This window comes from Micrasema longulum, unplaced genomic scaffold (genome assembly GCF_059751315.1).
Source record: "Micrasema longulum isolate JH-2025_06_02 unplaced genomic scaffold, ASM5975131v1 h1tg000527l, whole genome shotgun sequence".
NCBI lineage: Eukaryota > Metazoa > Arthropoda > Insecta > Trichoptera > Brachycentridae > Micrasema > Micrasema longulum.
In genome coordinates this window covers 56,663-128,751 of record NW_028277724.1, presented here as the reverse complement: position 1 = coordinate 128,751, position 72,089 = coordinate 56,663, and the positions used below count along the sequence as shown (strand labels likewise).

General features: G+C 32.5%; 2 protein-coding genes and 3 long non-coding RNA genes across 6 annotated transcripts; 4 read left to right on the top strand and 1 right to left on the bottom strand.

Annotated features, from left to right (window-relative positions):
- Positions 1-12,265: 12,265 nt before the first annotated feature.
- On the top strand, positions 12,266-22,992 carry LOC148280847 (uncharacterized). The gene is made up of 3 exons (XR_015822485.1): positions 12,266-12,382; positions 19,199-19,280; positions 22,777-22,992. It is a non-coding gene; the product is annotated as an uncharacterized LOC148280847 (long non-coding RNA).
- Positions 22,993-26,768: 3,776 nt separating this feature from the next.
- Positions 26,769-28,657, bottom strand: Dhps (Deoxyhypusine synthase). The gene has a single exon (XM_088227694.1). The coding sequence runs from the start codon at positions 28,527-28,529 to the stop codon at positions 27,417-27,419; it is 1,113 nt and encodes a 370-aa protein (XP_088083820.1). The 5' UTR covers positions 28,530-28,657; the 3' UTR covers positions 26,769-27,416.
- Positions 28,658-31,962: 3,305 nt separating this feature from the next.
- On the top strand, positions 31,963-35,468 carry LOC148280845 (uncharacterized). The gene is made up of 3 exons (XM_088227693.1): positions 31,963-32,078; positions 32,350-32,903; positions 33,513-35,468. The coding sequence occupies exons 1-3, from the start codon at positions 32,071-32,073 to the stop codon at positions 34,505-34,507; spliced, it is 1,557 nt and encodes a 518-aa protein (XP_088083819.1). The 5' UTR covers positions 31,963-32,070; the 3' UTR covers positions 34,508-35,468.
- A 2,542-nt stretch (positions 35,469-38,010) lies between these two features.
- Positions 38,011-39,633, top strand: LOC148280844 (uncharacterized). Its single transcript, XR_015822486.1, has 2 exons — positions 38,011-38,743; positions 39,526-39,633. It is a non-coding gene; the product is annotated as an uncharacterized LOC148280844 (long non-coding RNA).
- A 4,467-nt stretch (positions 39,634-44,100) lies between these two features.
- On the top strand, positions 44,101-48,275 carry LOC148280843 (uncharacterized). 2 transcript variants are annotated; one of them, XR_015822488.1, is made up of 4 exons: positions 44,101-44,152; positions 44,272-44,323; positions 46,169-46,520; positions 47,320-48,275. It is a non-coding gene; the product is annotated as an uncharacterized LOC148280843 (long non-coding RNA). The 2 variants fall into 2 exon arrangements; XR_015822487.1 differs by lacking the exon at positions 44,101-44,152 and having other exon boundaries at positions 44,155-44,323.
- Positions 48,276-72,089: the final 23,814 nt, after the last annotated feature.

Sequence of the window (72,089 nt, the reverse complement as noted above, 5' to 3'; positions counted from 1 at the left end):
ATTATCCATTGCTTTATCACACTGAGTTCATCCAGGGTATGCTCGGTTACAGCAGTTTGAAGACCAAAACTAATGTGTATTTAACTACGCACTTCTTTCGATTGTTGCGTGGTATTATTGACAACCCTGAAATTATGCGGAACATCAACTTTTATATTACGGATAGTTTCCTTAGACAGCGTCAGCATAGACTGTTTCACATTCCAACATACAGGACAAACCTGCCAATGATTATGCTTGTTGGAAGAGCTATCTCTATGTTGAACAATATTACTTTGAACATTGACATTTTTCACGTCTCTGAGGGAGTTTTTCATTACAAGATTCTCTTACTTTTTAAATGTGTTGTTTATATATATTACCTTATTTTACCTTGTTATTTTTATTATTTCTATACGTATGAATATAGAAATAATGTATATACTTCGACTTCATATGGTAAAAATGAAGTCATCAATAGACTTCACGCTCTAGGCAATAAGTACCAAGGGTTTGGTGACTCATTCCATGTTAAGTTTAGTTTATACCTAAGTAGTAGTTTTAAAATAATAATACATGTAATTTTTTTTTTTTAAATCTTCGTTTAGTATTATTCGAAATTGTTTTAATTTTTTTTATTAATATGTGTTGCTTTCTCAGTTTTCTTTTCTCTTTTTTTTACAGGTTCAAAATATTTATATTCCTAAATATTCAATTTTTCAAGTATTTTTATAACTAGTAATATTATTGTATGAATGTGAAGGAAGCAAAGGAAGTGTGCCAGGACAGAGTGGTGTGGCGTTCTATCCTCTCTGCCTACCCCTCTGGGGAAATGGCGTGATGGTTAGTTAGTTAGTTAGTTAGTAATATTATTTTTAAACTGTGTATCTTTTTTTTTTTGACTTCTTAATTTGTAAATGACCGTTTAGTAATAATTTGTTTTAAATACCATAGTTAACTTATTTCACTTACATGTGTGTATTTTATTATATGCAACTTATGTGTAAAAGGCACTGAGTGCCGTTTATTTAAATAAAATAAAAATAAATTAAAATTAAGATATTCCATTTTGTAATGTACATATTAATGAATGAATAAAATTGAAATAAAATTGAAATTGAAATTGAATGCAACTCCACTAACCTGCTGATGGATGAAGCGTGACAAGTGCTGGAACCCTGGTGAAGTTGGCGGTCGTAAGACGCTGGCACAGCTTGTCTGGATGGATCTGGCGGTCTAAAATGACGCAGACACAACTCGCTTGTGGAAATATTCGTAAAGCACTTCACTCGTTAATGCTAGATTCTGTACTGATTTTTAATGTTGTTACCGGCACTCACGCGTAGTTTTATTGTTACGTGGAGTGCACTGGGAAATGTAAAGGACTGGTAGGTAGATATGGATTTGGTCCGTACAGATAGGGTGAATCGAGTAAAGATTAGTCAGCTTCGACGTGTGCCGGTACCTACGTGCCAGAAATCTTGGGTTCGATTCCTCGCTAGATTGACGTGAAATTATGATACAATATTTTGATTATAATAATAAAAATACTTTATAGTTTTATTCCACTTTCATTTATAATTTTTTTACCAGTGACCGGGTTTCGTCGTGACCGACATCGTCAGACTAGTATGACGATGTCGGTCACGACGAAACCCGGTCACTGGTAAAAAATGTACAAAATAATTATAATTAAAAGTGGAATAAAACGGTTAAGTATTTTTATTATTATAATTAAAATGCAGCTCCACCAAGAAATGTCAGTAGAAAAACACAATATTTTGAGTTTGTAAAATAATAGATTTCACCCCTTTGGGAGTCATTAAGACTTATAAATTACAATAGAGATGGAGAAAATTTTAGAACAGGAAATATGGAAGTAGAGACATTTGCAGGGATTATGACCTATCATTGGCTGATTTGAGTGGTCATTTTAATCCTGTCTACAAACATTTAAAAAATATATATTTAATTAACGATTAATAATAAAAATAATGTGACCTTGTTGGGGTTACCCGTGATAAAAATACTTAACAATATACTTTTTATAGTTTTACATTTGAAGATAAACAAAGAAGACTCAATATGCAGATAATTAAGAAAATATTCAGACAGCTAAACATTACATTTAATTTATATAAACCTGTATTATTTATATTTTTAAACGAACAATAAAAGAACAAAAACATAAAATAAAATATACATTTGTGGAGCAGTTTATTCAGTATTGCTTTAGGCGAATGAGACATTACATTTTACTTCTACCCAGCTTTAATATTAATTTTATTTATAGCCTTTTTAAACATTTTCTCAAAATTTTGTTATATAAAACTGTCCCAAAAAGTTGAAAATTGGAAATAGTTTTCAGGCTTTGCCTAGTATGTGAAATAATTCAATCAGGTGAATCTCTTCACAACAACAAAGGTTTATTTCATATATGGTCAATAAGTGCAGGCAATTGGTAAAATAAACCAAAATAGGGAAGAAAATGCCAAACACTCTCTAGTGGAACGGAAGGCCGGTTGACTACTGCCAACAGGCCAGTTTCTCATAAAGAGTTACTGTAAATTGGGCGGGATAAGGACAAGAATGCTTGAAGAGAGGATAAGGAGGGGAGGGGAGATGTACATATTTATTATTATAATGTCTACAAGGTTACATAATACATTTTTAGTGTATATTTTAAATCTGACAGAGTGATGTTTGTGTAATCTATATTTTTAAATATTGTATTGTACATTGAAAAATTCCTACGAAAAAAAGCATTTATATTGATATTTATTTTTATTTTATTTTATTTTATTTAGAAAACATACAGTCATACAAAATCAGTATTAAAAACAACAATTTTTTAACATAAAAAGACCAATTAAGTTTTCATAAATTAAAAAGATATAAACATTAAATGTGAAAAAAAATAAAAAATAAATAAGAATTTTAAGTGAAAAAAGGATAATTGTTGACATTTGCGTTTTCCATGGAGGTAATAAATTAAAATAAATAAAAATACCGAATGTACACTCCGAGCCATCCACGCACGCACATGAACGCACATATAAAACATACACAAACATATACATTACATGCGGCACATATACATAGCATAATCCACTCAAGATGTACATTCAGCAACTATCCCAAATAATCGACCCCATGAAGAAATTTTCTGTACAAATGCAACGTGCAGTTAAAAATGTCTACATCAATACTGAGTCCGTTATAATTGTATATGCATATAAAGTGTCAAATAAATAAATATAGGAGCTTCTCTTGGGATAACTTACGAAACGCTACAACTGTGTTGCTCAACAAAACTGTTCTTTGTTAATTATTGCTCCTGAAAAGTCAGACATTTCAACACACTTTCACCGCCCGCATAAATATTAGAATAGTCAACTTTACTACGCGCATGCAAAAAGTTTCAATGAAATTTGTTCTAGTTTAAGTATTGTACATTCATGCACCGTACCATGTTCTACCGTGTACTGCGAACTATGCACTAAACACGGTGGCACATAAATCGTACACACAAAAAATATCTAGTACCATCACCATCATAAACTTTCACACTACAAGGTACTTCAAACACCGCGCATCTCGATCTACAAAATGTAGAAGTATTTATTCGAAAAACTACCTATAGAGTCAATATTTTTTCATGTCTACCTTTCCTGAAATATTCGTATTTTTAATTTTTTTGTAATTTTAAAAACTTCGATTTTTTATTTGTCTGCGATATTATCATTCAAGAAGTCAGGGCCGCGATTGCTCTGGAAAGTTCAGGACGTCATACCTTTACAATGACGGCAAAATTGAAGATAAATTGTTCTGAGCGATACACTACCGACTCTTTATCTTCAAGTTTTGAGGTCGGCAAGTCGGTAATAACTCTTTTATTTCACAAAAGTCAACAGATGGAAGACTTAAGGAAATTTAGATGTTTAAAAATAGGGAGAATGGTGAATGTTACACAATGTGTAATGTGGCCACTCAAACCTGGTGAAATAATTCAATTACATGAATTTCACCCGCATAAATAAAATTTTCAGCTCTTTAACTTCATGAACATCAACAGACGAAAGAATTGAAGGGAACTACACAGGCTACGTTTTCCACAGAGGGTCGATTACAAACTCTATTGGCTTATGTATAAGTCACTGCACAACTCTGCTCCGGAATATCTAAGGGAACTATGCATTCCAAATGAACTAGCTGACAGGCGTCTAACGCTTAGATCAGCTACGTCTACGGCGAGAGAAAAAGTTATTATACCTCTACGCAAACAGCGCACTAAATTTAGTGAACGCGCATTTGACCTATGGCATGGAATGCTCTCCCAGCAGAGGTGCGAGGCTGTGAAAGTGAAGTGATGTTTCGGAAAAAACTTAAAACCCACTTGTTCTCTAAATCATTTGAATAAATCCGTAGCATGTGACAACAAAATAAATTGTTTTAATTAAATTACAAATTTAAAAGCTTCACTATGTAAGGCGCCCTTGAGGTATTTTGTTACGAAAATGGCGTCATGTAAGTTATCCATAATAACAATAATAGATTATCAAATACGGTCAAAATGGTGAATGTTACACAGTGTGTAAAGTGGCCACTTAAACCAGCCAATGGCAGGTCATCAGCCCTGTAGATGCCTAGACTTCTATATTACCTTTTCTAAAATTTTCATCTCTGTTGTAGTATGTTAATATTAACAGCTCCCCAGGGAGTTGAAAATCTACAAAAATTTGGTCAAACTCAAAATATTGTTGATTATAAAATTATGATATTTTTCTTCATAATTGTATAGTTTCTATTTTATCAAATGGAATGTTAGCGGATGACTTAATTATAGTAATAAAACGTTTTTTTCATCTGTAACTATTTCCTGCTCAAATTTAATTATCTATTTTAGCGATAAGAAGTTTTCATTTATTTAATCATTGAGCTTAAAATTCTGACAAAAGCGTTGTAAACATGAAAATTTACGGAAACTATTGTTGCCACGCCGGAAATCGAATCCGGAACCCGCGGGTTATTTATTACACGAAGGTGTGTCAGGCTAGCGTCTTAGCCATTAGTTCACGGAGCGCTATTTGGTTTGAGTTTTTTTTTAAATTCCACTTTCACGTTTAGAGAAATTTCAATTCCCCCCTTGCCCTCGTTACCAATCCCGCCTAAAGGATAATGAATCTACCGATTTGTATTCTTTATCTACCGATTTTCGCTTAATGGGGGATGGCCAGGAGTTTCAACCACCATTTAAATAATCAATTGCTTCTTGAAAAATGCCGCGACATGAACGTGGATGTGTACGGGTGACTATGCTAAAAAGAATTTGATAAAGCATCAAGAACTTCTAAAAATTTTAAAAAGAAAAACCAGGATTCTAGAGGAATAAGAACAATTGCTAACCTCTACTCGAATCAAAAAGCTGCAGTGAAAGTGGATGGTAAATTGACGTCTAATATGTACATAACTTGCTGTGGAGTCCTGCAAGGATACATTCTGTATCCTCTCTTTTTTAATATGTACCATAAAGCCATTTTTGAAGATGCGCTAAATGATCTCATAGACGGCATTAGCATAAATGGGCAAATTATAAACAATATCTGATACACGGATGATACAGTCCTTTCTAGCAGATAGAATGGGATGCCTACAACGATTATTGGACAAAGTACACAGGCCAGTTTAAATAAAGACTCATAATTTTTATTTTATTGTACGTTTTAAAATATAAATAATATAGGTGTACATAAATTATCTGAGAGAGCTCTTCCAACCTCTTTCACAACACGGACTATCTCTTCGTTCTAGTAACGAGAGAACCCTTTTAAAACCCTGTCATCGCTCTAATTTTCTTGCCTCCTCTTTCACAGTAGTAGCCGCTCGATTGTGGAATAATCTACCCACAAATGTTAGAGACGCCCCTTCTTTATTTACATTTAAGTCAAGATTGAAATGTCACTATCTAAATATTTGAATTTTTCTTAATCCTTCTTCTTTCCATCCTATCACCTATCCTCTCTTCATAGTACAGTGTTCATTTTTTATATTCGTAGTATAGTGTTAATTTTTATATATTTTTATTTTGTTAATCTTTGTTTTTAATTTTTGTATAAAATTGTAAGATTCAATCTTTGATTTGTCCATGTATTTGTAATTTTCTCAAACTGAACGGTTTGGGTAGGTAGGAAGAAATTGCCCTAAGGCAATATGCCAGCCCTTATATGTATATGTATATAAAGTGTTCAATAAATAAATATAATGTAAACTTATTTACGTAGTGTTTAAAACTGTCTGAATATTTTAAAAATTATCTCTGTATATCATTAAAATATTTTTAAAAGAATATTGTTTGCCTTGTCGGCCTCGTAGTGTAATGGTCAGCGCGTTTGCCTATCATGTAAGAGGTCTCGGGTTTGATTTCCGACATGGTTGATATAAAATATTTATTTAAAAGAGTGAAGCATAAGACTGATCATCTTACTTTCATGCAACAAAAATTATCAAGATACACTGCGATTGCTGTAGCAATGCAGTGCCCTATGCACCATTATGTGCGGAAAGAGAATGATGATGATTTAGATACTTTTAATACTAAATTTTGTGACTTAAAAAAATCATTTTAAAAGGCTCTTAAATGAAACATTTATCAGTGTGTAATTAATTTATGTACCTTTAATACGTTTATGTAATTATCGTACGTAAATTTCAGATTGGTCACCCATATTACAAAAATCCCTCTCTTTCATTCCTCTACACTTTTTTCCTCATCCCCAATATTCTTGCAGTGTCCTTCGTTTCTGTTCTTATTTTATATTTTATGTTTTTCTCTTTACTGTGTCACATGTTCTATCATTATTTATTTTATTTTATTTTATTTGGTAATTCAACATCGATACATTTAAGCATTTAAGGTGATTCTACAAGAAATTATGAAACTTGTTATTTATAGATGGCGCTTTTATCATTTTTTATTGAAAAATGCCATTTTTACGTTTGTTTTAAATGGAAATTTTACAAAACTTGGTTTGCGGAAACTTTACACCATATTGATTGTAACAAATACCATAACAATATAATTTGGGTCCTTTTCACAAAATAGTGTACAAAACAAAAAACAACTTATCTTATTGTATGTAGGTGCACTATTTTCCATATTACTTTTTTTTATTACATCTGTTTTTCCCGTAGAATTAAGAATAGTCCAGAAGTAGCGTAGAATCATGTTTGAATACATCGGACTGTGTCCAAAAAACCCATCACTATGCCACACATTCACCGCGCGCATTCATGATGTCAAAAAATATTTAATCATAACACAAATATAAGGTTAAAAAAAAGCAATCTGTTAATTTTTCTAAAATTTTATTGTGCACGCGGAAATATTAATTGACACGACAGAGTAGATAAGTAAAGGGTCATTTAGTATGAGTAATTGTATTAATAAACTTTGAACTTAAAATATAAAACAAATTTCATTTTACATAAACGGATATTTTTATATCATGTTAAATAATATTTGATGCTTTAAAGATAATGTCGGTCAAATGTCCACCACAGAGTTGTTTAATCCGAAGTCCAATTTTCATTAGTTCTCTCATTAGATGAGCAAAGTAGAGTAAAAAAATTACTACCCTGGCAACACTAACGAAATGTCCATTTTGATTTCATCGACAATCTGACAGATGGAAAAATAATTCATTTTTAAGTAATGTATTTGCTACCGACTCATTCATTTACTAATTACACATGATATGTGATCCCATCCTGTTTCTTTAAGATCCTAGCAGTATTTCTACACTTTAAAAGGACACAACACGACATAGTTGAATTCAAATTGGGAGTCGCGTACTGAGCAACGTCTACAAAGAAACTAATGAGTCAAAACGTAAAACTACTCATTTATGAGAAGTTTAGTCGCCTTCTGTTTGATGCTCGTAGCGGTTTCTGGACTGTTCTTAATTCTACGGTTTTTCCTAATAAAAAAATAATAAACTGAAATATTTAATAAACACTCTTCTATAATATAAATAAAAAATCCAGTTTCAAATAGGTACTTAGAACACCCTCCAGCGATGTGTTTTGTAATTCCATTTAAGTGAGTTTTCAAGTTAACTCCAAGTTTAGCGAAATGTGACTTTTAACTGTTCGTCGTAAAACAAATACAATTTATTTCCAAATTCGGCCGAAAAGGGATGTTTTTCTTTTTGACAAGAAAGATTCATTTAGTTTTATCTAACCTAACTTTTTAGATCAAATAAAAGAAAGGGAAAAATCGGCGAATCGGGCTGTGTCGGAGCTACGGCCGCAAATGGCAAGGGGTTGTAAATGCATTATAAATAAAATGACTTAATCTCACCCTCATAAATAAAGGTTTCAGCTCTTTAACTTCACAAACATCAACAGATGAAAGAATTGAAGGAATATAGATGTTCAAATATGGACAGAATGGTGAATGTTACACAGTGTGTAAAGTGGCCACTTAAATTAGCCGAAGACAGGTCATAAGCCCTGTAGATGCCTAGACTTCTATATTACCTTCTTTAAGATGTTCTTCATTTCTGTTGTAATGTGTTAACATAAACAGCTCCCCAGAGAGTTGAATCCAGTTCTTATCTACGAAAATTTGGACAAACTCAAAATATTTTTGATCTATCTATCTATCTATCTATCTATCTTCTATCTTCTATCTATCTATCTATCCAAATATATAAATATGAATCGCCGTGTTGTATCTCGCAAGAACTCGAAAATGGCTTGAAAGATTTACGTGCGGTTTTTTGCAAAATTTTCAAATTCGCGTACTCAAGGTTTACGAACAATTACATCTTCAATATGTTGAGTAGAAAAAAAGTTAGAAGCATATATGTGTTTTCATCGATTTTCCAGGGTTGCATTCGACTGAAATGCATATTCCTAAAAATTTGGAAAATGTTATTTTTTTGTAAATTAGAAAGTTTGTATTTTAACGTTTACAAACATCAATTATTTTCAATGGATACTTAATTGATTAATTTTCCTTACAATTTCTTAATTTCTACATGTTAACATATTTTCAATGGATTTTTAGGAATGTTTAGAAAAAAATAACCGACATTCGAGACATTTTAGAAAAACGGATTCTTACACAGAATGCACCACTGCCGGTAAGTAGCGTAGAGTTTGACATTTGCAAAAAGAGTTCTTTATTTGAAAAAATATTATTTAATGTTTTAGAATTCAACCACAAACAAGTACTAAAGTACCTACATATGTAATTAAATCCAATATTTGAATATTTTTGAATTCAATCAACGAAAAGTTTTTTTTTTTTTATCCGGAAAGTTTTTACACGTTTTCACGAAACATTCATTTTTCTTTTATTATTATTTATCAATTTATTTATTGACGGACTTATGTCAAGGTCACGTCGAAACACAGCTGATTAAAAAAATACCAAATTCGCGTTCGGCATGGGTTGAGTGCCATAATTTTAGAAGGCTCGTGGTAAATCGCGCTCTGCATTTTCTTAATTAACTCATATTTCTGTATTTTCTCCATGGATCATTGGTACAAGAGTAGCGATTTTTGCATGATTTTGATTTGAGCGTAACAAGGCCTCTTAGCCAATCGCATGAGAAGATAAAACGAAATTTAATACTAACCCTTTTAACGAGTATATAACTTTTTTTTTTCTTTTATCCGAACAGTTTTTGCACACTTTTACGACATAATCAGGCATTTTTCTTTTCATTTATTTTGGTTTTAAATTCAATGTCAAGTGACGTCAAAACCTGGCTGGTGGTTTACGAATGCCCAAATACGCGACGGTAATGAGTTGAGTGTCATAATTTTAGAACGCTCAGGGGAAAAGTGCTTTGACTTTTATTCATCAACACGTATGCCCATATTTTCTCCATGAATTATGGCACTAGCACCATATTGATATTTGCACGATTTTAATTTGAGTACAACGAGGTCTCTTAACTAATAAAATAAACAAAAAACGATTGCTAAACCAGCAGGCAAACCAATGTTCGGGAATATTAATATTTTTTTGTATTGGAATTCAATCATAAACAAGTATCTTAGTACTTACTTATCAATGGAAAGTCTTTTTCTTTTATACGGACAGTTTTTGCACGTTTTCACGACACAATCAGGCATTTTTTATATATTTACTTTGGTATCGAATTGAATGTCAAGATTACGTCAAAACACGGCTGGCGAATAAAGAATGACTAAATTCGGTTTGGCAAGAGTTATAACATAATTTTAGAAGGCTCTAGGTAAAACGCGGTCTGACTTTTCTTCATTAACACGTAATTTATCGTAAAATCTGGCTGGCGGTTAAAGAATTAGCGTTGAGCATGAGTTAAGTGTCATATTTTTAGAGGCTAAGATATATTGTGGTCAGACTGTTTTTCGCAGCACGTACTCCCGTATTTTCTCCCTGGATTATATCTCTAGAGCAGTGATTTTTGCACAAATTTGATTTAAGCCCAACGAGACCTCTTAGCCAGTCAAATGAGGAGATAGAACAAAAAACTTACCAATATTACAAATTTATAAATAGCTCAAAAAAGGAATAATAAATAACGTGTGTCCTTATTTACGAAATAACGTTTGCTGAACCAGCTTATAGCAGGCAAGCCAACGTTTGGGAATAAAAATCGTTTTTAGTTTTGGAATTCGACCATAAACAAGTACCTTAGTGCCTACTTAAATTCAATATTTGAATATATTAGCTTTTAATTTTGGAATTCAATCATAAACAAGTACCTAAGTACCTTATTTTCAATGAAAAGTCTTTTTTCTTTAGTTCGAATAGATTTTGTACGCTTTAACGACACAATCAAGCCTTTTTCATTTTAAGACAAATATTAAATCAAATTTTCACTTCAATATACAAACAAGAAATAGAAGAGCGTCAAATAATTTAACTAGCGAACAACCTAGAACTAACTGAAAAAAAAAGTTTTGTATATACAGCAATAAAGTTCTTTATATACAAAACGCTTTAAGTCAGTCCAAACAAATCAGTTTTCATTGCAAAATATTCATGCATAATAATTTGTTTAATTATTTTGGTGTTTAACGTATTTTGCGGACGATAAGACGCACCCAAAAAAGAGCTTTTTTAAAATATTTTTTTTTTAAATTTAAGTTTTGTAAGTATACTTAACAATGCTTAATTTAAGACAATATTTGAGTTTGTCCATATGTTTGTAGACAAAAGACTGGATATCACCCCCTCGGGATTCATTAAGATTAACAAATTACAGGGATGGAGAATACCTTAAGCTCGGGTTTCCTAGGACAGCGGTGCCCGTATTTTAACGGCCGTAGTGAACATTAACGCGGTTGACAGCCGTCGTAACGGTGACTAGAGAGTGGTATTCTATAAAAATGGTGTTGATAACACCGTTAAAAAATAAAACCACTCTCTAGTCACCACTACGACGGCTTTCCACCGCATCACCGTTCACTACGGCCGTTAAGATACGGGCACCGCTGTCCTAGGAAACCCTAGCTTTAAATAAGGGAATATGGAAGTCTAGGCAATTACAGGGCTTATGACCTGTCATTGGCTGGTTTAAGTGGCCACTTTACACACTGTGTAACATTAATTGCCTAGACTTCCATATTTCCTTTTTTAAGGTATTCTCCATCCCTGTTGTAATTTGTTAATCTTAATTTAAGAGGAAACGCGGTCCGAGTTTTCTTCATACAAACGTATTCTAGTAATTTCACCCTGGATTATGGCACTACAGCAGTGATTTTTTACACACTATAGATATTTACCATTGGTGTGTCTCTTTTGTTTTGTTTTTTTTTTAAATAGTTTATCATGGAAACAAGAACCATCCAAATCCGTAATAAAACACAGTTTTATCTGCTGTCTTCGGGCGCACGGTATGCAAATACAACTATTTTTGAAAATCGCAAAACGTACCGATACAGACAATTTTATTCTGATACTCTGTGTAAAAAATAACCATATCGGTTCAGTTTTGATGGGCGGAAAACGGGACAACGAAACGTCAATTTCGTCTATTCTAACGAAAGGTCTGACATGCAGTTGTCTTTTTCGGATTCAGCTCGTGTAATATAATAATTGAATAAAAATAATTTTAATGTAAATTTCAAAAAGTACCTACTTCAGATAGGTACCTATTTGAAATTAAATGCAGGAGAGTTAAGTACTTTTTCGAATATTATTTATTTGAAAACATCATTCTTAATACAAACATTCGATACGCTTTTGTTTATTTAGAATTCGTTATTTTTTCAGTCAGTAAAAAACAAAAACGCGGTGACAATGTCGTCTGTATTAAAACAAAAGATAAGTGAATTTATATCCAGTGAAAATTTTGTAGAAACACATCGAAGAGGATTCAAGTTTCTTGATCAAAATAATGAGGTTAGTTTATTTATTAATTACGTTATTCAATATTTTTTCAATTATATCTTGAAATTATGTTCCGAAAAATGAGCATTCTCGCGTGAACATTGCCGTGTAAAACGCCCAGTAGAGTAAAAAATACTAACTGTTTATGTCAGATTACTGTGAATTCAAAGCTGTATATAGCCCCTTTTTACGCAGCTTCACGTTTTTGACTGCAAGTTAAGTTCCGGAACTTAGATTGAAGACGAGTGCGTTGTGCTCATTGACATATTATTATTATTATTTATTATATATATTATATACACCCAATGGGCATTTTAAGGACATATTTTTGCATGGAAAATGAATATAAAGGAAAGTAAAAAGACACAATAGTATACAGTAGACTTGGTGGGAGTGGAAGCAGGAGAGAGGTGTTTATAATTTAATTTGATTCAGTGATCGTTTGAAAGAAGACAACTTGTTATCAAAGAAATCAAGACTGGTACGTTTGTTGGCAGACCTAAGAATTCTGGGCATAGGGGAATGAAAACCACAGTTAGTTTTATGGTCATCGGTATGAAAAAAAATTTTTTTTTGAGTTTTCTAGTTGGGATATTTAACTTTATTGAGCCCAGTAGATCAGGCGCATCAAAGAGCGAGATGAGAATTTTAAATAGGACTAGAAGATCGGATTTACTTGGACTGTCTTAAAGAGAAGATATATTATATTTAAGCTAGTTTCTAGCTCATTATACGTATATTGGTCTCTGGATTAGCCCAACCTCCAGTCTATCTTTCTTCAAAATTTATGTTGAACTGATTCAATATTCTTGATGTGAAAATCATAATATGGAGACCAGATAACAGAGGAATACTCTAGGTGAGGGCGAACTAGGGAAAATATAACATAGACGCGCCCTATAGAGTCGAATATTTTTCAAAGTAGTGATCCGGAAAATAATACAAAGTTATTAAGTTTATAAACATATTACAACAAAGATCAAGAACATTTTACAGAAGGGAATATAGGAGTCTAGGCATCCACAGGGCTTATAACCTCTCATTGGCTAGTTTAAGTGGCCACTTTCCACACTGTGTAACATTCACCATTCTGCCCATATTTGAGCATCTGCTTATGCTCAAATATAGGCAGAATGAAAAAAATAATAATTTAATTCGTCGGAGAAATAATTCAATTGGATGAATCTCACCTGCAACAATAAAGGTCAGCTCTTCAAATTCACAAACGTCAACAGATGATAGAATTGAAAAAATATATCTGTCGATTCACGGCAAGCAAACAGGAAATCATCTATAACTCTTATCATAGGTTGATTCATATGTATCAGTGACGTCGTTCAAAGTAGTTCGTTTTCATTAAAACGTTTTTTTTTTATACATATTTTCAGGAAACTTGGCGTAAAATTTAATGCTCTAATTTTTACCGCGCGCAAGAAAACATTTATTGTATCTAATTTCCCGTAGGGCTGAAGTTCCTCAGTGACGTCAAGATTCGTGACGATGTTCTATTTAAATTTAAACGGTTACAAACAAAGTTCAAAATTTACACAAATCGTGACGTATTAGGGGCGTAGCCATTGCAATGAACTGTTTTCGTGGGAATTCAATATTATAATTTTAAAAATATTTGTTGTGCCTATAATTTTTTACTCGACTGTATTTTATAGACCCTTATAAATTTTAAATTGTTATAAATAGAAAACGTGATATTTCTCTTTTGTGATTCTAATTTTGAAACACAAATCATCTCACCAGTTCAGGGCCGCGATTATGAACGGCCATCTTCATCGGTATAATATACTGAGACGGTATAAACCTATATCGATATTTATGTACGTAAGTGTCTATATTTGTATAAAAATTCAAATTATCTTCGGCGATAACCGGTAATTGAACATTAGGATGGGCTGATAATCTTGTTTTGAGTTTTGAAATAAAACCAGAGCTTGAAGTTTTCGAAAAAGTATTTTTTTGCGCTAAACCGGCTGTCATTTCGTATTTAAGTAAGAAAATCAGTCCAAATAAATATTATAACGTGCATTAAACTTTATTAAATAAGCATCTAAGGGCGTCAGTTGCACTTTATTTTGTAATAAATGGGTAGCATTGTTTTAATGAGCCATTGTTTTCGTCAATATTATTAGCCAGGCGCTCAACGGAATCAGTTCCGCGGATTGTAAACTTTTTGTATTTCGGTAGTTTTAAAACGTGTTCGAATTTGTAATGCGATTAAGTTATATCTTTACTAACAAAAAATTATTTTATCACTGTAGATAATTAACAAAATATTCAGACAGTTATAAACTTCAAACCTCGGTTGAGGGTCAAAAGTAGTATGGAATATTTTTTTATTTTTTTTTTGCGTTCAATGAGAACCAAAATGTAATTTTTTAAACCCCTTTCCCTTTAATGTCAAAAAAAAACTTCATACATCATTCAATTCAATTTAATTCATTTATTTAAATATAACATATAGGTACATTACAAACATATATTCAATTCGTACATATTATAAAAAAGAAAAAAATTCATGAAAGAGACTCATGTCAAGGTAATAGGAGAATCCTGCTCCGGAAAACCCCTTCGGATACATGGAACAGATCAATATCCATAGTGATGTTGTTCAGCATAGCGGTAGCCCTTCCAACAGGCAGGGTGGTCCTGTATATCGGAATATGAAACAATCTATGCTGACGCTGTCTTAGGTAATTATCAGGAACATTCAAACCAATGCTCATCATAATCTCAGAATTATCGATCACACCGCGCAACAATCATCGGCCACTCTGTAAACATTTTCTATTTTTCATACAGAAAACTTAATTTTACTTTGTTGATCAAATTTAAGATAAATTTTAATTTCCCATCAGAATATGTACCCTGGACATTCCTTGTTTTTCATCATCATGAAAACGTCAGTCTTATCTTTTTCTTATTGTGCCCTATCAGGGCCGCGATTATAAATGCTCACTTCATCAGTACATACCGAGACATTATACTTAACTTCTGTACTTTCACTATCTACCTCGGTATGCTATATCGACTTGTCACCTCGACGTCATTTGATTTATTATTCAGGAAAACGGGGGTCAATTTTATATAAGGTCCTGGCGTCACTGCGACCCGTGTAGATCTATTGTGACAGGTCCCCGTAAATTAGTTATTGCCCTCATAGTCCAGGTCTTCAAAGAGCCTGGCTACAGATTGAATGGTGAGATTACTCAGATTGATAAATCTTCCCCTCCGAACCCAGATCCTTAAAGTGTCAAGCTATTGGGTAATTAAATATTGACGGTACCGAAATTACTGTGGGTTGCCCAAATGTGCTCCTCGTAATGAACTTAGGTTGGGGGCCCGGAAGCAGATCATAAGTTCATTTTTTTATAATTCATTGCCCAAAAAAAATTATAGTAGCTGTTCCAAATTTAGTTTACTTTGTCCCCATTTAAATATTTTCAATCCAAAATTTTGTGACTTCAAAAAAAAACTTTTTGAAACACTGTAAAATGAAACATTTGTCAGTGTATAATAAGTTTATGTTCCTTTAATTATGTTTATTTTATTATAAAATCAAAATTTAGAATTGGTCAACTATATTATGAAAATTCCTCTCCTCCACTCCTCCACTCTATTTCCTCATCCCTTAACCTTCTTACTAGCTCTTTTTTTTCTCATGTCTTATATAATTGATTAACACAACTGATTAACTTGTGAGTTCCGGGCCGGGTTACCCGATTTAATAAACTATTCTCTGTAAATGTATCTACAACAAACTACAGTGCACATTCATCAATAAGGAGAATTCATACATTTGCAAATGAATACGCAAATGACGTAGATATATTTAATATAACACTTTTGAATTTTAAAAGGCAGTGTATCAATTTACTAGATTTAAATTGTAATACCTAAATAATACCATGTTTACTTCAATTGTTTACCGTTTATTGACTTATATATTTATTTATTCATATTTTTTACTTACAAACTATAATTAATAATAAAAATAATGTGACCTCACTGGGGTTTCCCGTGCCGGGGACACTTAACAATATACTTTTTTTAAATTACAATTGAGAATACACAAAGAAGACTTACTTAAAAAAAACGAAGATAATTAACAAATATTCAGACAGTTTTAAAAACAAGGTATTTATGTACATCTATATTATTTATATTACAAAACACACAATGAAAATAACAAAAACCTAACATAAGCTATACACTTGTGGAGCAGTTGATTCAATATTGGTATGGGCGAATGAGACATGTATTCTAAATAAGTATTTTTCTATCTTCTTCTAATTTTAAGATTATTTTAATACAACCTATACGCAAAAATGTACTCCTGTTCCCAACTGCAATAATTGTATGTATTATTATGTATCCCCATATATTTTCTACTAATATGTAATGATTTTTTATTTTTTTTTATTTAATTTTAATTTTTCTTTCTCTTCTTAATTCATTTTCATTTTTGCTCCTTTCTTTGTGTAAAATGCATTTCTGTCTTCATATTTAAAAATGCACTTCTGTTCTTTCCACTTTTATGCTAATATGTAAAGATAATATTTTTGATATTTTTCTTTTTCTTCTAAAAATCATTTATATATTGTTTGTTACTTCTTTGTAAAATACATGTCTGTCTTTATTTGTATATATGTATGTAAAACATGTAAAAGCCTAAATGGCGTTTAAATAAATAAATAAAAAAATAAAAAATAAATAAATAATATATTATTTTTATCTTTACTGTGTAACATGTTCTTTCATTATATTTGTGAAAAACTTTAACTGGATGAATGTACTATTTTTTATTTTTTGTATTCTTATATAACAACTGTTGTTTTTCCTTAATAAATAAAAATAAAATAAAATATTGCTCTGAAAAAGTGCACGCGAAGGAACTACTAAAGGGGTACTCACAAAGGCGGCCTCCGTGGTGTAGTGGTCAAGACGCTTGACTTACGCACGGAAGGTTCCGGGCTCGATTCCCGGTAAGAACACAAAAATTAAAAATGTGATTTTTCACAAGCCTGGGTGCTCTGTGATGTAATTCACCACTGTAATTAGGCCTCCTGGCCTGTTGTGGTGCAAAAAAAAAATGTATATAATATATATGGCGACGGTATCTACCTACTGTCTACAAAAGCTTCTCTTTGGACATCTATCTCCCTTTGTTAACCATGGAGTTGAAACAGTGTTTGATTTATTTAGTTTTTTATTGCTTACTTCTTGGCATGAACACTTGACCAATTTACTACTATGCTCTATTTTTTATAAATTTATTGATATTGTTTTAACTCTGATGGAATTCCACTCGTCCATGCGCTTTGTAGCTGCATGATGATTGGTTATTTAGCTTTCATATATCAACTTTAAAATACCTAAATTTTGTAAATGGGGTCTAGAATTACAATCGTCTATGCGCTTAGTAGCTGCAAGACGTGTTGTAATCTTACTCCTTTTTATTAATCATTTTTTTTTTTTTTAAATATCATTAGTACACCAAATTTATTTGTCAATTTTTAAAATGCGTAAATGAGGGCTAAATTTCTAACTGTCTATGCGCTCTGTAGCTGCAAGACGTCCTGTAATCTATCTCTTATCTGTTATAATTTTTTATTGATCTTAGTTGAACACGAGGAACTAGAATCCCAACCGTCCATGCGCTCTGTAGCTGCAAGATGTACTGGGTTATTTATTAATTGTACAGCGCCCTTGAGGTGATTTTCACAAAAATGGCGCTATATAAATTATCCAGCTTTATTATTATTGTTTATATAAGGTTTGATTTTGACCTAATTAAACATAGCCGAAACCAAATAAGAGTTCCCACTATAGCCCTTAGAGGGGGCACTACAGATTGAATAAAATACATTGCTAGAATAAACCTTTTAAACGTTCTGCAGTACAGATTATGGAACACCCTAGTATGCACATTCTATACGAATGTGATGCTTTATATGTACCACAAAAGAAACCGCATCCTCGGGGGACCACTGGCTAAACCTGAGGCTGTGAGTCCTCTTCCCGCTCGCCCCCTACCTGATAGCCCGATGCTATTAGTTCCTTTGCTTGGAAGATGAGATTTAGCAATAGACATGAGAGCATTGCACTTCACTCAATAGCTCAGTAGAGAATTAACTTGCGGAGACCCGTTCCAATAGATCTACATACATAAGTCTCGTCGTAACGTCAGAAGCTTACTTAGCTCTTAATCTTTCATAAAGATCAAGGATGACTCGTTATATTGTTGAATTTACATTACAATTGTATACAACATTGTATTATTTAATTTAGTAAGTACTATTATTTGGCATATGATTTATTGCTCATATTTCTTATATTTCTTACTATAGTATTGAGTGAGTTTCTTGAAAACATATCTCAATTATCATTTCAATTATGTTTTTATATATATATATTCTTTTTCTGTTGATTGCAATGATACTCTTATTTTGTTTTTTAATACTACTATTATTTTGTTGATTTTAATAATACCATTATTTTGTATATTTGATTATGTGTAATTCTTAATTTGTATTATTCATATTTTAAAAATTATTTCTGAAAATCTTTTTTTCATTGTATTCTTTGGAATTTTATTGTTTATTACTTTACTTTTTTTCTAGATTGTTATTCTATTGCATCACATGTCATTATAATTTAATCTAATTAATTTTACTATGTATTTTTATTGTTATTTATTGTGGCTTGACACGGGCATAGCCTAAAAAGCCTTAATTAGTTCATTGATATTTAAACTAGTGTAATTTTGAATGAATAAATAAATAAATCATAACTAATTTTAACATTTTCTTCTAGGATTCTAATGCAAACACAATTCACACCTTGGTAAAATATTCTAGTTCAATTTCTACCCTTCAAGTATGGGAATGTGGAGTCTGTAAGTATAATTCATAATCTTCTAGTCTAGATATATAAATAGAAGTGAGTCGTAGAGTAACAAACATTTCTTCATCTAAATAACATAATTAAACATTACCATTTCAAAGAACCTACAAAATAAAACTACTTATTTATATGTTCAGTTAATAAATTCATTTTTATTTATTTATTCATTTATTTTTTTATTCATACATGTTATCATAAATACAATTTTACGTTCACTTTGCCCAGCGATCAAGGGTACATACCCCGTTTTAAGCTAGACAATTACATTTTAATACATGATAATGGTTTACAAGTTAATAGAAAGCAGACTAATAAAATATTAAATTACTCGTCTACACATACTGATACAAATACATACACATACACTCATACAAATATATACACATATATATACACATACATACACACACATGTACATACACCCATGCGCATACACATACATACGAATGAAACATTTGTTAGTGTGTAATAAGTTTATGTTCATTTAAATATGTTTATTTTATTATGATATCAAAATTTTGAATTGGTCAACTATATTATGAAAATCCCTCTCCTCCACTCCTCCACTCTATTTCCTCATCCCTTAACCTTCTTACGAGCTCTTTTTTCTCATGTCTTATATAATATATTATTTTTCTCTTTACTATGTAACATGTTCTCTCATTATATTTGTGAAAAACTTTAACTGGATGTATGTGCTATTTTTGTATTTTGTATTTTTATGTAACAACTGTGGTTTTTCCTTAATAAATAAAAATAAAAAATAAATAAATACGTTATTAAAACATGGACAATTTATTTATAATGTGACACTTCATGAATGACATTTGTAAATATATTTTTTTAAATTATCCTTTATTTTCATATTTTATTTTCGACGTAAGAATCTCCAATCCGCGTCATGCATCAACCTTTCTGACTCCCTACGACCAATGTCACGAAAGAGCGAGGTCAACATCTTCCGCAACTTGACAATACTCTCGTCTTTCCACGATTCTGGCAAAAAGTTATGGACCTTCTTGCCAACGTAATAGTCTTGTCTCGATGCCAGAACAGTGTTAACCCCTTCACTTAGTATATGATCCCTATTGGAGTATCTTGTATTATGGTTGTGGTTGACGCTTGGGTATATGTCTCCATTTATGTGTGTTACCACTACCGTTCTCAATATAAACTGTTAATAAAATAATAATTAAAATTTAATTTACAGAGAGTCACAAATTCTATTCTACTGCAATAGATTGAAAAAACAAATATTTACTCCATGACTTATTTGGCTTTATTGGAGTTTAAAGATATGTTTCTTTTTTATATTACATCAATTTGTAATTCTTAGTATATTATTTTCTAATTCTCTGGCGTCCCTCAGTTTTGAGAGTTGTGATCGTTGGTACTTTCCCAAGCCGTTCCATTGACAATGCATCTCCACCCTTCACAGCTCTATGTAGGGTCTTCACCAGGTCGATCCATTGAGCTGCAGCTCTGCCCCTGCTTCTTCCTCCTGGCACATGGCCCGTGATTGTTATTACCTTCAGATTTTCTAGGTCACATCTGGCTATATGTCTAAAGAACTGCAGAATACGTAGGCAACGTATGGCTAATAGGCAAACTTTCACATTGAGTTCCTCCAGTATAGAGAAGTTTGTTCTTCTGACTGTCCGTGGGACTCTCAGCATTCGACACTGACTCTACATCTCAAAGGCATCTATTTTCTCCTGCTCACATGCTTTAACGGTCCTCGTCTCTGCGCCATATGAGAATATTGGAAACGATAAAGGTTTCAGCTCTTTTACTTCACAAAAGTCAACAGATGGAAGAGTTGAGGAAATGTGGATGTTTAAACATAGGCAGAATGGTGAATGTTACGCAGTGTGTAAAGTGGCCACTTAAACCAGCCAATGACATGTTATAAGCCCTGTAAATGCCTAGACATCCATATTTCCTTCACAAAAATGCTTTCCCTCGCTGTTGCAACAAATTTAGACGTTTATTTATATATTTTAACCCACGCAAACTCATTTTTTTTTCTGAATCACATCAGTTTCTTTAACCTTTCCCTCACTCAGCATGCAAAAATTACACATGATCTGAACAGGGGGACCAAACGACCCCAGCGCCTACTTTTATATGGCATCAGGAGAAAAAATGTTTGAAGTGTTTATCACCGTGCAATAATTTATTCATATTTTCGGGTACACATATTTTACTTATTCATGTATTTTATTCATTTTTGTTAGTTTGCCGAATGCTAATGTACACAAAGTGTAATTGACCCTTTTATTACTCACGTCTTTTTTTGTTTTAGTATTTAAAAAAAAACAACTATTTCAAAATTAAAAACTTAAACTGGAAAATGCTTCTTTCTATTAATTTCACGATTGTAAAAAATATATGCCAAATTGCTTTAATAATACTTAAGTTATCGAATTAAAATCGGTTTATGGGGGATTCGAATCCCCCTCTTCAGTCCAGCTAGGTTAAAGAAGTTTGCCCATAAAGGAACTAATAGATCTGTATGTGAATATTCGGCTTTACCACATCTAGCCTATATGGTCTTATTGGTTATTGGTTGATCTCGTGTAGATTGGCCTTGTTCTGAGATTTCTTCGGGGTAAACTTTGTGTTGTGTAGAAAATAATATGTGTATATTTCAAAGATAGTTATTGATTTAGTTCATACATTACATACAGTACAAGCACTAAAAAATTAAATTAATACAATATTGTTAGTTACACGGGTTGACAAGCACTGACTTTAAAGATTGAGAGGCAGATGAGATATTGTTTCAGGACACGGGATTGATTTACGACTCAGGATGGCCCGGGCAAAGGGACATATGGTGTTGAGACAGCCAAACTCTCTGTTCCTAGTAATATGATGTCTCGCACCGTATTCAGAAGTTAGCAACAGTCAGCAGTGGACGTCCAGGACGTCGAGAACCTGATGCCTTGTAAAGTAGGCGAGCGTGGTTAAGGCTCTCAGGAGGCATCCGCAGTACATGGCCAAGCCAACCGTAGCCACCGCACACCCAAGATTCTTCTTATAATTCTATTATTTTCAAAACTCAGAATTTTGCCGTTTTAGGCCCTAGTAAGGTGCCACGATTCACATCCATAGAGGAGAACAGGTGTTATGCAGGCGTTACGTAGGCGGAATTTGGTTTTCACTGAGTAAATATCCGATCTCCAGGCAGCCTTCGTACTGATGAATGTGGCGTCTGCTATTCCTAGCCACACTTCCAATTCTTTTTGAAAGCTGCCATTTTCCGTAACATAAACTCCCAGGTATTTGAAACTCTCGACCCTTCCGATGATTCGGTTTGACAGTCAGGGGATTTTGGGCATCAAGGCATAAAGTGTTACATAGTACATGGGTTTTTCCGTATTGATTTTTAACCCAGAGATTATACTGGATGTCAAAAACGGTATATTAGTAAGGTTTGTATAGACCTGGCGATGTCATTTCTAATAATTTTTTTAATGTTTCAGGTGGAATCCCTCATGATACTAAAGTACTATTAATGAATCACAATATTCTTGAACATAGAAAAATCAAACCTGTTTGTGGCTTATTCAATAATAACTCTTTACCAAACCTCACCCAGAAAAACACTCCTAAAAATCTAAATATTAAAAAGATTGAAGAGATTAGTAAGGTATGTATTCAATAAAGAAAATATATGTTTTTTCTTTCTTTGTTCCACATCCGCTCCTCACTACGGACATCACCAGATGCCTCCATGAGACCATATCGCCAGCCTGCACACTCGCGTCGTCTTAGATCTATCCCATGTTTCTCATTTCCGAAAGATCGTCATCGATGGATCGAGCCCGCAGTTGTAAAGAAGAGGCAACTTGAGTTGAGAACAGAGGCATCTACAATACAATTCCAAGCCAGGTTCGCTATCCGGATTAATAAGTGCCAGACGTTATTCAGATATTAAAAAATCTGGATAATTAGATTAACATTTAACAATGTTTTGAAAGAAAACGCAAAATTACCAAGTTTACTTTTTTCTTGCTTTAGACATAATACGGTGAATTGGAATCACTTTTTTTTATTTATTGAAAAAAATTAATCACGAAATAAGTATTAAATTACAAATGGTTTGAACATACATAATTAATAATAACATTTCTACCTCTCTTAAGCGGAGTAGTACATTTGTCAAATGTATTGGAAAACTTGTCTGAATTATATATTTTCATTGCAGAAATTGGCAGAAACGCAAATGAAAAAACAGTTGAACACTCTTACAGAAGTTCTTGATTTGCCCCAAATCGAAGAAAATAAAATTAACACCGTCGATTCTACTGAAATTATTGATTTATGTGATGATGATGTGACCTTTCAACAAGAAAACAACGGCTTGCCCGTACTGAAGCATTATTTGGACCTGGGACAAAATACTCTACCATCTTGTTATACTGATAATATTTCTAAACTAAAAATGCCCACACTAACACCGGCAAATGTTTGTAAAAGCCTAACTGAGAAAAAAGTAATTGAAAGCAGTATTAAAATTTGTTCTTCGACTTGGAAATTTGAAGAGGACACAACTGTTGCACCTTTGAAACAAATTTCAACCGATCCTTATGACCGAAATTCTCCTTTCAAATCAAACGCTACAAAACTGGCTGAAAACTCATTATCTTGCAATGAAGTTATAGATCTAACTGATTCCAATATTTTGAACTTGCCGAATGAATCGCCAAAAACAGAGAACGATTATGAGAACATGATAGATATTGAAGATTTTGATATCAAAAAAGAGGTCAAATTGCATGATCAGAAGTGCTCAATTAGCGAGGAATATTTAAAAAGTAATATCTGCAACTGTGTCGCTTTGAAAAACAACTGCTCTTTAAAAATAAAATCAATTTTCATAAAACATCACAAGTTTATACCCTATAAAATCTGCGTGCAAAAGGGCGTTCCACATATTATAACATTACCGGAGGGTCGTTCGTCAGTTTTCAAGAGATACTTACCAGTACTGAGAGTTATAAAGGAGTAATTTTAGGATATTAGCAAAAAATGATTCTGCACCTTTAAAGATAAACCACGGGAGTCGCATAAGAAATATTCAGGAAACAAGATTTGTGATAGTGCAAAAACATAATAACTTTTGAACCAAATGAGATAATTTCAATCCTAAAAGAACTTTCAATTAAAAATAATGATTATTTTGATAATAACAGTTCATGCACAAAAATCCATTTACAGATACAGACATCTGAAGAAATATTCCACAAATCACAACTTATGTCACCAAAGCAATTATGCACTCAAATAATGTTTACTTACAGATTAAGAAACTACTATTACTCAAATGAAAGACAAAACCCCTACAATACATCACATACAAATAATATAATCACTAAATCCTCAACACAAAGACAACTTAAACAAATACAATCTAATACCACTTTCGGGCAAAGGGATTTTGAGTATTATTCAATTAAAATCTAAAACCTACTTCCACTATCTATTAAAACAATCAGTAACGAAAAAATTTTGAAAAAGGCTTTAAAAAAATGATTAGTGGAGCTGGGTAGAAGTAAAATGGATTGTCTCATTCGCCCAAACCAATATTGAATCAACTGCTCCACAAATGTTATGTTTTTTTTTCTTTCATTGTGCGTTTTGTAATAAAAATAATAAAGATGTACATAAATCAATTATAAACATAAATACGTAGTGTTTAAAACTGTCTGAACATTAAATCTTCTTTGATTATTCTCAAATGTAAAAATATTTTTAAAAGTATATTGTTAAGTGTCCTCGGCACGGGTAACCCCAGTGAGGTCACATTATTTTTTTAATTAATTACAGTTTATAATGAAAAAAATATGAATAAATAAATTTTGTTATAGTGTATATCTGGGACAACTGATGTTTCTTGCATTAAAACAAAGTGGACCTCAGATTTTTATTTCAAAATAAAAATGCATTTTTATGACGAAAGTAAACTTCAATGTTTTATTCACGTATAAAATAAATTATTGCCATAATTTTTGCATTTTTAACTTCAAAACGGCAAAAAATGGACTCCCGTGTTTTATTGTCTAAAGTACTGATATTATAGTATAAAATCATGTTAAGAGTTATCAAGCAGCCAGTAGACCACATGGCGTCAGTATCTATACCTTCAATCTACAAAGCTTACTTTTCGGACATCTTTTTTTGTTTGTTTATTCATTAAAAAATATAAGTATACTACTATTAAATACAATTATTATGTAAATTTAATAAACATTTCCCATTTTATTAAAGAAAAAACAATTATTGTGTACATAATGGCGAGTGACGTCTTATATAATAATTGAATATTTTTTTATTTTATTTTTAATTATTAGTATTTTTAGTATAACATATAAATTACAAAAAAATAAATAAAATGTGTTTTCAATCAGTCCCACAAAAAAGAATAATTAATTCTTAAATATAACTAGCAGTTCACAATGAAGTTCTAGTGCCAACTCTAATGAATGGGAGTGAAATATGGAATTGGAAAAGTTATGATGAAAGTAGGTTAAATACTGTCGAAATGCAATCCCCCAGGCAAATGAGTGGTAAAATTATGTATGATAGGTGCACAAATGTCGAGATCCGTGAACTGTGTAAGGCTGAGACATGCATTATCGACAGAATCAAGAAAGGGGTGCTGCGTTGGTTTGGAGATGTAGAGCGAATGGACAGCGAAAGAACGGCTAAAAGGATCTACGATGCGAATGTTGATGGATGCAGAAAGCGAGGAAGACCGAGAAAGACATGGCATGACCAAATCCAACAAATTCTTGAAGATGGACATGCCAAAAGTCGGAATAATCGGCGCGCATGCATGAGAAGATGTATGAATGTAGAGGAAGCGTGTTCTGTATGCAAAAATAGAGTGGTGTGGTGTTCTGTCTTCTCTGCTTACCCTTACGGTGAAACAGCATGACGGTTTGTTTGGGTCTAGAATTCCAACCGTCCATGCGCTGAGCGGCTGCAAGACGTGTTGTAATCTAACTCCTTTTTTTTAAAATTTAAATAAGACACTTAAGTTATTATCCATTAAAAAGGTGTAAATGGGACTAGATTTTTTACCGTCTATGCGCTCTGTAGCTGCAAGACGTGTCATAATCAAGCTAATAATTCAAATAGGTTTTAATGGGAAACCAGGAACTAGAATCCCAACCGTCCATTTGCAAGACGTGCTGGGATATTTATTTATTGTACAGCGCCCTCGAGATTTTCACACTTACTCCTACACTTATACACATAAACACACATCTACACTTACTCTCATACAAATACACATAAACAAACCCTTTTGTTGTAACACAGTTTAATAATATGTATGATTCTTATTTAGAAACTTTGCTGGTCTGTCTCTAAACTGTATTTTTTTTAATGTTACAATATCATTGTCGATTGTTTGTATCTTTAAAATAAATAAATTATCCCACTATAATAATAATGAAAATGGAAAAACTTTGTTTTAAGACGCAAATGATTTATTTCATGACCAATCGGTTTCCGACCTATTATGCGCTCCTTTATCAAAGTATATTAAATTTTATGATCTCCATACATGAAATAATAGAAATGCTTTTATTTTAACTATGATCATGTTTATAGTTTTACTTTCTAAGGCATAACATTAGATTTTTAGCTTCAATGGGGTCCACATATAGCTGGTTTATCGAACAGACTTAGTTCTGCAGCATACTCTGTTAAAAAGATTGAAAATCTTACTGATGTAGAAACAGCTAGATTGGTATATTTCAGTTAGTTTGACAGCGTTATGTCTTACTGTATACTGCTGTGGGGAAATGCTGCAGATATTGATTCTGTTTTTGTGCTGAAAAAGAGAGCTGTTTGAGCAATTTACAATATGAATCCCAGAGTCAGTCACATGTCAATATAGTTATTAAAAAATAATCTATGTACATAAAAATATTGATAATTTTAGAATGTACAGAGATTATCATAGGTTCAACTATTATTCAATATATTCTAAAAAAATTCCTGATTCAAATTTAAATGAATTCTAGAACATGCTTCGAAAATCAAAAAAGGAAAACCCAGTGACAGAATAAATAAATAGAGATATTGTTATATTTATTACTAAAACATATTACTATAGATCTGTTTGTATATTAAAATGTTCTCTTGCAAATGTTTCTCCTACCAAAAGCGGAAAGACTAAACTCGCTTCTGCGTAGATTTTCACGGGGCTCGCATCTTTCCTTATCTTTCCCCATGAGACCGCTTCGTCTGGCCTCGCACCCGCGTCACTTCCATCGTACTCGGACGATGTGTTCAGAAACACGCAGAAATCTGCTCCATTTCGCATCAAATTAGCGTTACAAATATGGTGCTTTATGACACCTCCTCCCAGTATTATCATCCCCGTGTTGTTAGCCTTTACTGCCATGGTGTTGAGTCTTCGAAGATCACTTAAAATATCGACAACAAGACCGGGGTTTCTATACGAATGGAAATACATCATATCACCGAGGCTTCCGTCGGTCAAAGCTGGGCTGAAAACGGGAATTTTATTCCTCCAAGCCCAGTAATGAATAGAATCTTCATTATTTATTCTTTCGCCAAGGCGCGCTATGATTTTTGATGGCGTCCAGATCATTCCAGAAGATTTTTGTTCTTGTAACATTTCGTCTAAAAGTGGCATGACCCAATCTTCAAATTTGCAGTAATTATCGTTTGGAACTAACAAATTCCCTATCCTATTAATTCCTTTTTCCCGAAGCTCGCTTCCTTTTAAGTCAAATTCGCCTATGTACGTAGCCGCTAGACATTTGATGAAATCCTCTTCGACCCCGCCAGCTGTTGTTACTAAACAATCCACCATTTTGTGTTGCACTAAGAACTTAATTGTGTCTCTAAGTCCAGAAGATATCATGTTTGATGTAAATCCTAAGAATATTGTACAATTACTGTTCCTTTTGATGAATTCGTCCTGTTCGTACGTGTCTATTTTATCTTCTTGTAGAGGTATCCGTTTGCAGGCAATCATTTTGTTTATTTCTTGCACGGCCAGGCCGAAGTTGGTCGCTTGAAATCCGGAAGTCACGTAAGATTGTAACAGCTTGTGATAATCTAAACCATTATTCCAATCGTATCCCCGAACTCTCGGAGTATTTTTAGGTAATTCTTCACTTTTGAGTAGAACCGCGCTAGTTGCAACCTCGGGTTCAGCTATGTTACTAGAATTCGACTGCATTTTTAACATTTTCTTTTTATTTAAGCATTTACTTTAGCAAATATACAACCTTATAACATGTCGGTGACAATAACATAACCTAAAACTTGAAATGTCAAATTCACATGTCGAGCCGTCAAACAAAGTTTTGCACAGATTAATTTAATTTCAGCTTTGATGTATAGTTTTGTCTGTGCTTTATCACCATAGAGGCTACGTTCATTTGCCCAAAGTATTCCTAAATGATCGTTTTGATCGGTAAAACCACAAATCTTTTTTTTATAGTACGCGCAATCGTTTATGATCAAACGTATTTGTAGTATTTAATTAGTATAGGCACCTGAAGAAATAAGCAAGTAAGTTTCTTTATTAAACAAAGTTTATCTGTTTCAGCCCATCTTCGGTGGGACAGCCAAACTCCGGATATAAACTATGTAATGAATAATGTAAATTGTAAATGTACAATATTGGAAAATGTCACTTGTGTAAAATATTTGGGTTTAAAAATAAATAAATTTATGAGATGCAACCTACAAACTGAAGAAATTTCTAATAAAATAAAACGTTTGATTCATTTTTTCATACCTTTAAGAAATATACTAAGGATTAAAAAACTAAAACAATTGTATTATGGATTGTTAAATTCAATACTGACGCATGGTCTGATTGGCTGGGGAAACTGCACTAAAACGACTATGGCTTCAGCAACTTTAGCTCAAAAATCAGTGTTAAGAGTTATATTTTAAAAAAACATACCGATACCCGAGTGATTCGCTCTTCAAAGAATTTCAAGTGCTGGATATTCGTCAACAGTATATATTGAGGTCAGTAGCGGTCACACATCTCAACAGGGAAAAATACGCAAGGTTTGTCATGTTCATAATACTAGACACTCCAATAAGGATTTGATTCTACGGAAAGGAGTCAATACTTTTTTGGCTCAAAGGCAGCAATATTATATAGGCCCGAGGGTATATAACCTTATCCCAGTTTTGTGGAAATGTGGTGGGATTGCCAGGCTGAGGAAGGTGTTGACTGCATTCTTAATCCATATTGGTTGGAGGGAGTCAGAGAATTTGTTGTCCGGTGTAGAAGGACGTAAGCTGGTTGCTTGTTTTACTAGTAATGACTTAGGGCTTAGGATATAGAGATTTTGGTATTTTTTATGTTTTCTCTCGATATTCATTGTTTACCTTCAAGACTGAAAAAGCACAAATTATGATAAAACTGTAAATACTTTTAAATATCATTATAAAATACATAATTTACTGCCTTAGAACGGGGAAGCAATCCCTAGTTAGGCAGTTTAGATGAACCAACAGCAAAAATAAAAAATATGTATGTTTGCTTTTACTACTGAATTAATTTGTTGTATAGATAATTACTTGTATATTGCTGTAATAAATATGTAAAAAAATATAAAAATAAACGTCTTGTTTGTGCTTTTTATTCTTACACTGGGCTGTATTGACCCAAGATAATTTGAAACAATAATTTATTTTTTTACGCTGACTGCAAAGTTGAACATTTGTGTAGCTGGAGATAAAGCCCCCCTTTACATTAATTTCTATATAAGGTATAAGGTCTACTTAAATTGACGCCACCTGCACAACGAGGTGCAAATATGACCCAGCGTCATTGTTGGCGTAGTTTTTTTCCGACACACTCTAATTCGTGTATTTAATGTTTGCAATTAATTGTCTTGTAAATTTTTTGTTTTTTTGACAAAATGACACTGATATATATACATCTGAAGAAAAATTTGGTGGTTTTCGAAGAGACAAACTTAGACAAATGAGAATAAAATGTAACTTCGGATATCAAGCTTGAAGTTCATTTATCCAAACATAGCTACAATACTGGAACTAAACAAGTTGCAAGTGGTACGAATATGGACTCGGATTCGTCAGAAGATTTCAATCTTTTGACCCCTACTAATCCAACTACGTCAGTTTTTCAAAGAAAGGATGGGACAATGCGGCAAAAAGCGTCATCACGACCAAAAAATATAAAAACTGTATACAACGCGAGCAGGAATTAAAAAAGATAGCCATTGACAATTTTCTTTGCAATGCTTAATATATATGTAAAGGGCAAAAATGCACACATTATACATTTGGCTAATAATAATGATGAACGAACAAACGGGCGATTTATTTTTTTAAATTATGGGAATCAGAATAATTTACAAGTTAAAATGATATGAGTACATTAACCTTGACATTGCCCAAAAGAATCACAAGTTTCGCTGTGGAACCACCGAAGAACCTTTACATAAATATAATATGTCAAATGTGCCCGTCCATAAACGATAAAAAAAACATATCATACTTCATTATAATTTATATTTAGAATATTTCGAGAAAAATACGCAAATTGTGTTTCCAAAGTTGATTTTCCAAGTGTTATTGAACAAGTTAATAAAAGTTATAATCATAAAATATGTTGGCATTTTTTTTTTTATATTGTACTTAACGAATTCTCATTTAGTATATTTTCACTAAAACTGAACAGTCGGCTTTTAGTTTGAAAAAAATCACTGACAAAATTATTATCATAATAACCCGATGTACGAGTTGTAATTTTCGTGCCATTAGGCTTAAATCTTTTCTGTATCGATCAAATTTTATTTTTTCTGAAGTGAAGCAAAAATTTTAACAAGCCGTACTAAAATAATGGCCATAATCATATCTAAATAAAATTTTCATTTTTCTAATCAATTTGTTTTCAATAAACAGGTAATGTTCTTATTGAAATAAAAAAATGTAATTGGAGGTTTGCTTTGAAGTTTAATAAGTCTTTATGCTTGGAAAATTAATATTTTCTTTCTGAAATAACGTGTTATGTATTTTTATTTCATCTTTCTACTGCTGGATATTTGCATTTGCATCTTTTTTCATTTTTCTCAGTCATTTGCTTTTTGTAGCCATTTCTTCATTAAAATTATTTATAATATTCATAAATTCTGTACTATCATTACCTAATTTATTATCTGAATAATTATTTAAGTCTGTTTATTTTTTGGAAAAGACATGTTAAAAATATGGTTAACTTTAAAAATGTAAACGTGTTAAAATTTTATGTTGTAAAAAAAATAATTCGTTTATATTAAAGTTTTTCATTAATTCATTATCAAATTGACTAGAAATTCATTTTCATACCTCAACCATAGCAGTGTTATGCGTCGTATTAAATACCAACTGAAATACTTGTATCGCGATAATAATTTCATCTATACGCATTTCATGTTTTTTTTTAAAGTTTTTGGGATTCGTCCTAATAAATTTTAGGGTCATATTCAATTAGTCGTGAATATTCGCACTAGAAAATGGGAATCAAAAGACAATGCAGTGTAGGTAATATAAATGTTGTATTATTCGTAACAGCTTTCAGAACGCTTTTGTGCTCTATGAACCATTGCCAATGTAGAAAATGATTATTGTCCATTTTCTTTTCACAAAATGGCCACCCGGTATGTTGACGTTTATAGCATGATGGTTATAAAATAAAATGCAAATGAAGACGATTTTGCTGTCAACTTTATTCAGAACTGATTTTTTTCCTCGAATTGATGAATATGTAAGTAAAGAGATTTGTATGCTATCAAATTATGTCTTTTTCTATAAAGTAGGTACACGTCCATTCATCCAGGTATCTATATTTATAGGTCGTGAACAATTTGTAACTATTTTAGTAATATGGACACTTGATACTTCGAGTTATGTTAAGTTAATTAAAATAAGTCATATTCGATATACTATGTATGTCTTAATCTACGTGTGCGCGTTTCCTTAATGCAATGCTTATGCAGAACAAGTAAATTACTCTAAAATGTATATTTAATCAACAGATATCTTGAAGACCAAATGGAAGGTTATTTTGTAAGGGTCAAGGAAGAGCCTGGAACTAGCAATATAGAAGGAGATATTCTACACTCTGGGGAAGAAGCGCAGTGTAAATATACAAATGAGAAACTAGGTGTTGTTGCTGTGAAGGCTGAACCGGGGACTTGCGATATAGGAGATATTTTTCATTCCGGGCAAGAGTCACCATGTCCTAATAAAGAGGAGAAGTCAAGTGTCGCTACTGTTAAAACTGAACTCGAAACAGTTGCTGAAGTAGACAATATTTATCCTTTTATCAAATCAGAGTTTAGCAATGTTTCTAATGATATTCTGACTAGTGGAGATCCCGTTGTAAAGAATGAGATTGACTACCCAGAAATACCTTTCATTAAGAAAGATTTATATACCTGGGATGAAAAAATAAGCGAGGAACCAAAAGTTGAACCAGGAACCAGTTCTGAACAAAACAGTGAACGCAGCGAAAAGGTTGCCTGTACTGAAATAAGTATCGCTCATCCTGATATTAAACAGAACTGTTTAAAATCTAAACATATATCCAGTGAGTAGTTTTATTTTTAAGACTTCTTATATAAAATTTAATTCTGTGACATCGCCTTTTTTTACTGAATGAGAGCCTGATATTTACCTTTTCTCTGATATTTTGATTATGTTCATATTGATTTTGCTATTTTTTCACGAAATTCTCAGATTTTTTAGAATCAATAATTCTTCACACATATATCACGGTATTGTTAAATATTATTTAGTATGTAAAATTTTGTTATTAATTTAACGTTGACTTTACCTTTGTGTCTAATTTTTTTCAAACTAATATTTAAAGGTTTGTTTTCTAATATAGTTTTTAAATTTTGTTGTTTTGATATAATAAGCATTATGTTATTCTTATCTTCTGTTTAATTTTCTAAAACAAGTTGGTCAGTAAATAAACATAAAAGAAATATTCATGCACTAAATTTATGATTTTCCATGTTGAATCATTTTAATTGTTTAGTAAATAAACATGTTAAAAACAGTTCTTAAACTTATGGTGTCCAAGTATTTTCCAATGCACCTAAATAGTGTATTTAAAATTATTGCTTTTTTCACACCAAGTTTATTACTATGCTTATTTTATACTCAGTTTATACATTATAACGTTTAATTTCAGACGCGAAAAAGGACGCAGAAAAAAAATGCTCAGAAGTCAACACAAAGGTCATTTCTAACTCTCCGAAAAAAGAATACTCGTGTAAAGAGTGCGAATATACATGTGCACATAGAGGATCTTTAAAATATCACCTGTTTAAACACACGGGTGAGAAACCGTTCTCATGCACTATGTGTGATTACTCGTGTACTCTTCAAGGATCGTTAAAGAAACACATGTTCATTCATACCGGGGAGAAACTCATTTCTTGTTCACAATGCATGTACACTTGTTCTACAAATGCATCTTTAAAATCACATATGTTTACTCATACTGGTGAAAAGCGGTTCTCATGTACAGAATGTGAATACACGTGTTCACAAAGAAGCAGTTTAAAAACGCACATGTTTACGCATTCGGGCAACAAACCATTTTCATGTTCAAAATGTAATTATACGTCTTCATTGAGAGGCGATTTGAAAAGACATTCTTCAATCCATAGTGGTGAAAAACCTTTCTCTTGTTCAGAGTGTAGCCGTTCATTTTCTAGAAAAAGCGATCTAGAGAAACACATTTCAACTCATACTGGTGAAAGACCATTTTCATGTTCAGAGTGTCCATATACGTGTTCTACACGGTGGAGTTTAAAAATACATTTATATTGTCATACTGGTGAGAAACCATTCAAATGTTCACAGTGTACGTTCAAATGTTCACAGAAAGAAAACTTAAAACGACACCTCTTTTCTCACGCCGATAAGAAACCGTTTGCATGCCCCGAATGTTCTTACACAAGCGCACATAAAGGTTCTATAAAGACCCATATGTTTATTCATTCGGGTGAGAAACCGTTTTCTTGCACGGAGTGTAAATACGCATGCTATAAAAAAGTAGATTTAAAAAGACACTTCCGAACTCATTCTAAAGAGAAACCGTTTTCATGCACTAAGTGTAATTTCTCTTGTTCACAAAAAATAAATTTAAAAAAGCATTTTCTAACTCATACTGGTAATTAGCCACTACTCAAAGTGGAAACATATGAGAAGTAAGATTCTCTAATATTCATTCTAATAAGAAAATGGCGGCCTCCGTGGTGTAGTGGTCAAGACGCTTGACTCACAGACGGAAGGTTCCGGGTTCGATTCCCGGTGAGAACACAAAAATTAAATGTGATTTTTCTCAAGCCTAGGTGTTCTGTGATGTAATTCACCACTGTAATTGGGCCTCCTGGCCTGTTGTGGTGCAAAAATAAAATTTAAAAATTTTTTAAAAAAAAAAACCATTTAGATACCCCCCCCCCCACCATGCAATGGCTCATTTTTAACGAGAGTTCCGCACCCAATGGTTCATAGGCCACTACATTTGTTAACCAAATGCAGTTTATTTTGATCATCTGTTACATGAAGGTAAAGTGATCAGTCTCACACTTCAGGTGCCAATCCAGGATCAATGAAATATTGCAGTTTGAACATCCTTTAAAATCAATGATTTACATCCAACCTATCAGGAGTCGAACCCAGAACCTCACCAATGGTAGGTGAACGTGCCAACCACTACACAACAAGGCAAACTGCTCTCCGCCCAATTTTTTTTGTTGATATTTTTACCTGAGAGCTTCCATCGAGTCGAAAATACTCGTCCAGAATTCTAGTAAGGAAATTACTCGCACAGAACTATACCTACTCTTTATAAGCCTAAACATAGAAATATAAAATAGTCGTTTATATAAAGATTCATGTATCTACTCACAATAAAATATGTTAAAGGAAATTTATTTTTTAAAAAACTCTAGGAATAATTTAATAATTCTACACTTCGGTTATACTTAATCATAATAAATACACAATTCAATAATCTCCATAAGATATCTACCTACACTTCTAGTTATGGCTTCTAAAATTGAATTGATTCATTATTTAATCATTAAAAGTGTGTAGAATTTTATACAATAATACAATGTCATTCTACTATCCATAATGAAAACTGTTTTATTTATTTAATCTCCTTCCTTCTAATGGTACATAATATATTATTTATTTATTTATTTCAAATGACATTTGTATATATTAACTAACATATTTAGCTCTTTAGGCTGTGCCCGTGTTAATTATATCACATAACATAATAATACGTAGGCTTTTCGTAATAACTACGAATCTTCTCGATTTTTACTATGTTTATTTCAACCCCGAAAGTTGTTTTATTACTAAAATATGTAGATAAACAGTGTGATATATTTTAAAAGCAAGATTTATAATAATTTATTCAGTCCGTTTAAATTTACTAGTTATTTAAATCATCATCATCATAAGCCCGACAGCCGTGGGTGGGCCTTGGCTGAATCTGGGAGTTTCTGCCACTCTTGCAGGTCTGCTGCCCTTCCTCTCCAGTTTCTCACTTCCAATGTTGTCATATCTGCACTGATGCAGTCCATCCATCGCATTTTGGGCCGGCCTGGTCTTCGTCTTTGTGGCACAGAGTAAGGCGTTTCATGGTGTTTTCGTCGTCCATTCTTATTATATGGCCAGCCCACAAGCGCTGCGCCTTAATGGAGATTACATCGGACGCTCCATAGATTTCATAACATACCCCCTATTGTAGCGACGACGCCAATTGTTGTTTCTCTCACGGAGCCGTAGACAACTCTGAGGATTCTTCATTCGAAAGCTGCAATGGTTCTCTCAATATTATTTGTCATAACCCAAGTTTCGGGGGGATGTGTCAGGATTGTTTTGATCGGGGTTTTGTACAATACTATTATCTTAGTATTTTTTGTTTTTAAATTACTTTATTTTTTTATTTTTTTTAAATACCAAGATGTAAAGCAATAACATAATTCCAGGCAAATACGTTAAAACGATAAAAACACAAAAAAAATTATGTAACTTATTCTGAACCCTAAATTTGACGCAAATCAACATTACATTATTTCACTTGCTTATTGTATTATTGTTACCAATCGTTCATCTCACTGGAATGAATTTTTTTTTTCACGTGGCCGGGACAAAACTCTAAACAGACCCTGATCAATTTGCAAAACTAGGATAATCATGGTCAAACAGGGACGTACGAAAAACACTAATTTACTTCAACATCATTCCTTCCAATGTAACAATAATAATTAAAAAGTTTGTGCAACGCGCCCGGCTTGACGAGTTCTATAAAAATAATGCTTCATTTTTCAGAGAAAAATAAATAGTTAGAGCTAAAAAAAAATATATGAATAAAATGAATCCTTAGGAACACGGAATGTGTTTCATATTATGAAATTTTCTATTTTCATCTTGTTTTTGAACTATTTTTATTTTGTATAAAATTTAGTTATGCTGAAGTAAACACGTGTACAGAAAAAATATATTTGTATATCTTTAATAATTCTTTTTTTTTGCACCACAACAGGCCAGGCAGCCCAATTACAGTGGTGAATTACATTACAGAACACCCAGGCTTGAGAAAAATCACATTTTAATTTTTGTGTTCTCACCGGAAATCGAACCCGGAACCTTTCGGGCGTGAGTCAAGCGTCTTGACCACTACACCACGGAGGCCGTCAATTCATGCGGTAGAGGGTTAAAAAGTATATTAAAAGGGCATTTAGAGGGCTTATGACTGGTCATTAGCTGGTTTAAGTCGTCACTTTACGCTCAGTATAACATTAACCATTCTTGACCATATAATATTAACATGAACAAAACAGAAAAAAAAGACGTTTTTCATATAACGAATTTTCAGTAATTCACAGCTCTAAGTATTAAAAAATAAATTTTACAACTTTTTTTATTTCTGTCAAATTCAACAGTATTTAGTTTATGTACTACTCAAAAAATGTAAATACGATTATATATATTTATAAAAATGTCGACTTTTTTCCAGAAATTACGAAGTGACATCGTCAAAATTTTGTAAGATGTCACAATTTAGTTAATTTGTCGTGCTCTTCCAGTGAAAAAGTCAATATAATATGTTTAAAGTTCTATAAGTAAGGTGTTATATAACATTATGTTTAAAATTCTATAAGTAAGGTGTTATATAACATTTTGACTTTTTTATCATTATGAAACAGGTATATAACTTTTGGCAGTAGGCCTACGATATTATGCTCAATTCAAATTAAAAGTGTCATGTTCTTGATTTTTTACACCACATTGTACACAGAAATAATTACAATGGTTAGAGAAAATAGAGAAAATTCATTCAATATTTATTTTTTGTTCTTACCGAGGATCAAACTTGGAACCTTCCGTGCACAAATCTAATGTCTTACACCACGGAGGCCGCTTGTTCTTTAAAAGTAACTTTTTAAGTAAAAAAGCATTTTTTTCTAATATTATGTAATAAAAGAGTCATCAAACACATATACTCTAAGCATCAAACCCATTTTTTTTTCTAAATAAAAATAATATTTTTCAGTATTTGGCATTTTAAGAAACCAAGTAGGTTCTGCTATTTTTAGTAAATTTATTGTCTTTGAATGGTTTTCTCTAAAATCTGTGATTATATTTCATCTATGGGAAAGCAAACTTCAAAATGGCCGCCTTTAGTGATGTGTCATTTGTATTCGTGTGAAAAATTATGTTTTTAAAGTAAAGGTGGATGTTTAATTCATATAAAACAACATCATATCGCTATGTCTGCTTACAAAACAATATTCTTTATGTAGTTTTAATTTCGACCTTATTGTGTAGAGAACATTTCTTGGTGCAGGTGCGTTTGTCAGACTTAAAAACGCCTACGTTTATTTATTTATTTTGCAGTAAGTAAACTTAGAGTCTAAAAGAAGTCTTAATGTGTATGAATACAATAAATAATTATGGAATTTGCTTCTGTGATCGTAAAGACTGAACCGTTGACTGAAAATGTAGAAGAAGATATTCTCCATGCTGGAAAAGGATATGATGAGCTAGGTTTTACCGTCAAAGTCGAGCCCGGGACTGACATTGACAAAACGAATGTTTTCACTGCTGATCCACTCCAAATCAAACCAGAATCTGGTGAATTTATTATAAATGTACCACAATATGATAGCAGTTCATATTCCGCTACAAATAATGTTTACCCCGAGGTTCATGTTATTAAGGTTGAACCTTACGATTATACCTGGGATAAAAGACCTGGCTCTACTGAACCGGGGACCAGTGCTGAACTACAAGACACTGAAACAGATGATAAGACTCCCGACACAGAAATAAGTATTTCTTATGCTAATATTAAACAAGAATGTTTGAAATCGTCCAACACGAAAAGTGATTCCAGTGAGTATAAATATTTTCAACTTAACATAATATATAGTCAAACATTTTAGAGAAGATAATATAATCCTTGGAGGTTAAATCCAGTCTTTTTTTACTAAAATTTTGACAAACTCGAAATTTTGTTGAAAGTTATTTTCTTTTTTATAATTTTACTATTACATCCTAACTTATCGTATTTGAAAATGACAAAAACATTAGAATTATGGCGAATACCGCTATTTTCGTAATGTTATATATCAATTACTAAAGAATCTCAAGAGCGCTCGTAAACAGTAATATTATGAAACATTGAATTTTATTTCATAAAAACTATTTTTGGCATTATATTATGCTTTCAACTAATTAAAACGTTTTTCAATATGTTTATAAATTTTATTTGCTCGACTCTTGTCGGTTTTACGAACTTTAAACAAATTTCGTAATGAAAAAATTCAAATTAAATTATGATTTTTTAGCATAATCAATGATTATGTTCGATTCTTATCAAGGAAAACTGAATATTAAAAAAAAAAGTATTTTTGATAAATAACATTTCACAATTTCCCTCAACTGTCATCTGACATGTAAGACTGATAAACGTACATTATTAAGTAAGAGTATATTTTGTTTCCCTATACAATGCCCCGAGCATCAATTAGAAACATACAATTGTTGGAGAAATGACGATAATACAATATAAATTTTGACCATTCTTTTGTCTTTTGGTCAAAAATACTTAATTTTACTTATAATTGTTTTAGCTTACTGTTACAGTGTATTATACAATTGATTTTTCATTTCAGATTTAAAGGAAAGTAAAAAGAAATCTATGAATACGACAAAAAGTAAAAACATATCTTCCAAAACACTGTCCAAGCAAAACCAAATCCCTTCTAAAACCGTACCAAAAATATACTCTTGTCCAGACTGTAGCTACAGTTCCCCGCGAAATAGTCATTTGAAAAGACATTCTTTAGTTCATTCTCCTGTGAAACCCTACTCTTGTTCTGAGTGTAAATTTACATGTTCTCAAAAAAATGACTTAAAACGCCATTCGTACACTCACAGTGGTGAAAAGCCGTTTTCGTGTTTAGAGTGTACGTACGCATGCTCATACAAAGGAGATTTAAAAAAACACATGTTAAATCACACGGGTAATAAACCATTGTCATGTACAGTATGTGATTATACGTGTATTCGAAAAGAAACTTTAAAATATCACTTATTCACTCACACTGGTGAAAAGCCTTTTTCCTGTTCAGAGTGCGATTATTCATGTACTAGAAAATACTTGCTAAAACTTCATTCGTTTAATCACACTGGCGATAAGCCATTTTCTTGCTCTCAGTGTAAATATACGTGTTCCATCAAAAGTGATTTAACGAAACATTTGTTAATTCATGATAATGTGAAACCTTACTCATGTTTAGAGTGCAATTTTTCTTACACACGTGTAGAAACTCTAAAAACACACATGTTGAAGCACACTGGTGAAAAACCGTTTTCGTGTCCGCACTGTAGTTTCACGTGTTCGTACAAGGGGAATTTGAAAAAACATATCTTGAATCACTCCGGTGAAAAACCTTTTCACATGTGTTCAGGGTGTGATTACAAAAGTCTTTACAAAGGAAACTTGAAAAAACATATTATGATGAATCATGAAAACTAGAAACATAATGCATATTTCGAACATGACAGCCTTTTGTCTAGTAAATGTAGTTTACGATTCGATTCCCTACAAATCAACAATGATATATTCCAATATCACAAAAACTCTGGGGTTTTTTCATCTTAAGTCCAATCCAAATCCAGTTTTGAACTTTTCTACTAAATCTTTCTTTTTTAATACGTCAATTTCTTCTATTATTGGTGTATAAAGGCGCTTTGGGTGAATATAAATATTTTTAAAAATCCGTTATGTTATTTCCAAAAGAATATTTTCAGCCATTCAATCGAAAATTGGCGAATTTTTATTTTGGAGTAAAAATTCTCCTTGCTTTTTTTATTCTCCTAATGGTACATAGGTCACTGCGTTGCTAGAGCTAAAGAAAATATTTATGTCAATGTCATTTTTTATGTAAATACATAAATAACGTGTAAGATTTTTTCGACGAATATATTTTTAATGTAGACGTTGAACCAGCTCTATTTTTATAATATTATTTAAATATTATGTTTTTAACTTAATAAAATAATTGTCAAATTTACCCGAGTTTTCATTTATTAAAATATTTGTATACGAACAAGAAATATTCTAATTTTATCTTTTTAAATTCATTCCAATTTAAAACGTCTAAAAACCTTTTTCAGAGCCTGCGAGATAAAAGCCATTGAAAGTAATGGTGTAAATTTTAATATTGTTACAGCGAAAGATAATAAAATTGATTGAAAATGCTCATCGTCATCCTTTTATTTGCAACTGATGATGTATAAGTTCATAAATTACAGGGTATCACTTTTGTAAAACAATATTTTGTTTTTTAATTTAGGTTTAATAAATTTACAATTTAATTTGGCATATTTTTTTATTAACAAAAATATTAAATCAATAATATTGATAAAAATATAAATAACATTATTAGGTTTTATTGTATTGTTGTTTTCGAACAATAAGCGCTATTGCCTAATTAGGCATTTTCACGACTAGTAAATCGTTGACAATATTTTAATTTGTTAAAATTCTCACATTTATAATAGGTATTTTTTTGAATCGTATTTCTACTAGTGCATCCTTGTTGGAAAGAAGAGCTTCGTTTTTGTGCCGGTAGGTAAGCGTAGTTTGACACTTAAAATAAATTATTATTCTGTATTTGGATTCGAATTATTTCAAGTAGGTAAATTAAAAAAATTAAAGGATAATTAAAAATATTATTTTTTGCAAAATAATGTCATAATTTTATTTTATGAATAGTCAACCTTGTACGCATTTGTAATTAGAAATAAGAAATAAAACCAAAACAGGACTGCTGAACATTATTGAAAGAGTTGCAACGTTAAAATGGCGCTGGCCATTCATGTTGCTCGCGGCTCAGACGATAAATAGTACCTACTGTGACTACTGTGCTGGAGCTTTTGGACAACTTCTAAAAACTCGGACGACCCCAACTGCTGGAGAAATAATATTGTAGAGTATTCGGGAACAGCGTGGATACAAATAGCCTAAGACCATTTGGCATGGAGAAGAATGGAAAATACCTACTTTTCGAAGTGTACAGCTACAGGCTGAAGAAGAACCTTGTATAATTAGGTACAAATAATTCGTAAACTATAGAGTTTTATCAATAAATATCTACAAAAAACATCAGCATTAAAAAAAAAACAATATAGTAATACATGTTGATACTCTGCTATTTTGCGGGTGATGAAAAATTACCATCAGCTTTAAAGCTTTGAACATTTTATACGGAGGAATTGTATATCGACACATAAAAAGTTCAATCGTGACAGCTACCTGTGAAGCACAGGATCACGGGTCATTATTCTTAAGAACTTCGCTCGCTAACTCTGCATACCTAACCGCAGCTTTATGTGTAACGGTAAATCAATAACAAAAGAAGTTAACCCGGTACTTGGCCAACGGAGCTAATCTCGCTACCTGAAAGCTGACCGCCGGCCCTAACCACTAACCATCCGTGTTGACAAAAGCGAAGGGATAATCTCGTCAATCTCGGTAATAGAAACCGACGTACGTCACAAGTCCAAGGGCCGGTGATAAGTTGTATTTAGTACTACTAGCACCATCTAACGATAACTATTGTAAATAATTATCATTTTGTGGGAGAAAGGTAGGACTCCTAGATAAATTTATAAAAAACAGATAGAGCTTCGCCGGCTATCTCACAGCGCTAATTTAAAAAATGTTAAAGTATAAATAAATTATCCAAATTAGTTAATTTTATTTCTTTTAATTATGTTTTAACTGACTTTAACACAACATTCATCTTCAGAAATATATAATAATCGTACATGCTCATAATTTACTTCATCCATCCATATACACCCTCCGTATCATAAATTATAATTTATGGTGAGTTGACCTGACCTTATTTTTCCCAATTCATTGTTTGTAATTATAAGAACTCTTAATTGAGTATTTAGGTTTATCATTATCATAGTTAACATTCCCAATGTCTAAATATTATCAATAAAAATGTATGTAAACTTATTCAAATGTATGTAAAGATATTTTAGTGTAAATAAAACCTGTTGTCCTTGTTAGTATAGTAATGTTGTAATTCTTGTAAGTTCGGTATAATAAATATAGTTTTTTAAAATAAAGGAAAAAGGAAGAAGAAGATTCAGCGCCCTTGAGGTGAGTTTCACAAAAATGGCGCTATATAAATTATCCAAACATTATTATTGTGAAGAATACTTAATATTAAGTGGGTATTTTATTCCCCAAATCAAATTATATAAATTCTATATTTTAATCTGGCAAAGGAAAAGGGTAGCCTGGAGCTTGCGACCAATAGGGAGAGAGATACAACCCCCCACCACAATGCACCCATCAAAATAGTATATAAGCAATATAAGATAGTTATTTAGTCTCTTGCATCCCTTGCAATTACGCTGTCCCCACTGAGACGTGGAGGCTCTCTCACTGAGACGTGGGAACTCTGGACCTTGTCACCAACAGAGACGTGGAGGGTATATTCCTCCCCCTGAGGAACTAACTGCCAGCCATCTACAACTGAAGCAGCCTTCAAGCACCCGATTCCACCAGCCAGCCTGCCACCTTCAGGGTCAACATCACCCAGAAACCAACACCACATCACCAAGGGATCAAGATCAACCGACTCCAGCATTAGCATCCATAACCCCCACTTAAGTAACAGAATTATTTCCTCCCTTCCTTTAGTAGTCATAGTTTTAATTAAAATTCAGTTAGCATTATTTTAATTTTAAAACACTGTATTTGTTGTTTTTTGTTTTATAACCTGCTATGTTTTATGCCTTCAACCATTTTAACTAATATACTTAAATTCATAACTATATTCCTGTTTTTGCTTCTCTCTACCACCTTACCACTTTTAAAAATCAAGTTTGCTCACCAATTAAATACAGTTTCTAATAGATTTTAATTATATTCAGTTATTACACCTCTCGGGAGAAGAAAGGTTGTAATAATTTAACCATAAAAATACGTGATCATCATTTGTATTTCATTCTGAATGCCAGTCCAGTGACTATAAAATATTCCAGGGTCAAAACTTGTTATTTTGTGTCCATATTTCATAATAATATGCGGCTTTGATCGACTGTCGATCCGATATCCAGATATTTACATAATAATAAAACTAACCGGTAAGCAGCAAAATAATAATATGTGATACGGTACATATTATCTTTATTGTCTCTGACTAGACATATTGTCTCTTTCGTATGAAAGTGTCTGTGGTCTTTAAACTCGTGAAATCCGTGTAATATGATGTAGGTATCTCTTTTTATGATCTAATCAAAAATATTCTTTATACTTAAAAAGTCATAATGGCCGCAGGAAAGTGTCCATCAATAAGCGTTATTAAAAAATAATAATTTGTTTATTTTAGGTAAAACTTATTAATTTATAAATTAAATATTCCCGAGCAGATGAAAAGTTTGGTAAGTTAATATATGCTTTGTCAGCAACGTCAAATTATTCATTTAGGTACCTCAACTGTCAAATTCTTATTCGTAGGTAGTACTTTTTTATTTATATCTGTCAGTAAATTTAATGGCCATTTGTGATTAATAAAACAAATGAGAATTCTTTTTGCTAAACAGGAAGCAATTGTGCTTTAAAAATCACCTGCTAAGGTAATCATATGATTTAATGTTTCAATTTAAGTTAATAATTATTCATCCCGCGCTGTTTCGGCGTCGTTTTTATTATATTTTCTATAACATTTCCTGGCCTTTCCGGGTACAGACTTTGTTCCAAGCTTGGTAAGGAATGTACTACATACTGCAATTTAAGTTAATTAACTAAAGTTCGCATGAATTATTAACTGATTTGTCTTTTTTATTTGTATAATGAGGAAATTCAGTGGTTCTTTGAGGTTTTTTTTATTATTGTTTATTATTAGAATATCTAACCATGCCAAAAATATAAAAAAATATTTTTGTGTATCGTATTATCATCGCTGTAATTTTTTTAACGTTTTGTTTTTTTAAAATTACTCCGCCCGTGACATCACAAGTTGTCGTAAGTAAGTTGTGCTGCCATTTAAAAGTGGGACCCCTTAGCTGTCAAAATACACTAAACGTTGGAAAAATGGCTACCCGGAAACCGGAAATCTATTACAACACATAACAACGCAATAATTATTGATTGGTTGGTTCACAAAAACCAAAGTTCAAAGTAGTTCATTTTTTCGATAATTTTTGGGACTTTACCGTTCAATTAAATTCTTTAATTTTAATTTTTACCGCGTATAAGAAAATATTTTGTATGTTCAATTTCCCGTTGCACTGAGCTTGCTGATTCTGTACCTAAGTTATCATATTTTTTTATTTTAATGTCTTAACAGAAGTGGATGTTCTTGTTCTTATGGGATGCCGGTTAATGTAATTGCTTTACATTAATGTGTACCCATAGAATTAAGAATAGTCCAGAAACCGCATACGCACATCAAACAGAAGGCGACTAAACTACTCATAAATGAGTAGGTTTACGTTTTGACCCATTAGTTTCTTTGTAGACGTCGCTCAGTACGCAACTCCTGATTTGAATTCAACGATGTCGTGTTGTGTCCTTTTTAAGTGTAGAAATACTGCTAGAGTCTTAAAGAAACAGGATAGGATTACATTTCATGTGTAATTAACAAATGGATGTGTCAGTAGCAAATAAATTACTTGAAAAATGAATTATTTTTCCATCTGTCAGATTGTCGAATAAACAAAATGGAAATTTCGTTAGTGTTGCCAAGGTAGTAAATTTGTTTACCCTACTTTGCTAATCTAATGAGAGAACTAATGAAAATTGGACCTCGGATTAAACAACTCTGTGGTGGACAGTTGACCGTCATTATCTTCAAAACATCAAATATTATTGAACATGATATAAAAATATCCGTTTTATGTCAAATAAAATTTGTTTTATTAAAGTTCATTAATTCAATTACTCTTATTAAATTACCCTTTACTTATCTTCTTTCTTGTGTCAATCAATATTTCCGCGTGCACAATAAAATTTTAGAGAAATTAGCAGATTGCTTTTTTTTTATCTTACATTTGTGTTATGATTACATCACGAATGCGCGCGGTGAAAGTGGGGCCATAGTGGAGGGAATTTTTGACACAGTCCGATGTATTCAAATATGATTCTACGCTCCTTCTGGACTATTCTTAATTTTATGTGTGTACCATTCGTTATTCTGACTCTTTAACATCCTGGTTTCATGAAATTTCTTGAAGGTTTATTTGAATAATTCTCTGCTTAAAAAGAAAAATGATTTATTATCTCAGATGGAGTTTACTTTAATGAGGTGCACAGTTCAATTAGATATTCTCCATACTGGAGAGCTGGCATTTCGTTCAAATACAAATGAAGGGCCAACTGGAATTGTCACAGTCAAATCTGAACCCGGCGCTATCGATGAAGAAGATATTCTCCCGATTCTCCGCATTGAGGAAACGGAAAACGGTCCTGACAGAAGCGAAGAGTCAGCAATTGCTACCACTAGAACTAAACCCAGGACCAGGGCTGATAGGTATAGAATAACTAGCGATATAAACATTTATACAGAACTGGATATTGATCATCCTGACATTAAAAAGGAATGCTTGGAACTTTCATTCAGAGCAGAATGTGCCTTAAGTAAGTAAAAGTAATAATTCATCTATCACCATTTCCTTTCTCTCGCGTATTGTAGATTTTTACATAAAACCGATAGACGAAAATAAATATTTCTGAAGTGTATCTAAATTCAGCCTTTTTAATAAATGATCAGTTCTGCTACACTGTCATCTATGACGTTTTCACATTATCATATCCACGCTTAATTGTGCAAAGGGTACACCAATTACATCGTGTTTTAATCATCCATTGCAAGAATATGACATGATCAATCTTACGCTCCATGTTTTAAACAAATATTTCATAGTTAGTATTTTGATCCACGACATTACTGAATTAAAATATTGTTTAATGTGGTTTTTACTGCACTACAAAAACGATTCCTTCTACTGGTATCTGAAGCGTAAGACTGATCATTATGCCTTCGATTCACAGCAATTTCTGTACGTTTATAGTTCGTATGCAGTGTATGCTGAGTGTATTGTGATAGTTAAAGATCTTAATATATTGAGTTTCTCTACTGACATTTCTTGATGGAAGTGCATTGAATTATAGTCAATAAAATACGGTTTTAAGTTTTATTCTACTTTTGTTTTTTAAATTGCACTAGCAACTGTACGGTATTTTCATTATTATAACATCTGACTTATTTAATTAATGTTCTCTACTGACATTTCTTGATGGAAGTGCATTGAATTATAGTCAATAAAATACTGTTTTAAGTTTTATTCTACTTTTGTTTTTTAAATTGCACTAACAACTGTACGGTATTTTCATTATTATAACATCTGACTTATTTAATTAATGTTATTGTTTCCAGAAACGAAGAAACCTAGAAAAAAACGACGCGTTATTAAAAAAAAACTGCTCAGAAATAAAAGTGCTAAAACGAAAAAATTTCAATGCTTGGTATGTAAATCTAAATTTGATTGGAAAGGAAATTTAAAAACACACATGCTTACTCATTCTGATGTTAAGACGTTCACATGCTCAGAATGTCCCTATAAATCTTCACTAAGACACCATCTGGAACGTCACATGCTTAGGCATACTGGCGAAAAACCCTTCTCATGTTCACAATGTTCGTATAGATGTTCACTGAAATACTCGTTAAAATCACACTGGCTCAATAAACATTCTGATGAGAAACCAATTTCGTGTTTAGAGTGCAAATATAAATGTACTAGACAGGCCCTCTTGGAAGAACACATAACGATTCATACTGGAGAGAAATCCTATTCTTGTTCGCTTTGTAGTTTTAAATGTTCCCGTAAGGGGTATTTAAAAAGACACATGATATCTCACAGCTCAGAAAAACCTTTCGTATGCCTAGTATGTTTTTACAGCACTGCGCGAAAGGCAGATTTAAAATTGCATTCCCTTGCTCACTCTGGCTTGAAACCTAATTCATGTTCAGAGTGCAAATATGCGAGTGCGGTCAAAAGAGATTTAAAAAGACACATGCTCGTTCATACGGGCGAAAAACCATTCAAGTGCTCAGTATGTAATTTCAAGTGCTCGCGACAAGGAAATTTGAAGTACCACATGGGAACTCATGTTGTTCAAAAGCCGTTAAAATGCCTAGATTGTGATTACAGCTGTATGCGCAAAGCAGACTTAAAAAGACATGCAATACAACATATCGGATTGAAACCATTCGAATGCGCTAAGTGTCATAAGAAATATTTTTCGAGAAGGGGTCTCAATTTTCACATTTCTGTTCACCATAATTAGATATTATTTTGTTGCCTTTACGAATAAATATTGTTTATGTTATTTTTCTCGTATTTATTTCAAAATGAGAATGTTCAGTGGTTTTTTATACGTTTTTTCGATTTTTAATGGACTATCAAACCAAACGAAAAAAATATTTTCATGTACCTACTTACCGCATTATCACCGCTATTATTTTTCTAAAGTTTTACGATTTTGAAAATGCCTACCGGAACTTCGAAATTACATCGCCCGTGACGTCAAGAGTTCTGGTCGGTGAGTAATCGAAACACACTTCTGAACTGTGAAACATAACTAACAAAAAAATGATTGTTGGTTTTTTTAAACCAACAATCATATTTATAGAACAACAACAAATAATAAGACCAATTATGGGTTTTATATAGGAACAAAAATAAAAACAAAACGTACAGTTCGCTAAGGGTGAAAGGAAGTGGGGTGGGGAAATAGGGAAGTAAGAAAAGAAGAAGAAATAGTAAGTAAATATGAAACAATGAAAAAAAAAAAATATATACATATATAAATGTACCCATACAACATACATACACACACATATCCATATACAGGTTGTTCTTTAAACCCTGTTACACCCGAAACCACGATGATCAGTATGACCAAGAAGACATATTGGCACATTGACATAATTTTTTAGAATGAATAAAATTTATAAAAATAAAACATTAAATAAAACAAATGGTGGCTTACTTCTGCAGGGGAGAAGCGAGGAGAGGGGAGTCTGAAACACCGTCAACCACATGGCCACGCTCCCCTCGTTTCTCCCCTGCAGAAGTAAATAACCATTTTTAAAAAAATATTATTTATATTTTTCTAAATGTTATTAAATATTTCTAAATAACCACTTACCGACTTTTCTATGTCTACCGGTTTCAAGACGTACCCGTCTCTTCGTCAGGACACCAATTTAACCAACATGCAAAACCCTTTTAAATATAAAATTAAAGAAAAAATCAGTCAAACAATTTTTATATCCTGTCAACAGTTATTTATAATACTACTAATAATGATAATAAATGGAGGAGAATTCTTTATGTAAATACTGTATCTACAAATGTATCCAATTTTTTTACTAAATAATATCAATCTTGCTTTTTAAACAAATAGCAATATTGGTAAAGTATTGCTTATAAGAAAGATAAAAATAGTTTATTAAATAATTCAGGTGTTTACCAATTAAAATGCAATTCTTGTCCTTCAGTTTACGTTGGAAGAACATCAAGAAATTTTGATATTCGTGTTAAAGAACATATTTTATTTTATTTTATTTGGGAAATCAACAGTTCTACATACATATTTTAGTAAACAAACAGATATAGTTTATAAACTCAGAACTAATAACAGATTTCCACATAGTATACAAAGTTGGTAAAGAAAATATATTACATATCAAATAGATACATACAATTTATACATATAAAAATGTTATTTTCATGTACTCAATAATCAAAGATTTTTTAAATATTTATTTTAAGAACATTAAGTTACTGTAAATTGGGCGGGATAAGGACAAAAATGCTTGAAGAGAGGATAAGGAGGGGAGGGGAGATGTACATATTTATTATTATAATGTCTACTAAGTTACATAATACATATTTAAGTGTAAATTTTAAATCTGACGGAGTGATGTTTGTGTAATCTATATTTTTAAATTTTGTATTGTACGTTGAAAAAGTCCTACGAAAAAAAGCATTTTTAACATACGATGTTTAACTTATTGGTACGTGAAACAGGTTGTACCGTCTACAAATCCTGGCTGGCACATGTATTGTTATTAAACCAAGCAGCTCTGTACAGTCAACCATTCCTGTCATAATTTTGTAAAGCAGTAGTTGGTCCGCACACACTCTGCGGTATTGTAGAGAAATAAAAGAAATAAAGAATATGAGGTGTCTTCACAATAAGAGTTTCTCTGAATTCGCAAATCACCTAATCAATTTAAATCATGACTTTAATAAAAATACTGGAGTTACAATCTTACATACAAATAATAAAGGGTTAAAAGTAAATAATATGCAAATATTTCACATTAGGAAAGCTTTAAAAACATAATGTTCCTTTGATCAAAATAGTCCTTAATACGATGTTCCACTGTAATAGTCACCCTTTAAAACCAATTAAGCTTATCCCCTCCCTCTATCCCCTCTACTTTTTTCATCAATTCTCAAACAAGAGAATATTTTTATAATTTAATCAGTGCATGTCCTTATTAAAATGCATGTCGTGCAACAACTATGGTGAAGGTGTATAGTGGGTTTTGCATGTTGGTTTAATTGGTGTCCTGACGAAGAGACGGGTACGTCTCGAAACCGGTAGACATAAAAAAGTCGGTTACAAGTGGTTACATACAAATATTTAATAACATTTAGTAAAATGTTTGACCACAAAGTTAATGCTTTAAATATTAATAATATATTTTTATATTATTATTTTATATATTGTTCTGATTGCTTTGTATACTGTTTAATATGTTAATAAGTGTTTTTGATTTATATATAGAAGAGTCCCGACGTAACACGGAATTTTTACATTTATTAGAAATCTATTTAAGCGCAGCAGTGAAACACAAGAATGTACATTTAGTTAAAATTGAAGATAAATTATAATTGGAGAACATAAGAAAAACCAAAAGATACAATAATAAGTAAAAATAAGGAAATATACCTACATAGGTATATGGGTACATAGAAAGATATTTAATAAATTCACATATAAAAACATACACACATGAATACACATCCATATGCATTCATACACAGACACATACACATACATGCATGTATATATACATACACATATATGCATATACATATACACACACATAAGCATATGCATTATTATAGAGATACTTGAGAAAAAAAAGTAAAAACAAAGAAAAATATTAAGAAATTTTATACAGATTAATTTATACCCTTTTGAATTTCTAACCTATAATTATATAAAAACAGACGAAATATATCAACTTCACCATACTCGTTACCTAGCCGGTGAAGTCTAGGTAACGAGTATTACTATTATTATTGACTGTTAAAAATCATTATTGCTATTGAATTACAAAATTTGTTCATAAGGATTCATGCAAAATTGTTAACAACAAAGTAATAAAATATCACGATTTTTTTTTATTTTTAAATTTATAATTTTAAATTCCCGTGAAAACGGTTCATTGCATTAGCCACGCTCCTAAACGTCACGATTCGGCTAAATTTTGAACTTTGTGGCCGTTTAAATTTAAATTGAACATCGTCACGAACCTCGACATCACAATTATTGTCAATGCCAAAGATGTCGCATTTTTGTGGAGAAATTTTTTAACAATTTGATTATCGTATTATCAGAGCTATGATTTATTTAATGTTGTGTTATTTTGAAATTATTCTGCGTGTGACGGTCACAAGTTCTCTTCGGTGGTTCTACTGATTGGTGAATTGGCCTCCCGTAAACCGGAAATCTATCACAACACACTATCGTTGGTTGATTTGTAAGAACTTGTGACGTAGTTCAAGGATTAACAAATTACAACAGGGATGGAGAATACCTTGAATAAGGGAATATGGAAGTCTAGGCATTTACAAGGCTTATGACCTGTCTTTGGCTCGTTTAAGTAGCCATTTTACACACTGTGTAACATTCACCATTTTGCCTATGTTTGAACATCCATATTTCTTCAATTCTTCTATTTGTTGATTTTATTTTTTTTTATTTATTAAGGAAATTATACAGTCTTTATATAAAACAAGGTACAAAAGAACATTTAAAAAAAGTAAGAACAATTACAGATTTCACACTAATTTATTATAAATGCAGGAGGAGAGGGGAAAAATAATTGAATTCTAAAAAAGTAAAAATATGAATATTAAATAAAAAGTACATAAAAGGGAGAAGACATTGTATAGCTACTCTACTTTCCCCCTCTCTCTCTCTGCTTCCATAAACATTTAAATTTCTTTGTTAAATTTACAACTAACAATAATTTATTAGATGCAGGTAGTAGATGTTTATATGAATAAGTATAAGTTAAGAGTTAAAATCAAAAGCTAAAATTAAAATCAAAAGTAAAAGTTAAAATTAAAAGTTAAAATTAAGAATTAAATCTAAAAAGTTAAAATTGAAAGATACAATTAAAAATCAAATTAAAAGTTAAAAGTCAAGCAGGAGATATATTAAAAATGTCTTTAACAGATTTTAGTGAAGTTAAAGAGCTGAAACCTTTATTGTTGTGAAGAGATTCATCTGACTGAATTATTTCACATTCTAGGCAACGCCTGAAAACAATTTTTCAATTTTTAAATTTCTTAGTCCAGTTGGACCAGACCATATTCTCTTATTTAAGGTATTCTCCATCGCTGTTGTAATTTGTTTTGAGGGGGGGCAATCCAGTCTTTTGTCTACGAACATTTGGACAAACTCAGATATTGTAGTTCAAGAAGTTAATTTTTAATATTTTTCGTACGTTTTTGAGAACAATAAACTCACCAGTTTGTCGGTACTAAATTAAATTCTCACACTTTTTTTTAAAAAGCATCCAAATTCATTTTCTTTGATTGTTGCTTCCTTTCTTGCAGAATCATTGCATAGTAAATATAATCATACCTTTTTATTTTTCTTAAAAACAAAAAGAAAACTAACTAGGAAACAATTTCACACACCTACAATAGGCTGCTTGCGTACACGATAATAGAATAAAACAACATTTAAAAGTGTGTCTGCTATTAGAATCACGTCGTCTGGTTTCGGGTGAACCGGGGAATCCCATGCCGGCACCAACAGGCGTTAATCGAACCGGCGCAAAACGACGTTTACCTTGTACATTTTTTAAATAAAAACGACACTAAACTTCATCATCCCATGCTCTAATTTTTACCAAGTGTAAAAAAATATTTTATATCCAATTTTCCGTAGCACTGTAACCCTTATTGGCACGTGAGTGAATTTTGACATTACACGGATGCATGTTCAAACATAGCAAAATGGTAAGTGTTACAGTGTGTAAAGTAGCCACTTTGACCAGGCAATACCAGGTCATTAGTTCTATCAATTTCAAGACTTCCATATTTCCTTCTCTAAAAGGTCATCCATCTCTGATGTAATATTTTGTTTACAAAGTTAGTACTTATAATTAATACCTTTTTGATTTTTCCCCTTACAGCATTTCAAATACGTCTTACTACTTTCTATGGCGTTACACTTTCATCCACGTATTAAATCATATTAATGACATCCTCTGAATGTTTATCGCGCGAATTTATCGTTTTATCATGACCGCACCTTATTTTACATAACACGTCGAAACGAAAGGAAGTTCATAAAAAATATGCTGTTATTTAAATAGGTAGTGGCGAAAAAGAAACAGTAATTTTAAAACAGTTATTCTCTAGAAAAAGCTGAAACAGTTTCACAAAAAAATTAACTGTAACCGTAAAAAAAGACTCATCATCATTATCTTTCCGCACCGGATGGTGCACAGGGCACTACATTGGTACACCATTCGCAACGTACCTAGATCATTTTTGTTACAAGAAGGTAAGATGATCAGTTTTACGCTTCAGGTACCGGTCCAGGGACCATGAAAAATTCAGGTGTGAAAACACAATTTTAATTAAATATTTCATATCAACCATGTCGGGAATCGAACCCGAGACCTCTCGCAAGTTAGGCAAACGCGCTGAACGTTACACCACGAGGCCGACAAATCGACAAACAAAAGATCAGTCAGGATTTTACAATTTTTTTAGTTTATCAAAATGTTTGTAGACAGAAGATTGGATTTCACGTCCTAGGTAGTCATTAAGATTAACAAATTACAACAGGGCTGGGTCTACAAACATTTGGAAAAACTCAAAATATTGTATTTAAACTAACTGGTCCAAGAGGAAGTTTGAAAATTGGAAAATGGTTTTCAGGCGTTGCCTAGGATATGAAATAATTTAATCAGATGAGGTTTCAGCTCTTTAACTTCACTAAAATCAACAGATAAAAGAGTTGAAGAAATATAAAATAAAAAATAATTCTTCGCAGGTACACTTATTTAAAATTTGGTCAAAATAAGTAGCGAAACGTTGATCGTTGTACTTATCGACCAATGAATTCCAGAGAACTTCATAATTTTGCGAGCTTAACATGATTCCTTGACAAATACCTCTTGCGTTTCCAATCAAATTTTCGTATAAATATTGTATTTTTTCTTCAGCTCTCAGATAATTATTCTTGTGATTCAGTTTTCATAAAAGATCGGCCAGCGGGAGTAAACTCCATTGCGTTATTTTTCTCAATTTGTTTTTACGATAAACTTATTTTATTAATATTATTGGAGTTTAAAGCATTAACTTTGTGGTCAAAAATTTTAACTAATGTTATTAAATATTCGTATATATATACATACCGACTTTTTTAATCTACCGGTTGCGAGACGTGCCCGTCTCTTCGTCAGGACACTCACTACACCAACATGCAAGTACTAAAATACACCTCCACCTTCACCATTTTTTTAATTTTATTTATTTAACTTTTTGTACATAATGTTATTTGTACATTGGCGGGCTTATTGCCAAATGGCAATTTCTTCCAACCAACCAATAAAATTAAAGTTTATTTTTATAATTCAAGTTACAGAACATATTCAATAGAAAAAAAAGATTAAAAAGTTAAAAATATATAAAAATAGAAATAAACGTATTTGTTTATAAATTACCTTAAATCAAAACTATTACTCAATGAGAAAAGGGAAAAAAGCGGAAAGAGGAAAAAGGAAAGGAGGAGAGATTAAGGAAGAGAAAGGAGATGTTTCTTCAGACGTGATTTAAACAGAGATAATGTAGTAACATCTTTGATGGTGGATGGAAGATGATTCCACAGTGGAGCCGCATGGACACTATATGAGTTAGAGAAGAAAGAGGAATTGTGTATGGGTATTAAGAGAGTGCCTTGAGAATGAGAACGAAGAGGTAAACCACGAACTAATAAGCGTTGAAATTTTTCACACAGGTATATAGGAGCGTTAGGACTATGAAGTACATTGAACAGAAGTGAGAGGGAGTGATAGTCTCTCCGCTGTCTAATTTTGAGCCATTTCAGTTGCCTACGATAATCAGAAATGTGGTCATATTTCCTAAGACCAAAAATGTACCTTATGCATGTATTCTGAAGTCGTTCAAGTTTAACGAGTTGCTCACAGCTTAAATCAGTCATGGAAACATCAGCGTAATCTAGAATGGGTAGTAGTAATGCTTGTACAAGGGTGCATTTAGTACTAATGCTACGGTGATGGTGCATTTAGTACCATCACCGTAGTATATATATATAGTATTTCTAGGCTCAGTGCATGACTAGACACGGTAGGGTTCGCTTCTCTATTCATCTTTTTTTTTTTTTTTTATTGAATATTTTTTTTTTACAAAATACATTTTTGAAATACAAAATAGGTAAATATACAGAACATCTTATATATAACGTTTCTACCTCTCTAATAAAGTAGATACTTGTGTTTAGAGAGGGAGTTCGTTTCACATTTTTTTTATTTTTTATAAACAAAGTAAATTAAAACAAGTAAATTAAAATTAATATTAAAAATAAACAAGGTAAATTAAAAATAAAAAATAAACATTCTTTGGTATGGAGTCTAGGAAGGGGTGAGTCTTAAATGTTTTTTAATTTTAGTTTTAAAAGTTTGATAATTTTTTATAGATTTTAAGTTTTCCGGAAGTTTATTAAAGTTTTTTTTACCTATGTACGTATAATGGTTTAACCGTGCTGTTGTTTTACATCTGTGCAAAATTAAATTATTAGAAAATCTAGAGTTACTTGAATTTTGCACTTCAATTGTTTTTTCTTTAAAAGTTTGTAAGATAGAGGCTTTATTAAAAATTTCTTCAATTGTTGGTATATTAAGTTCTTCGAATACTAGTTTTGATGGGTAAGTTCTGGGCTTTTTAAGAATTATTTTTGCAATCTTTTTTTTTTGAATAATAGAGAGTGATTTTAAGTTTGTCCTATAAGCTCCTGCATGTGATTTATGTAGTTTTGGAATATTGCATTGACCTTTTTTGTAGTTTTTGTCTTATTCCCTTGGATGACCCGCTTAAGTGGACAAACTCCACACTGTGATAGGTTCGTTTTCATTTATTATTAAATGTATTTTTCGCGATGGTTTGTTAAAATTAATTATTGGTTCTGTATTTTGCGATTCGTTTTCGTAGCGAAAAACGATTAGCATTAAACACGATTAGCGTTAAAAACGTATCGAGGTCAAAGCGTACACCGACTTTAGGTGACAAATTATAAGTAAAGTTGTAAATTTGTTATTCCATATTATGTACGAGTATAATAATTTTTTATATTTTTATTTTATTATTTTTTTATTTTACTATATACCTACTAAATATATAAAAACTTGTAATGTTCCCAATAAATTAAATGAAATAAAATAATATCATAAAATCTTAATGTATTTTACCTTAGTTGACATTAAACATGAATGAAACCTGTGTAAAACACCAATGTAGAATTTCAACAATAATTTTCAAAATAAACCTGTATAAATGAAATCAATATTTTTATAGTTGCCTAGTATGTAGGTGAAATAATTCAATTAGATGAATCTCACCCGCATAAATAAAGGTTTCAGCTCTTTAACTTCACGAACATCAACAGATGAAAGAATTGAAGTAATATAGATGTTCAAATATAGGCAGAATGGTGAATGTTACACAGTGTGTAAAATGGCCACTTAAACCAGCCATTGACAGGTCATAAGCCCTGTAGATGCCTAGACTTCTATATTACCTTCTCTTAAATGTTCTTCATCTCTGTTGTAATATGTTAATGTTAACAGCTCCCCGGGGAGTTGAATCCAGTCCTTGTCTACAAAAATTTGGACAAACTCAAAATATTGTTGATTATTTAATAACTTGAAAGCAGCACTAAATCTGAAATTTCCCGTCTATCACTAATGCATATTAGTTTTAACTGCTTTATTAAACATTGTACAATAATCTTTGGAGATCATCTTCTTAGTCTGCTATTGGGACAGCGTCATCTGCGCAGCATATTACGTATTAATTAATTAATTATGGATAACTTATAAAGCACCATTTTCGTATAAAATACCTCAAGGGCGCTTTACATGGTGATTCTATTGTTAAGTTAATTTAATTGAAGCTTTTAAATTTGTAATTTAATTAAAATAATTTATTTTGTTGTCACGTGCTACGGATTTATTCAAATGATTTAGAGAACAAGTGGGTTTTAAGTTTTTTCCGAAACATCACTTCACTTTTACAGCCTCGCACCTCTGCTGGGAGAGCATTCCATGCCATAGGGCCTGCGACCGCAAATGCGCGTTCACCAAATTTAGTGCGCTGTTTGCGTAGAGGTATAATAACTTTTCCTCTCGCCGTAGACGTAGCTGATCTAAGCGTGAGACGCCTGTCAGCTAGTTCATCTGGAATGCATAGTTCCCTTAGATATTCCGGAGCCGAGTTGTGCAGTGACTTATACATAAGCCAACAGAGTTTGTATTCGACCCTCTGTGGAAAACGTAGCCAGTGTAGTTCCCGAAGTAGTGGAGTGATATGACTGAACTTAGAGATTCCGAAAATAAGTCTCGCTGCGGCATTCAATACAGAGTGTAGGCGAGTCATTTTGTTCATTGGTAGACCTGCATAGATACCATTACAATAATCGACTCTAGACACTACAAACGCATTTATTAATTGACGGGCGGCATCAACCGGCAAATTTTTGCGTATGCATTTAATTTGTCTCAGCTGGTAGAGGCATAAACTTATCGTTCTACTAATTTGAGCGTCAAGAGATAGGTCAGAATTGAGTAAAACTCCCAGTAGTTTAACGGTGGGTAAAGCGGTACTCCCTACATTGGGTAGAGCCGTATCCTGGATCGAATTCTGTCGTCTGGCTGAAGCCACCCACAGTTGTTCAGTTTTTGATGGGTTTAATGTATACTTGTTTGTCTCCCAGCTCCATTGATTTGACATCCTCGATTATCTTATCCATAATGATACTGAATCAAAAAGGCAAGATATCCCCTCGTCTGATGCCCACAGCAGCTGGGATTTCTTTAGAACCAAAAGTACTGTGAATGAACAAAATAATACACACGTAAAAGCTTTATGGGCGTTCGTAAAAAATACACAAGTACAATTGTAGAAATATAATCTTGTACGTGATCAACAATATCAACATTCCGTAGAAATGAGTTGAGACCAGACGGTCAAGAGAGAATTTCGCTTGGCATAAAAGAAATAACTACCTCCACATTTTATTCTCGGGCGAGTGATCCAGTAACTACTATATCAATGCTTCGATCAAATAAATACTAAGCTCAGTTTTTAAATCCACCTCCAAGAGAAAGTACATTTTACGTTTTCTTTTCTTTTAAAAAAAAAAAAATAATAATCAAATCACCACCCTTGTGTTAAGGGTCAGACAAAATAAACGTTTGTTTTAATAGGATTTATTTTATTATAATAACTTTTGGTTATATGTATCTAAGTATATTTATTTATTAATTAAATCATACAGTCTTTATATAAAAAAACAAGGTACAAAAGAACAATTTTAAAAAGTAAGACCAATTACAGATTTCACATTAATGAATGCAGGAGGAGAGGGGAAAAATAATTTAATTCTAAAAAGTAAAAATAAAAATATTACATAAAAAGTTCATAGAAAGGAGAAGACATTGTAAAGCTACTCTACTTTCCTCCCTCTCTCTCTGCTTCCATGAACATTTCAATTTAATTGTAAAAAAAATCACAACTAACAATAAATTATTCGATGCGGGTAGTAGATGTAGGTAAGTATAAATTAAGAGTTGAAATCAAATTATTAAAATTAAAAGTAAAAGTTAAAATTAAAATGAAAAGTTTAAATTAAAATTAAGTTAAAAGTTTAAATTAAAAGTTAAAATTAAGAATTAAAATTAAAAAGTTAAAATTGAAAGACAAAATTAAGAATCAAATTAAAAGTTAAAAGTCAAGCAGGAGATAAATTTAAAATGTCTTTAACTGATCTGATAAAAATATATATGTTTGATGTTTATGTCTTAACGTCTAAATTAGTTCTAAGACTGGGAACCATCAAACTAGTATTTATATTGATCCGCGGGTGTCATCTTTTGGACTGGGCTTAAGTAAACATTGATTTTAACTATCGAGGGTGAATGGAATTATACTACTGAGATAAAGATGTATTTATCTGGACAATATTCTAAGAATTTATCATGTGACAGCATTGGACAGTTTTACTAGTTGATACGAACTCATATCTAGGTTCATGGTTCCATAACACTTGTAAGGAAAAAAAGACTTGATTTATTGGGTCCACGTGTAGTATTTTATTTTTTATTTATTTACAATTTTAAAAAACCCGTTAGGGTTACATTAGAAATTTAATATTGTCTAGTCATTTTATGTCTCGTCTAGTCTAGTTAGTTCAGTCATCATGTGCTTTTTCAGATGGATTTTAAATTTGTCTTCAGTAAAAGTTTTCAAGTAGTAAGGTAGGTCGTTGTAGTGTTTAAGTCCATTATGTAGTATTTTTGACTGTCCTGTGTTTGTCTTTGCTTTTTCAATATGATAGTGTTGTTGTTGTCTGGTGCTGTATTTGTGTATGTCAGCATTTTTGACTAATATTATGTCGTCGTCTTGTATGTTTCCCAGTGTTATTTTATGCACAATTTTTGAGGTCTTAATTTTAGTCAAGTAGTTTATGTCAAACTGGTGTGTTTTTTTGTACAGTTCAGTCGTAAAGGTCAGGCAGGGTAGGTTGTATGTTAGTTTAAGAATTTTATTTTGTTGTCTTTGTATTCTTGTTATGTCTGTCTTGTTACCACGTTATGTCCACTACCTTTTTTTTACTGATTACTGTTTTATATATATATATATATTATTTTGACTGTCTTAGAACGGAGTAAATAACCCTAGTTAGATAGTCAAAGCAACATTGACAATTATAAATGTAACACAAATAATAAACCAGCCAATGACATGTTGTAAGCCCTGTAAACGCCTAGACCTCCATTTTTTTAATTTTTTTTTTGATAAAAATAAATATTAGCGTTCTTATGATTTATTTATTATTTGTTTATTTTATAGAAACAAACAGTCAACAATGATTAGTTAACACAAGAAAAATAAGATTTAAAGACAGACCAGCGAAGTTGCTAAATAAAAATCATACATATTAAATTGTGGTACAACAAAAGGGTGTGTCTGTATGAGAGTAAATTGAGAGATGTGTATTTGTGTGGGAGTGAGTATTCAGGTGTGTGTAAGTGTGAGCATCATTAAATAGCAAGTGGGAGCGTATCGCAGGCAAAAATAATGAGTCTTAATTTATTTTTAAATAAATTAAGGGGCGCGGGCCTGTTAAATATATCAATAGATGAAAAAAAAAATATAGTTTGAACAAGAACGATTGAAGAAATAGTGTTGTGCATAGTTAGTGCTACAGACTGGCAGATGGAATAAATACTTGTTTCTTGTCACGCGAAAGGGGACATTTTAATGAATTTTGGAGAGTAGGTGAAAAGAGTCTACTTTATTATTAAATATTTTTTATAAATAACATAATTCAGATGTAATATTATTTTACCCATATATTTTATTTTGAGGGCCATTTTCAACGAGTCGTAAATAACTCACTATTAGAAAATGGGATCAAGTTGGGGTAGAGTAGGATCGGAACCACGAACTTTTGAGCCGTGAGTTCGATACACTAGCCACGGGACCACAACCCGATCTCCATCGATATTTTCCCTTCACGCGTTTACCGTATCTGTTACAATAAATGTGGAATATGACTGCGTTTGAAAATCCCGGCCGTGTTATATAGAGTAGCCGGGGGCGTACAAAGAAAGTGAACAGACTGAACCGGAATCTGGTTCGACCGAAAGGCAATCACTCTGGACACAATGCCCTCTGCTGCTCGACCACCGCGTACCTGCATATTATGTACATATATGTAGATTATAAAGGTGGACCAATAATTTATTAATTTATCTACTGTTTTTAATTTATTTAATGAAAACAATAGCAATTGTGACAACAACAAAAAACAATATTTACAAATAAACCAAAATTATAGACCAATCGTGTACTGTTGATGAAATTTAGTCTTCAGGCCTATATAAATTGGCTATGTTTTTTATGTTTTTTTTTTGTTTAAATTGTTTATTATTTTAATGGTAATTAGGTTTATTAGATTAATCAACTGTCACCAAAATTCTCTTGAAAGAGTCCAAAAAAACTCTTACGGTATATAAATTTTAAACTTAGAATCAATCATGAATTTTTAAATTACGATTTTGTACTAAAAACATTAAATTTGTTAAAACTTAACGATAGAAGAAAAATTATAGAGCTTCAAAGTTATTCAAAATTGTAAATTCAATATGAGATTGCCCTGAACTATTATCTCTCATCAACTTCAGGGTGCCTGGAAGAATGATTAGACAGGTGCCACCGTTTCGTAGCAACAATTCACAGACAGTGTATACTTGTAATGCCGTATTAAATAGACTTCATGAACTCGGCAATAGTTATTCCCACGTATCTGATATATTTAGTGTAGGGTATTGTTCCCATAGAAGAAATCTTTTGAACTTTTTCAAAGATGGTGAATGGTAATTATATTTATTTATTCATGCATTTCATAATATACACAGTTTATTGTTCACTTTGCCCAGCTGTATGAAACAGTACTTATGATTTTCTTGTTGTATTACTGTAGAATGTTTTATTATTTAAACTTTCTACTGAATATGCTGTATAATTTTTAGGTTAATTTTAAAAATATAAATCTTGTACAATTGTTGGGTTTTTTTTATTTATAAATCTTGGGTATAAGGAAATTTATGCTTTAAAAAAAAAAAATACAAGCCAAATATGTTAGTATTATAAATGTTTGTAAATGGCAGATTTGCCGTTCATGTTAAGAAAATAAAATTACGTTTTTTTATTATTATTATTATTACTATGTAAACTTTGTTAAACAACCAATTTAAGGGATGTTTCACATTTTGTAAAATGTTTCCCTCGGCACGGGACACCCCAGTGAGGGAACATTATTCTGTATAAAAAAAAGAATACAAACAATGTAAAAGTATAAATAAATAAATTAAAGTTTTCCATATACAATGTAAAAAAAAAAGAAAAAAAGCGTACCCGTGAAAAGCCACTCCGTGCAATTCCACTTAATAAAAAAATATAAAAATTATAATGAAAAAAAACACATGAAAGGATTTTTTTTTACTGTCAAATCCTTTGTCAGCATATGCACACTGAATAACTCCAGTAGCTCAATCACAAATAACTATCGACGCGCTAATAAGCGACGTGATAACAATTTCTCACCATGGTTCGTTGTCGTATTCGCAATCACAATGGAACATCCGTGAACACCTAATAATAAATGTCAAAATATTTACGTTTCGCGACGTATAATCCTGCTGCGCAATCACTTATTTGAATTTCATCGGTGAAAATATGGAAAATATTCCAAAACTGCTATTTTTATTTATTATGCGTTTTATTGCATTTTGCTGGCGGTTGACAAGCCAAATGTCAAGAAAAGCAATCGCCATAGTAATTGTAATTTAATTTTCAATTTTTTGTATTAGATACTCCTTTCGCCAATCAACTGTATTTATTTACGAGGGAAACAAAAAACGAACCCACACGAACGTTGACTTAGAGATTACACACGCGTTGACTTATGACTGCGATAACTTAAGCATGTTTATTGTTGTTCATTGTGATCGCTTAAATGATTACCATTTTTTAAGAGTGAATTATTTACAAATCATTGAAAATTGCCTTTAAAATTGAATATTTGGGTAAATCATAAGAACGCAAATATTTATTTTCTTTAAAAAAATAAATAAATAAAAGCTCAACCAGTATAGTATAAACATATTACAACAGAGATGAGAAACATTTTAGAGAAGGTAATATAGAAGTCCAAGCATCTGCAGGGCTTATGACCTGTCATTTTTTATTCTTCCCATATTTTAACTTATACTTCTTCATATTATGCTTCTTCGTTGCCTAGTATGTTGGTGATATCATTCAATCAAATGAATATCACCCACATAAATAAAGGTTTTAGCTCTTTAACTTCAAAAACATCACTAGATGAAAGAATTCATATATAGGCAGAATGGTGAATGTTACGCAGTGTGTAAAGTGCCCACTTAAACCGGCTAATGACAGGTCATAAGCCCTTCACGCGGAGTAACATTCACTTTTCTACCTATGTTCGAATATTCACATTTCCTCAACTCTTCCATCTGTTGACTTTTGTGAAGTAAAAGAGCTGAAACGTTTATCATGTGGGTGAGATTCATCCGGCTGAACTAATTCACCTACTAGGCAACTCCTGAAAACAATTTTCCAATTTTTATACTACTTTTTAACCAGATAGTTCATTCAACAATGTTTTGAGTATGTCCAAATGCTAACAGTCTGGCTGGACAGTGTGTGAAGTGGCCACTTAAACAAGTTAATGACTGGTAATAAGCCCTGTAAATGCCTAGACTTCAATATTTCCTTCTCATAAATGTTTTTCCTCTCTGTTGCAACAAATTTAAATATGAATAACTCCCTAAAGAGGAAATCCAGCCAGTCTGCAAGCATTTGGACATACTCAAAACGGTGTTGAAAAAAATGTGTTTTAATATTATCAATATTTTTTCTAATTTTTTTTATATCTATTGTAGTCTTTTGGAAGCCTTCATTTCAATTTGAAATAAAACGCACAATCAATTTGTAAAAATAATAATTCAACAATTAATTCTATGTACTCATTTATTTATTAAACTTTTTGTACATAAGGTTATTTGTACATTGGCGGGCTTATTGCCAAATGGCAATTTCTTCCATTCAACAAAACAATAACAGTTTTTTTTTTTATAATTCAAGTTACAGAACATATTCAATAGAAAATATAGATTAAAAAGCTAAATATTTATATATTTGTAAATAAACGTATTTGTTTATAAATTATCTTAAATCAAAACTACTACCCAATGAGAAAAAGGAAAAAAGAGGAAAGAGGGAAGGAGGCGAGATTAGGGAAGAGAAAGGAGATGTTTCTTCAGACGTGATTTAAACAGAGATAACGTAGAAACATCTTTGATGGTGGATGGGAGATGATTTCACAGTCGAGCCGCATGGATATGAGTTAGAGAAGAAAGAGGAATGTAGATGGGTATTAAGAGAGTGCCTTGAGTATTAGAACGAAGAGGTAAACCATGAACTGATAAGCGTTGAAATTTTCTACGCAGGTATATAGGAGCGTTAGGACTATGAAGTACATCGAACAGAAGTGAGAGGGAGTTTATTCTATGTATTCAGGGAAAATCAAAGACAACAAGAGTTAATCTTATCAATTATACCTGTCTCAGATTTGCGATTTCGCCTGATCTTACCGTTCGGAACCCTGTCATTTATTTATCTTTCAAAACGTTCGTCTAAGAGAGCACATTTCGATTTATTTAAGGTGCCTACTTAAATACAACGTTTTTTAATTCGTATGTAACAGCTTTCTCGTGATGAAATATTAAACCATATCAATTAATAATTAATAACACGTATTTAAGGATACTACATATGACAGAACAGGTTTATATTGCTAACTTCCGGTATGTTATATCGATTTCCGGTGATCTACTTTATGACATAAGCGCGTATTTTTTCTTGACTACTTATTAGCAATTTCGTTACTGAGAGGCTGACGTATGAAGTCAGCTAACCCGAAAAATTAATATTTTATGTGGATATTTTGTTTATTTTTTTATTTACTTTTTTATTTATTCACACTCTTTATCAAAATATGATTCCATGTTCACTTTGCCCAGCTAACAATGGTACATACTCCGTTCCAAGCTAGGCAATTACATTTTATTATATTATAATAGTTAACAAATTAATATAGAGCACAGACAAACAAAATATAAACTTATTCGGATACACATTTTGATTCATATACATACAGACATACACATATATACACACATATATATAAATATACACATATATACACATGTACATACACACACACGTACATACACCCATGCGCATACACATACATACATTCATAAAAACATAGACAATTTATTTATGCGAAACTTCATGGTTGTCATCGATAAATATATATTTTTTTAATTATTCCATAAGGAATAATTTTTATATTTTATTTTTGACGTCCAGTAAGGTTCTCCAATCCGTGGCATGCATCAACTTTTCTGACTCCCTACGACCAATGTCATGAAAGAGCGAGGTCAACACCTTCCGTAACTTGACATTTATTAAGGATATTTTTTTAAAGAAAAAAATAAAACACATTTTTTAAAGTAATAGAGCTTAATCCTTTATTTATATGAGGGAGACACGTCTGGCTGAATTTAAAAAATGTGGATGTTTGGAAATACGCGAAATGGTGAATATTGCGTAGTGTGTAAAATGGCCGCTTAAACCAGGCAATGAGAATAAACCCTGTAGCTTAATCACAAATAACTATCGATGTGTTAATAAGCGACGTGATAACAATTTCTCACAGTGGTTGTTTATCGTATTCCCGATCACAGCGGAACTTTCGTGAACATTTAATATTAAATGTCAAAATATTTACGTTTCGTGACGTACTGCACATCTGCGAAATGGTGAATGATGCGTAGTGTGTAAAATGGCTGCTTAAACCAGCCAATGAGAATTAACCCTGTAGCTCAATCACAAATAACTATGGACGTGCTAAAAAGCGACTTAATAACAATTTCTCACAGTGTTTTTTTATCGTATACGCGATCACAATGGAACATTCGTCAACACCTTATATTAAATGTCCAAATATTCACGTTTCGCGACGTATAATCCTGCTGCGCAATCACACATTTGAATTTCACCGGTATAAAAATGGAAAATATTCCAAAACTGCTATTTTCATTTATTTATTATTTATCATGCTATTCATTGCATTTAGCCCGTGGTTGGCAAGCCAAATGTTAAGAAAAGCAGTCGCCATAGTAATTGTAATTTAAATATTACTTTTTACATTAGATACTCCTTACTATTTTGCAAATGCAATGTATTGTTTTATTTTTTATTGTAAACGCCGGTTTTTCGCCAATCAACTGTATTTATTTACGAGGGAAACAAAAAACAAACCGACACGAACGTTGACTTAGAGATTACACACGCGTTGACTTATGTCTGCGATAACTTAAGCATGCTTATAGTTGTTCATTGTGATCGCTCAAATGATTACCATTTTTTAAGAGTGAATCATTTACAAATCATTGAAAATGGCCTTTAAAATTGAAATATTTGAGTAAACCATAAAAACTCACTTTTTTATTTAATAATAATTTTTAAAAAAAAAGAAAAGGAAAATAGGTTTGTGTCCTGTCCGCTCGTTAAATCGTCTGAAAGAGAATCTGAAATTTATAAAATGTTCAATCATGTTAATAGGGGTAAAATTGTTTCTGGTACAGACACAATATTCAATGAACTCCAGGGCTGGTATTCTGAACGCTATCGGGGGGGAGAACGCTTTGTTAGCGCGTAATTAGTACGTAAATACAAATATCTTATGCATCGTTACCAGTTCTCACCAGGCTTGGGGCGCGATAAAAGGTCTTAGCAATAAAATTCATTGACAATCTTTATCCCCCCTCCTGCGTGTCAGTTTCAATGTTTTCATTGCCTATTTTGTCATTAAAGGGAGCTTTTATAACCTCCCTTAAATTTTATTTAAGATATTTTTACAGGGAGAGAGAAAAAAAAACGTTTAATTTAATTTGTATACAGTGATTTTTTATTAGAATTAAATCTCATTAATGAATAATGTTTTATATTTATTTTTACTAGCAATATCTGAATATGCCAAAGTCAATCTGCCAAAGAGGTTAACTGGATGACTTAAGCGATGATGTTACATACTTACTAGAATTAACCTTTCCGAAACGTAATTTAAAAGGTATTATTGTGGACTCACGGACCATAGGTCCGAGATTCAAATTCCACTCTACCACAACTCGATTTCCATTTTTCAAACACAAGTTAAGTTGCCGACGTAATGCCGCATATAATAACTTGGCGGCCCTTCCTGGGGCCTTTCGATATAATTTTGAAATAGGGACTTTAGTATGTGTAAGCGAGGTACTGCCTCCCCAATAAAGACCAGCATTTGTCGCTTTCGGGGGTGGTTATCGCCATACTGAAGCGTGTTTAGACTAGGAATCATTTAATATAATATTATTGATTGCTTACTATGTTATTTAATGTATCATAGAAATAAACTTGTTAATTATTCTGTTTGAATGTTGATCGCCGCGCGGTTGGCAGGAAACTGCGACTGGGTAGTGAGAGGGGAACGTTCTTATACGTGGCGCGAGAGAAACCGATAGAGCGGGCGAATGTGCTCGCTATCTCTCTCGCCACGTGATTGGCCAACCTAGTACCGCCCGCTATTGGCCTAGCAACGCCGCCGCACGGCGAAATGTATTGTTTATATAGCCCCGCCGGGCAAAAATAAATCAGTCAATCGTTAACACCACTAAAGGCTTTTACTCTCCACTTCGTCTCCCTGCCTCGCTTCAACCGGACCTCGCCGCCACCTGTAATATTCGACCACCGCTACCCCCTAGACTTGGAACTCGGATAATTTCTGGATTGAATTTTGGATCCCGGATGAATTGGACCCTTGGCTACTTCCCCGAAACACACCCCGCCGTTCCCGCCGACGGAGAGATACCGGCCTTATAACCCGGTTGCCTGCTTCAGGATTGCGGCCGCCAGTGCTACTCACTGATCTCTAGGCAGCGATACCTCCCCCGGAGCTTATCGTTTGTCGGCCGCGGCCTGCCTACGCCCAGCCATTCTGCATTGACATCAGCCCCTACAGTATACAGTTTTTGTGACTGGCACGATTGCTACGGAAGCCAGTGATCCGCCGCGTATGTTACAAGTAATTTATGACATTTAGGAAATGGTAAGAAGAATCGAATTTTTGGTTAAATAATGAGAACTCAAGTAGTTCTTCTTTTTAAAAAAAATACAAATCGTATGACGAATCGGAAATATCATAAACTACGAATACTGATTAGAATTTATGAAATGGATTAAAAATAAAACATTTAAGTTTGTAAATGAAAATTCTTGATGGAAGTTCATTGTAATTTATTATATAAATAAAATACGAGTGATACTTTAATCCACAAATTTGGAATATCCAGTGACCGGTTTCATCGCTTTCGCGACATCTTCGAGACTGGTCAGTCTCGAATTTTTGGATTAAAGTATCACTCGTGTTTTATTTATATAATGGATTAAGAATAATTAATTGTATTTTTAATATCAATATGAATATTGTGGAGAAATGTTTTCATAGATACAAATAAGCATGAATCGTGACGTATTATGAGCGTGGCCGAAGGAATGACCATTTTTGTGGGAATTCACAATTACAAATTTAAAAGTATCTATAAAAAGATATATTTCCGAGATATTTCCCTATTATATTAATTATTGTATTTTTCTGGATTAGCTGACTTTACTTCTAAGCATTTCACTGTATCGAATCACATACGGAACGGTATTATTTAATCCATTTTATTTTTTCTTTCATTCTGCTTAAACAATTATGTTTTTATTATAAATCTGTCACGGACTTGTTATGACGGTTATCAAACTTTGACAAGTTACACTGATTTATGCATTCGTCATGCATTAATTTTTATGTAATAATTAATTCGATTTAATTCATGGTTTAAGCGTGGTGTTCGGTGGGGGTTTGAACCGTCAGTAGGGTCGCAGTGAGTCACATCTTGCTGGAGGGTGTGATTCTATGAAATGCTACGAATACCCAGTTACATTTTACCGGCAACACCACTGACTCGTCCAACTCGTTAGCGTCCACGTCGCGAACCCTGGGCAATGGGATCACACTCATAACGGTGGGATCACAGCAGATAACGAAAGGATGAAAGGCGAGTTTCTGGCGCCTCCAAACTAGAACCAACCAGCTAGGAGAAGGTTACCCCAACAGAAAAATCCACCACAAAAAGGCAACGGGAAACCACTGTGGTCATCTTTTCCCAGGACTTACTTTGGCGAGTACATCCAACAAGCAGTTGTCCTAGCCTCGAAGTAGCTCAGTAACTCAATCACAAATAACTATCGACGTGCTAATAAGCGACGTGATAACACCGTCCGGCGGCCCAGGGCGGCCTCCGTGGTTTAGTGGTCAAGACGCTTGACTCACACACGGAAGGTTCCGGGTTCGATTCCCGGTGAGAACACAAAAATCAAATGTGATTTTTCTCAAACCTGGGTATTTTTAAATGTAATTCACCACTGTTATTGGGAGTCCTGGCCTGTTGTGGGGGAAACAAATAATTAAAAAAATAGAGAAAATCCAAAAGAAAATCCAAAGGATTTCTCACCATGGTTGTTTATCGTATTCGCGATCACAATGTCACATCCGTGAACACTTAATATTAAATGTCAAAATATTTACGTTTCGTGACGTATAATCCTGCTACGCAATCACACATTTGAATTTCACCGGTATAAAAATGAAAAATATTCCAAAACTGATATTTTCATTTTGTTATTTATTATTTATCATGCTATTCATTGCATTTAGCCGGTGATTGGCAAGCCAAATGTCAAGAAAAGCAGTCGCCATAGTAATTGTAATTTAATGTCAAACTTTTTGTATTAGATACTCCTTACTTTTTTGCGAATGCAATATATTGTATTATTTTTTATAGTAAACGCCGATTTTTCGCCAGTTAACTGTATTTGTTTACGATGAAAACAAAAAACAAACCGACACGAGCGTTGACTTAGATATTACACACGCGTTGACTTATGACTGCGATAACTTAAGCATGTTCATTGTGATCGGTCAAATGCGTAGCATGTTCTTAAGCACGTCGATGGTTATTTGTGATTGAGCAATAGGACCGAGATGCTTTCGCTGTAGTGATCGCCACCGCGTGGGGACCTGAAAAGGCACCGCAAGAAGGAGATACGGCAACGGTTCCTAAAAGGTGTTCAGAGGAACCCTGGGGTTCCACGAAGGGTCAAATAGTTAGGGCGTATTGTCGTTGAAAACATGTCCATTTTCTTGGCATCGTATGCTATGCAGCTGGCTGTTGAGCACACCAATGTAAGTTGCAATATTTCAAAAGAATTATTTTAAGGAACCTCTCCTGGCTCTTGCTAGAGCATATAGGACATGCTCGACGGATGCACTCCCGAATCTAACGGACTTGTTTCATTTGGATCTGGAGGCCCAGCGATGATCCGCGAATTTCCACTTAAAAAGAATGCGTTCTTCTGTTATTGCTGGCTTCCGTCTATTCCCAACTGAAGGAATGTCTCAATTGAACTTTAAAAAAATGTTTTTAAATGCTCTTCTTGATGTTTGGCAATAGCGATGGGAATCTTCCCCTTCAGGAAGGGTTACCTTTTTTTTTCTTTAATCCGTCAGCGCTTAAAATTTTTTCGGGTTATCCCCGATCACTATACAACGTAGTTTTTATCGGGTCATGGTAAATTTAATCAGAAATTATTTAACAAATTACAACAGGAATAGAGGACATTTAAGAGAAGGGATATGGAAGTCTTAGCACTGAGTTGAGCCGAGGATAATCCCCGCACTCTCTCATGTAGAGATATCTCAGAAATTTCTTTTGGATTTTCTCTATCATAAGAGAGTACTTCAGTTCATTTGGCCCCCAAATTATCGAGCCACTCTCGAGTCTGCTTTGCACCAAGAAGTTGTAAAGAGTTCTCAGTACGCGGGAATTTTCAAAAACCCCGGCAGTACGCAGAACGAATTCCAACATCTTCAATGCATTACCACCAATTGTCTCTATGTGTTCATGAAATGTCAGGGTAATCACAAATTTAACGCCCAGATCCTTAACATTTGATGTTCGTATCAGATTCTGGTCATTCATTTTGAAGGGAAAAAATATAGTTTTTTGGGCCCTAGTGAAAGACGTGACCGAACACTTGGAAACATTAAACCTAAGTTTGTCACGCCTTCTCCATTCACATATATTAGATATATCCGCTTAGAGAAGACGAAAATCATCCAAAGTTGTCACTTTTAAGAAAAGTTTTAAGTCATCCGCAAATAACAGAAAACGCGAGTTCAAAATTTCCTTTTTTGATATTATTAATCAAAATTGAGAACAACAATTGACCCAGGTTAGAGCCTTGCGGGACGCCCGAGAAAGTATAGAAACTCTCTGACGCAAAAAGACCATACGAGACGTATTGGCTTCTATTTTGGAGGTAGCTCGCCATTAATTTTAACATACACATTGTTGTATCACAACTCAACACAGGGCTCTTGGCCTCATAGAATTAGGGATACGTTTTTTTTTTTTTTGTTATATGTGTCTTTATATAAAGAAAATTAATAAAAAAAATAAAAAAATAAATCATTTCACTAAAAAAACCACAAAGTTAGTTATCAAAATATATATACATTATCTGTCGGAGCTCTTCCAACGTTCATCACAACACAGGATGGCTCTTCGTTTTAGTAACGACAGAACCCTTTTAATACCCACTCACCGCTCTTTTTTTCTAATTTTGCCTCCTCTTTCTCGGTAGTAGCTGCTCGTTTATGGAATAAATATACGCACTAATGTCAGAGACGCCCCTTCTTTATGCACATTTCAATCGAGATTGAAATGTCATTATCTGAATCTTTTAGTTTTTCTTTCCTCTTCCTTCTTTTTTACCCATTCCCCCTCCTCTCTTCACAATATAGGGTAGACTTAAAGTCAATTTTTGTTGCAAT

Bases quoted from the DNA above. Each gene is read 5' to 3' on its own strand.
- Dhps (XM_088227694.1), bottom strand. From the start codon at position 28,529: ATGTTAAAAATGCAGTCGAATTCTAGTAACATAGCTGAACCCGAGGTT.
- LOC148280845 (XM_088227693.1), top strand. The intron at 32,904-33,512 runs GTGAGTAGTTTT...GTTTAATTTCAG, and splicing joins AAAATCTAAACATATATCCA to ACGCGAAAAAGGACGCAGAA.